The sequence below is a fragment of the Triturus cristatus genome, chromosome 8 (assembly GCF_964204655.1).
Source record: "Triturus cristatus chromosome 8, aTriCri1.1, whole genome shotgun sequence".
NCBI classification, from domain to species: domain Eukaryota; kingdom Metazoa; phylum Chordata; class Amphibia; order Caudata; family Salamandridae; genus Triturus; species Triturus cristatus.
In genome coordinates, this window is record NC_140591.1 from 603,145,637 (window position 1) to 603,217,725 (window position 72,089).

General features: G+C 44.2%; 2 pseudogenes; both read left to right on the forward strand.

Moving 5' to 3' along the window:
- Window positions 1-16,125: 16,125 nt before the first annotated feature.
- Window positions 16,126-17,336, forward strand: LOC146802471 (protein CFDP2-like; annotated as a pseudogene).
- A 146-nt stretch (window positions 17,337-17,482) lies between these two features.
- Window positions 17,483-20,797, forward strand: LOC146802472 (uncharacterized; annotated as a pseudogene).
- The last annotated feature ends 51,292 nt before the right edge of the window (window positions 20,798-72,089 follow it).

Consider the following 72,089-nt stretch of genomic DNA (forward strand, 5'->3'; position numbering starts at 1 on the left):
AATGCCTGTGACACGCATTCAGAGGGGCCAGGTCAGCGCACGCATTGCACGCTGAACATGAGGTGCTCAGAAGTCCTTTCAGTGGCCAACATTTGTTTACAGTAGAGGTTAGAGCTGCTATAGGAAAATGTAAAACAAAAGGCAGAGCATTAGCAACACCTTTATTCTTTGGTGATGCTGATAAGGAAAATGCAGCGAGGCTCCCCTAACCAAGCAGGGAAGGAACCCTGCTAGGATAAGCCTTCAAATGTTTATAGCTGTGATAACTGCTTTGTTTTCCTTTTCTTTCTGTGTGGCTTGCAGGCCCCCTGTGCACAGCAGTAATAAAGAGGCTGAGATGGCACCCAAGTGCACACTTTAAAGGGAACACAGCTCCCCATCCTATTCCCCTATAAACCCAGCTGCTACTAAAATTAATATGCAAAAATACAAACATTTTAAAAACAAATACCATCTATTAAAACGAAATAATGCACAAAATACAATTAAAAGCGATATACGTTTCAATGATGTAGCACATATCAATATTTTTAACAAAATATTTAAAGCACCATAATCTTTCCTGTGAAATTCTGATCTACAATATTTTTGACATCAGGATATTTAAGACACAATATTTGAGTCTCAAAATATTCTTTTCGCAATATTTTGTCAGAACACCTGAGACACAGTAAAGAAACACAAAAAGGGATTAAAATCCCTTTTAATATGGGAACAAAATAGATGAATAATTATTAGGGTTGTGAATGAGCCCATATGCAAATGTTATTGACCCTTCACTAAGCAATATATTTTTGATGCAATAAATGTAAACATGTGTCAACAAATCAATGAGCAAGTAACCTACAGGCATTCCTGAAGCACATAATATTACCAAGACAAGTCTAGCCCTGGACCGTACAAGCATTCTGGGGAACACCGGTGTCAAGCACCATTACAATCAACTTATTCAGGGTGGTCTGTCATTAGGCTATGGGCAAGCTCCAGTACCAGGGAGTTCCAGTTCACAATGGACAATCTACCACCTGCACTTGTTCTCCGCCTTTTATCTCTGCAACATAAACATGGTGTTCTCTCCTGTTGTCCATTTTTGTAGCTCTCATCACCACATGCTGCTCTGTTGCATTGCCAATTTGTAGCTATTAACTGCGTGGCCAATAAGAATGATGGGTGAATATTTTGATGAACGATTTGTTGGTCCTTGGACGAGCACCATCTCCCGAATACATGTTTTTGGAGCACAAGATTTACGCCTACCACTTAGAGCTCATAGTTGATCGGTTGCGGAATTCTGAATATACCATCTTTTGAGCTTGACCACACCACGATGAAGAATGTTGCCTTAGCAGCCCCATATCTTGGGAAGTTATGGTGGGCTCCGGGGTGCATTTTATGTAGATGATTAGGTGTCATCTAAGTTTAATATAAATCATTAAATTGGAGGGGCTTAAACCTGGCATTCCTGGAAACTTTAGGTGTGTGACTTTATGCCAACTACCATTCTTCCTCTGAAAAATCTTTCCCTAGATCCATATACCATTTCGCAATTCCATGTTCATTATTCATTAGAAAACACATTTTTAACACCTTTATTTTTCTTTTCAACAATCCTGCAGCAGTTATTCATATAAAAAAAATTAAGCAGTTTTCCAAATTCACATAGTTCTGCCATGTACAACAGTCCAGCCCTGGCCAAAATGCAGCATTCAACTTCCAAACCTCCCTAAAGGTGGTGAGACACCATAGGGGTAACTCAGGAGTATTTGCGGCTTTCAAGCCATATTTCTTGAGGCTTCTGGTCCAGGAATACTTCGCTTCTTCCAATAAACCAGGACTTGAAGCTCTGAGTTTAGGCTCTCCAAATAAGGCTTCAGCCATGGGCCTCCCACCCAGAGCTCTTACCGAGCTGTGAAGTTTCTGCTGTCCCTCCAGAATGTAACCAATCCACCCCCCATTTACTGCTCTGATTAATAACAAGATTCATGGCCTAAAGCACTAAGCTCACCTTTGATGATCAGGAATTATAATGCACTTATGCCATCCTCTATTTGCCATTGCCCGTCAACAAATCTCTAAGACCCACAATGATTTCTCTAAATACATGCATTGCTGCCTAAAAGTACAGAAATATTGGGAAAACAGAATTATAGCCTGGGACAGAGCAACCGGGGGAGACCGATGATTGTCTTCAGCTATAGTCCTCGTAACGTTGTCTGATGTAATATTGTCTATTTAGTGCTAAAAATGCATTTCAATATAGCTGAAAGTGCTCGGCTTCCTCTCAGTGCCAGATCAATAATAGATGTTAATCTATGAACATGATGATAGTTGAGCAGATCCTCTCAGTTCCTGTGCTTTACTTTATAGGTTTGTCGGACAAGGAGAAATAACCTTCTCCTAACAATGTAGCTTATGAATCAGAGTAGCTATATCAATAATTCAAAAATCATAACTCAGCTAGCTGGCTATATTTTGGAAGATTATAGCTTGTGTTCATTGTTTCAGTTCAGCTGACTGTCCTATGCTTGGTATGAGTGACAGTCCATTCCTGAGATTTCACTATACATCTCCGGAATCCTCCAATAACTACTTTCATCACGGACGGCCACCAACAACTGGTTTCATCTGGAGTTTCCCCCCATCCCTGCGTAGGACCTAAATGCATTGCGATGGCCACAATCTGCTACTTGTGCAAGCTATTCTCAGGTTCGCTTTCGAATTATGAAGCATCAAGCATTGATTGAAGTCCTCTGCTCCTGTCCTACTTATCTGGTTAGGACTGTTTTGCTAGTGTGTGTCTCTGTTTTGGTCTTTGATTGTCTCTGTGGAAAGGTTGCAATAAAGCATACCTTTATTATTCACTCCTTGGCAAGTTGCTATTTGAGAGTTGTGAGCTCCTTGGAACACTGAACAGAATGTGCTCTCTATGCTAACAGTATGTTCTATGTAATTGTATTTATAAAGTGCTTATTACCCCTGACGAGATGTCGAAGCGTTTTTTCACGAATAGCACGCTACTCCGGAACACAAACAGGATTAATGGTGAATTCGTATAGGGAAATATGAAATTGATTCAAGTGGTCGCTGGTAGACATGTGAGTCTGTTATTTGGGTTGAAAAGGATAGCAGAGGGATAGAAGAGTTTGCTTTTATATAGCGCTTGGTAACCCTGATGAGGCATAACAGCACTTTTCGACGAGTAGCACGCTTCTCCGGCACCCAAACAGGATTAAGTGGTGAATTAGTATAGGGAAATATGAAATTAATTTGAACGGTGGTCATATGGGTCTGTTAGTTGGATTTAAAATTCTAGTGGAGAGATAAGAGATGGGAAGGGTCTAGAAAGTGTTTATTTGGAGATCATAGCAGCAGGAGGAAGTTTGGGATGAGGAGGAGAAAAGTCTGAGGGAAGAGTTTAGAAAGACTTGTTTGGGAGAGCTGAATAGTAAAAGAGGTTTGAGATGATGCAAGGGAGGGGTAGAGGAGGGAAGAGTCTGGAAAGGGTTACTTTGGGGATCATAGTCGGGAAGAGTAGGGAAGAGTCTAGTTGTTGCAGAGGTATTCAGGCAGCCATGCAGGAAGGTACTGACATCTTGTTACAGCTGTACCCTAACCCCACCTTGTGAGTCCTCAATCTATGCAATCTCAGATTCTGTGTTCTGGTGAGGAGAATGCCTGCCTCCATGTCCGTCCTCATTTCCCCTACTCACAGCATGAATATTCGCTTTAGCTCCATCCTTATCATCTCCCCCAATTGCCTGCTTATAGTCCAAGAGTCGCATGGACCAGGGTGAGTGGCAGCCCCCTCTCTACGGTAGCCCCTCGCCTTTGTAGCTAACTCATTCTACATTTGTGTTAGACATCTGATCATCTTGTCCTACTGAAGGCCCTCAAGACTCAACTTTTTCATTAATTCTGACATTTTAGCCTATTGGCTGTCTCACTCCATTGTTCTCTCTAGATCTTACTGCCATTAACCCTTTGGGTGACCATGCGCTTCATAAATCATTTTAAATGTAATCTCTTACTCATGTTGATCAAGCTGCAAGAAGTCATTTGTTTATCTGCCAGAAACTCATGTAATCTAACACCTGTGGTATAAATACCTTATCGCAAAATTAAAACCTGATTTAAGTATGCCAATCTGTCAACACAAAACTAGCATGTGCTGAATTAAACTACATTATCAGTAATAAACATATCAGTGACCTCCTGTGGATTGAACGAATTAAAAAACACAACACTGAATACAATTTTAAAAAGTGATCTTATAAGGGCAGCAGGAATTCTCACGACCACACTAACCCAAACCCTTCTACTTTGTGAGTGTAATACACATTCAAAGAAAAGATACGAATATTGTATTCCCTCTCAATTGGGAAAGAAACATTTTTTTTGATATTTTAATATTTTACATTTTAATATGAATATTTTAATATCCGTATGCAATTTTCTGTAAACAATATTTAGTAGTATTCAAGTGTAGCCTAAACTCCCATTTAGCTTCTCCATTCTCGAGAATTCTTAGCAGCAACCATCACTAAGGTACCACTGTGGCCGTTCCGTTGTACATAATGTTTAACAGCATACCCCACATTCCGGGGCAAGCTTTAAATGCAATTGTGTTTAGGTCCAGACGTTTGTGTCCCCTGATCCAACCAGATGAGTGTGTACAGCTGTAGGGAATCTGTAAACAGGCCAGTTGGTGCAGCCATTTGGACACGATGGTCCTCTGCAAACTTTTTATTTCTTTTAGATTTTGTTCTTCCTTAAACATTTTCTTTGTATTACGATGGATGATAGGGCCGTTGCAATTATGCGACCCGTCCAACCAAATAATTTTCTGCACAATTATGAATTCACTGCACTTGCCACTTAAACCACTACGACTACCACAAGGGAAAAGTAAATAAATAATTAAATTTCCCTGCTGGTTGTCTCTCGAAATCTCCTCCAGCCGCTCACCGCTCTTACCTGCAGCGGCCCCGCCTGGAAATAAGAAAATCATTGTAACCCACAAATGCATATTGTGGAGTCTGAAAGTATATGCATCTGTTCTTATATTATTATGTATGTGGGAGCCCTGGTGGCTCGAGGTCCGAGGGTTAGCCAGTTTTATCAGACCATACGAAATGGACTTCCAGCTGCTCCTCTCAACATAGTGTTTCTGAGGGTGGGTGAAATGTTAGAGCGAATGTTCAAACACAGGAAATTCACCTGTCCCCCTCCCCCTCCCCCCTATCAGAATCACAATCACTCCTGAGGGCCCCGAAACGTATTTAACTTAAAGATAATTGCTTTAAGGTAAATGATTGTAGCAAGGGATATTAAAACCCAAATATACAACGGGTCACTATATGGTGACCATAATACCTTGGGGCACAATACCGAACAACTAAGTGCACAGAGGGAGGTAAGGATTTGTTATTCTTAACGCTCACATCTGCGTACCTTGAAGATATATATATCACCAAGGTATGTGTTGAGTTAGGTATAGAAAATGTACACAAACTTACCTATCGATATTTTGTCCCTCGATATTTAGGTCGCGATATTGTTACCCATTGATATTCAGACTTCGATATTTCCAGCTTAAACCAAGGTGAGTGCAATTCCCATTGTCTCTCCCCTGAGAGTGCTGCAAGAATGCCTTGTTCTGTGCGCTCCTCACTAAATCGGGGCAGGTGGAAGTGAAACAAACAGACTTTTGTCCGACCGCCATCCTGTCGGAAATGGGACCACCGACTAGCTGTCAGCGGTCCCTCCATTGGTATTCGGACTCGACTGCCTTCAAGGCGGTTGCAATGTGTATCTTTTGTATTGCGGCGCACACGCCGCAATACAACATAAACACAGTTTGCATATCCCTGCACTATGTGGCAAGCACCATGCGGTATCTGTCACTTGGAGCAGGGATAGGGCCAATGGCAGATGTCCAGGGGGAAAGCCGGCCCGCTATGGGCCCCAAGTCACCTTCCGCCTGCCTTTTCATGACGGGTTAACCGCCATGAAACGGCCGGCTGAAACTGACATTGCAATCTCTATGGTGGTGCCTGAGCTAGCACCACCACCACCACTGTAGGGATTACAGTCTGTCCGATGGTCCGATAGGCTCCTTGAGCCTGTTGGATTAGTATCGGATGGTCTCTCTGCCCGCCGACCATCTGCCCGCCATCCTAATGCGGCGGGCGGTGTTGCATGGTCCAATGGTGGTGTGACCACCACCGATGGCCTGACGGTGGCGCTCCAACTGCCATCGTAATGAGGCCCATTGTTGCAAACAACAGGTACTGATCAAATAACATATGCATTGCAGCTGCAGAAGGTATTTGTACCTTAGTGACACTCATGTAAAAACAATGTGGAATACCATGTGCAACTGTACCTCCGTCTAATTTGCACTCCCTGTTACCAGTGGCACCCAGCTTTGTAATGGACAGTTATCCCCAGCTGAATGCAAACTAGGAAAACATTTACTTTGTGCTCTTATCCTAAATGGTGATCAGATATTTTGGCCACTGCTTAGGTTTTGCCGGGCTGTGTGGATTTACCAAGAACTTACAGGGATTTTAAAGCCCACCCATTACTTACAATTTTTTGGCGTCATTTTAGCTCCTATTTCCTTGCTTGTTATTCAATGGCTTTCCAAAACCACAACTAAACGTGTATATTGTTGCGGCAAAAGCATCTTTGCTTTTCCTTCCGGCCAGCCTCAGAAGTTGCTCTTCCAATAATTGCAGTTCATTCAACAGTGGCTGCAAAGGCACATTTTGTACTGATAGCCATATTCAAAGTCTGTCTTTAATTATTGAAACACATGTTCACTTATTTTTCTTTCCAGCCAGCCTCTGACGTTGCTTTTCCAGCAATTACTAACAATACAATTAGCGGCTGCGACTGAGTATTTAATCCATAACCATTAATAAATGTGTGTTTTTCATTGAAAAAGCGCTGGCCCTGTCAGCTTCCGAGGTTGCTCTTGAGACTGTCCCTCATGGCTTTGTTTGTGAAATAGCACTGTTCATTTCCAAAATTAAGCACATTACAAGCGTTTTGAACTTAATTACACATAGACTTCCAAATAATTCAAGCTGCTGCTGCGGTCCGTGCAGGTAACAGCGGTGAGGCGGTGGGGCTGGGTAAAGGGGGATTTCGAGGGACGATGCTGAGGGAAAATGAAATAAATAAGTAATTTCCCCTCGACATCGTCCTTCTAAATCCCTCCTTACAGGGCCCCACCGCCCTACCACTGTTACCTGCACGGACCGCAGCTGTCAAGAAGTGTAGGAAGACGGGAACACTGCATATGTATTACTTAAAAGAAAGGTCTACATTTGAAGGTGCAACAACGCAGTGGTGGCTGGCATGGCTGGTGGGTGGGGGTGCGGGGGTCGCAGGGGTCGCGGGGGGTTGCGGATTGGGGAGGGGAAGCGCAATCGCGGGAGGGAGTGCGCATAATTAAAAAAAAAACATACTTACCTTGCTGCCTGGTCCTGCATCTCTGCTCCTGCTCTCCTCACGGAACAGGAAGCCAAGCCAGGCCCCACTGACCAATTAAAACGCTGCAATGTAGCATTGTGATTGGTAGGCACCCAGGCTTCCCTGACCAATCACAACGCTGCAATGCAGCGGTGTGATTGGTTTGAGTGTCCTGGTTCGATGCTCAACCAGGGAATGGGGGCCTGGGCATGTTCTCCATGCAGGCTGCTTCTTGCATTGCTTGAAAGCAGTGGAGCGACGCTCCACCGCCATAGCAGAAGAGCTACCAGTGCAACGATGTCAAAGATTGCGACTGACCACGACATACAGCAATGCTTCTGTCATTGGTGTATGTTTCATGTCTAAAGTTTCACAATTGTGAACTTTAAAATGTAAATGTAGGGGCGTGGCCAAGATGGGGGCGGAGTAGCACCGTTTTCTGGAGCTCTGCTCACCAAGACCGACAAAGGCATCTAAACGCCTGTCCAGAGACACACAGTGCTGTGGAGCAGAGACCCATGGCCCGGAACACTAGCGGCAGGGGCTGAGCAGAGGATCGTACTCCTGTGTAGCTAGAAGCTGAGGCAGAGACGCTGTGGCGGTTGGTCTGGACATCAGTCTGGGGGACAACGCGGCTGCCATATTCGACGGATTCTGCTGGAGAGGGCTGCCACGCCTGCAGTAGTCACAGGTGGCAATCCCAGGAGATTCCCGACGGCACTACTGAGGGCCGGTGACTGGATGTGTCGGAGAAGGAGATCCGGCCTGGGGGAAGCGGCCTAAACAACTCTGAAGCCAGTGCGGTGGTGACACAGGGTGCGGACTTACACCCAGGCTGAGAAGCAGTGGAGGGGACGAGAGTGGCAATCCCCGCTCAAGAGAGCTGACGTCTGCCGCGGTAGGCGGAGATGCTCCAGTTCGTAAATTGGTGGTGCCACTGTGGCGCAGACGCTGAGCGGCCTGGGTAGAGGCGTACAGTGTTGGAGAGGCCGGTGACCCGGCAGCCATTTTAGAGGAGAACCCTGAGGTGTGCCTGGAGGTCTCAGGCAGCGCCCCGCCATAAGGAGTGGTCTGGGCCTGTGGCATCCAATAGCCCCCTCCTGTAGAGAGAAACCCCGGTGGATGCGGAGGGGATCAACCACCAGGTTGGCGGATTCCCTTCTTAGAGGCCTGGAGACGCGTGAAGGGGTGACGCGGCCACAGTGGGAGCCAGGGACTGAGGAGCTGACCACACCCCGTGGTCTCTGGTTATTTGCGGCTCGGGCCGGTCCTGCTGTGATCCTCTTGAAGAGCTACAGGCTGAGGCATCTGAGGGCTGTTTGGAGAGGAGGGCTCCGTAGTGAGGCTTGGGGGCTCCAAGCAGGCCATGGTACTCCACGGCCATTTTGACTGTTGATTTGAGCAAGGCCTTATGTCTGGGTCCTTAACCCCCACCCAGATACACAAGCAAGTTACCTAGAGGGTCGGTATGTATATATTGACCCTGACCTCCAGAAACCTAGGGAACCGTGATTACTCTGTGACTGTAAAGGAGAGGACAGATACTGGCTCACTTGTCGGCTTGAAGGGATTGGATCGCGGCCCACTGGCTAGGAGAGATTTCTAGACCCTCACGGAGGTGCCTCACAGAGATGACCATGCAGCGAGTGAAAAAAGGACCCCACAATTAAAGATCTCCTTCAGAAACCAGGTACCAAGAGGGCTGGTGGTCACGGCCTGAGCAACAGGGGACCCAACCCCGAGGGAACAACATGGAACCCATTGGGGAACATCCAGATGAAAGGATCACTGGTGGCTTCCTGGAAAAGCTGATCGGCATGCTCAGGGAGGACTTTGCAGTTCTTTGGCAGGATGTCACATCTGATATTCAGCAGAATAGAACAGAGATCCAAGAAATTGGGACTCGAATGGGCTCCCTAGAAAGAAACGGCGACCGCAGAGAAGAAGAGATCACTGAACAGGCCTGGGACCCAATGGACCTTGAAGACCACAAAGAGGAGCTCTACCTCCGTTTGGAGGATCTTGAAAATCGCTCCAGGCGATCTAACATCCGCATCAAAGGGGTTACACTACAGGCAGGCGGATAGCAGAAAGTTGGAGCATTGGGTGATTTGCTTCTTTCGAAACGCTGCACCAGCACTTGGGGACAAAGAGATCATTCTGGATCACACCCACCACGCTGGACGGCCTGCCTCTGGCCCGAGTCAGGAGCAAGACATCCTCACCTGCCTCCATGCATACAAGCAGAAGGAGGTCATAATGAGTGCAAACCTTACTCTTCAGCGACGTAAAACCCTGAAGCCGGCCACAACCTACCTCCGATATAAAGGAATTCACTACCATTGGGGACACCCGTTCAGACTGTCCTTCGTGTGGAATAAGGACCTGCGAGTGGTGTGGTCCCTCAAAGAAGCACAGGAAGTCCTCGGAATTGATCTGAAGAAGAAGGAGGCTCAGGGCTGCCGGAGGATGTCTAAGGGGCCACAGAAAAAAAGAACCGAAGACGAGGACCCAGGCGGGAGAAAAGCACAAAACCCTCTGAATTAGAAAGCCAGAAGGAGAGAGAAGCTCAGCTTCGGCAGTTAAAAAATTGTGATGGTGCTGGTGGTCCCCTGAATGACTGAGCTCCCATTCTATATCTAACTGGTGCCCACAGGCCGCCGCAGGCGGCTGAAATATCAGGGGGTAGAGCAACTTTGGCCTTGGGGAGGGGGGCTCACTCCCTTGGATGTGATGGCCGACTACTGGACACATGGACCCATGCAAGACTGTGTGACACATGGCCGACGGACGGCGAATCATGTGTTTAAATTGTTGTCCTTCTTCTGTCTTCTCCATACCCTTTTCACCCTCTTTCTCACACCCTTGAGGTCTGAGGTCACTGCTTTCACAGGAAGGGATAGGTCCCAACTAGGCCGATTTGGGACACAGGGAGGTCCAGGGGGCTCCGAAACACAAACACGAAGGGCCCGAACATGGTGGGTGGGAGAATGTCCCCATTTTGGGTTCATTGATGGGTCATCTCAATGCACACAAATCTAAACAAATGCATATACTTGAGTCTACTTTTGAATCACTAGCGTGGGGTTCACTGCGCCCCCCCCCTCTGGCTGCCAATGAGGTGGGTGGGGTGGTGGGCCCTCGTCGCTGTGTCATGACCACTTGCCATTCCCCAAGGAGAATCTGGGGTGGGGATGAGGGATGGCTCACGTCCGCTAGAGCCCACTTGAGATACTTCATGGCATCACCATAAAAATGTCCTTATGACAGCTCTCAAGGTATTGATTGTGAGTTTTAATGTTCGGGGCCTTAACTCACCCATTAAACGAGGGTCGCTCCTTACGATGCTGAGAGACGCTAAATGCGATATCTGCCGATTACAAGAGACTCACCTGATGCGTGCCGACTGGAAGTGTCTTTGGTCTAAATGGTTTGATAAACAATACTTTTCTTCTGGGTCTGGGATGAGGGCTGGGGTGGCCATTCTTTTAGTGACATAGTTCCAGGGAACCATGCTGGGCGTGCAGGCAGAAACAACAGGTAGGATGCTGTCACTGAGGCTATCACTGGGAACTCACACATACACAATAGCCCCTGTTTACAGCCCAAACGAACATCAAGAGACCTTTTTTTCGGGAATCGCTGACTACTATCCTGTAATCCCTGGATGAGGATTTGGTGGTGGGGGTTGATTTCAATATAGTACCGGATCCCCAATTCGATAGGTCTGTTCAACATATGGGCCATTCCGGGTCTCTCTCAGACTCCATGCTACAGAGGTTGGGGGAGGTTGGCTTGACGGATGCTTGGAGGCACTGCTATCCCACGGCTCAGGAGTACACTTTCTTTTGTGCGGCACATCAAACTTATGCATACATTGATTTGTTTTGGACCGCCCCACGAGTTATGAGGGCCACCGGGTACGTCATGATAGGGACGGCGGCACTCTCGGATCACTCCCCAATTTCCCTTACACTGCATCTACTTGGGGATCCCCACGCCAGAGAGTATGGAGATTGAACAACAAACTACTCACTTACAAATCCAATATTACCAAGATACAAGCAGCTATACAAGCATATTTGGCAACCAACGACGATGGCTCTGTTGCTGCTCCCATGGTGTGGGATGCTCTGAAGGCTGTCATAAAGGGGCGGTTTCCGGCCATTGGGCAGGCCTGAACAAAGGGCACTTGGAAGCACAGATGAGGGAACTAGAGGGAGTGCATCGCCAGATGGGTACGGTCCAGACAAGACGCCAACTCAACACTGCGAGGAAGCAACTGAGGGCCCTAGACCACGATGGAGCAGAATACGCCGTGCTGCGCACTAAGCAGCGTTACTATGAGAGGGGAAACAAAGCCTGGAAACTCTTAGCACATTTGCTCCAATCCCAAACAAATGCACAATGCATTGCAGGGATCAGGAACTCTCAAGGAGAGATCCTTCGGTCCGATACTGAGATTGCAGCTGAATTTGAGACCTTTTACACTGTCCTTTACACGGTGGACCAAATGGACTCGTTAGTGGCTAAGGAATACACCCGCCTGGCACTGGTATCCTCTCGCTCCTACCTGGACACAAACAAGCTGGACGCGGATATCAACCCAGAGGAGATCTTGGGGGCCATACAGGGACTCACTCCTGTGAGAGCTCCAGGAGAGGACGGCTTCTCGGCCGATTTTTATAAAGTCTTTGCTTCTGACCTCATTCCGCTTCTTGCCCGCCTGTTCAATACCTTTAGTGATATCGGTAGTCTGGCTCCTTTGATGTCCATGGCGGAGGTGGTCGTGATACCCAAAACGGGAAAGGACCCACTGGACTGCGCTTTGTATCGTACTATATCCCTTTTAAATGTGGACTTAAAGATTTTTACTAGTATCCTGGCAGCCCGTCTTGCTTCCTACATGCAGGGACTGGTGGACCCGGACCAGTCGGGGTTTATCCTAGAGGGTAACGTTAGCGATGGGTCCTGGCGACTGTACCACCTCCTGGAGAAAACCCAGTGCACTTAGCAACCTGCAGTTCTCCCGTCGGTCGATGCCGAGAAGGCATTTGACCGGGTACATTGGCCCTTTTTGAGACAAGTCCTGTGTAGATTTGGTATTAGAGAGCGATACTTGCGCTGGGTGAATTGTATATACAAAGGCCTGAGGCACGTATTAGAATGAAAGGGATTGCTTCCCGGCCCGTTCAGATTGGGAGGGGTACTAGACAGGGGTGCCCACTTTCACCCTTCCTCTTCGCGCTCTATATAGAGCCGTTTGCCGAAAGAATCGGGCATCTTTCTACCATCTCTGGGATAGGGATGGGAGACAGAGAGCACAAGATCTCGCTATATGCGGACAACGTGGCACTCTTCCTCACCCAGCCTTCCCTCTCCTTGCCCCCCTTTTAGATGAATAGAGGCCTTTAGCCGGGTCCTGGGCTTCAAAATGGACATCCAGAAGACTCAAGCCCTCAGTTTAACCCTTCCCAAGGCTGACCAGCAACAACTGGCGAAGCAGTTCCCATTTGCGTGGGCTCCTGGGGGCATCCCCTACCTGGAACTACGGATATTTCCCACGATTGAGAAGATAGCCTAGGTGAATTATTCAGAACTCTCAGCCAAGGTCCAGGGGGTGTCCCTGCAATGGAAGAAGCATACAATGTCATGGCTGGGTAGGCTGGCGGTCATTAAAATGACTCTTTTGCCCTGCATCTTATATGTAATGCAGATGCTCCCATTGCATCCCCCTCCGAGACTGGTGGCCCAATTGCACCAGCTTATCAGGGGTTTTATATGAAGAGGGACGAGGGTACGCATGGCACGTCACCAGATGTACCTGAGGCACGAAGACGGGGTTCTTGGGGTCCCACACCTATGGCGATACTTCCAGGCAGCGCAATTGAGTTACATGACAGGACGGTACAAACTGGAATCGGAGAAGCACTGGTGCTTTATTGATTGCGCAATCGCAGGCATGCACATTTAGAAGGTAAACAACATCGCCTGATGGGGGTGTATATCTCCCCGGTTTTGAGGGCCACTCTTGGGGCCTGGTACACAGTACAGGAGTCGTATGGGCTTTCGACATCCATGTCACCCCTGACCCCTTTCATAGGCAATCCGGACTTCCCCCCAGCTAAGGAAGGGAATGGTTATCTTAAATGCCGATTGCAAAAGAATAGGTGACCTGCTGTCCGATATCTACACCTTCTTGAATAAGGCTAAAATCACCACTAAATCCCCAGCGCAGCGTAGGTGGGAATCAGAATTGGAGTGGTAGGACATTATTCACAGGGCCAGAGTTTCCTCCCATAGCATGGCTGGAAACAAAAGTGTTCTTAAAAAATAGCACAACATTACTATTACACCCCTGTTAGACTCGCACAATGTAAATCTGGGGGGGAGGACCTTTGTTGGCACAGATATGGACATCCTGGCACCCTCACACATATCCTATGGCAGTGCCCGAAGATACAGGCATTCTGGAAGTCCGTCATGCTAGACATTAACACTACCTACCATACAGAAATCAGATTTCCCAACTACATTTTACTAGGACTCCCCAATCTCCTTACATATCCCCTCAAGACATGCCGAGGTAGAGTAATCACTCTAGCGTTGGGAGCCGCTACACAAGTACTACTGTCTAGATGGGGAATGGAGGAGATTCCAACTAAGCTGGACTGGCTACACAGGGTTTGGGAGGTGGTGGGCATGGAGAAGATCACGGCGGGCCTCTCTCACAGACTACCCCGATTTGATAAAACATGGGGCACCACCATTGCATATCTATCTTCTGAATTCATGGAACTCACGTGCCCAAGATATCTATGGGTCCTCAGACTCCCCAACGCGACTCTCCTCAGAGAGGATCATACCCACACAGGACAGACTGCTCCCCCTGTGGCTTGATGCCCACACAATTGGGATATAGATCACATTTAGACCTCTGACTCCCACCTTTTCTATTTCTTTACTTTCCCCTTCACCTCACCTCATCCAGGATGTTACATATTTTTCATTACTCCCCACCGGCCAATGGATGTAGGTGGTGTCTTTGGTTACCCTGTGCATTTAAAATTAATAAAAGATTTAAACCATAAAATGTAAATGCAGCAAGCCACACCCATCACCAAAAATATTGTGAGGCAGAATATTATGTTTGCATTCTTTATATGCACATTATAAAAATATCGAGACAAAAACACAGTTAATCAAAATATCATTATAAAACTTGTAGCATTATATTGAATTCAATTTGTAAATTACAGTTAGAAATAAAAGAATTAGAATAAAATAATAATATTTTTTAAAAATAATTTAATATACCATTAAAAAAAAAGATATATTATAACAAAATGTAAAAACTATCTAAACATTTTTTTTTTATTTTTTTTTAAAAAAACCTTTATTTCTTCAAGAGTCTGGACACAGCTATTCAGCCGACAACCCGGAGGTTCGGCAGCTTCGGTAGAGAAGGACAGAGAAGCGTCCACATTGCATTAAAGGAGCAGTGAAAAGATTCCATTTTTAAATAAACACAAACACACAACAAACCCCAGCAAGGCAAGAACACTGAATGCCCATGGTGATAGCCCCCCAGGGGAGGCCGGACCCCAATCATCTAACAGTCACAGTACTGTGATAAGAGGAAGAAGGGGGACGGCAGAGGCCCAAGAAGTCAATTAACCATCACATCTTATATACTGAGCTGGAAAGAATGTCAAGAAGAAAGCTGTTCCTCGGGGGGATCCAAATCAGGGGCAAGACATATTCCCCCCCTGTATTGATTCCACCGCCCCCAGATGGCATGCCACTTCCGAGGGCGGCCTCTAGCGCAATATACTGTCTTTTCCCTGAGCATACTCCAGTCCATATTTTCTTTCCACGCGGTCAATGTGGGGGGCCCCACGGAGCCCCACAATCGCGCGATGTCTCTCTTAGCGACCATGTTACCCAGAGTCACCCATTGGGTCTGTGCCTCATCGTGATCAGTGGGCCCCCAGACATTCAGGAGACAACACCGCGCTTCCGGCTGCATAGCAATGCCCGTCACCTCCCCCATCACTGCATGGACTCTCCTCCAGAATTCCGTGATGACACCACATTCCCAAATGATATGCAGGAAAGTACCCACCATACCACATCCCCTCCTACATAGGCCTTCCTCAGAGAATCTATCTAAACATTTATTAAACAGAAATGACATTGACATTAACATTATTAATAAAAACATAAGAAGCATTCCTATAAAAAGTAAAAATAACAAATTATTTAGTCATCTAAATAATATAAACAACATTAAAAACAATCAAATAAATTAAAATAAATATTAAGAATCTTAACTAAGCAATAGCAGAGAAAATTTTGGACTATAAAGGAGTCAAATATTCTACTCCAACTCCATTCTAAGTAAAATTAGAGAAAGTGCTGGACTTTGGAGGAGTCATATTTACTATTCCCATTCCAAAATAAGTAACTAAAGAGAAAGTGTTGGACTTTGGAAGGGTCATAATTACTATTGCCACTCCCATGTGAGCAACAGCAGGGAAAATGTTGGACTTTAGAAGGGTAATTTTTTATATTTCCACTCCAGTATAAGGTGGAACTCTGCCATGGCCATTCCCAAGCACAACTGTGAAAGAAGTAGGGTTAGGCATGGAGCTAGCTACCCTAACATGTGGAAAAATCCTAGCTACAGAAATGTCGACCAAAAGACATCCCTGCCTTGGAGAGAGAGGAATCTCCTTCACAGAGAGCTGTGACACAATTTGTGGTGAAAGCCAGAGATACCTGGAAGCCACAAAGTGGATCCACCTGCTTTTGACCCAAACCATCCCCATCGGGACATGGAATGTGAGGATCATGTATGAGACAGGCAAGACAGCCCAAGTGGCAGCTAAGATAAAAAACAACAACCTGGCCCTGTTTGCCATTGGCGAGACCAGATCAACACTGTCCAGACAGAAAAGACCGGCCCAGGAGCAATGCTGCTGTATTCTCGACACAAGGAAGAGAGCGTCCCACGCACTCAGGAAGTAGCACTGACGCTAACTCCAGTAGCCAACAGAGCTCGGATTTGATGGGAAGCCCATGGTCCCAGAATCATCATAGCAACCTTCTGAACAAAGAAAAAGAGGATCAACATGAATGTTACCCAGTGCTATGCATCTACAAATGGCAACAAATAAGAGGAAAAAGAACAGTTTTACAACAGACTACAGTCCATCCAGGAAAAATGCCTTGAGCGAGACATCACCACACTGATGGGGAAGTTTGAATCCAAGATTGGAAGTGACAACACTGGGTACGAAGAAGTCATGGGCAACCATGGCCTTGGTGACATGAACGAGAATGGTCAAAGGCTTGCAGATATCCATGCCCTGAACAGTCTGAGGATAGGCCTTAGCGTATTCCCACAGAAAAGAATACAGAAGGCAACATGGGTGTTACCAGACCATTCAACAGAGAATCAGATCGACCATGTCAGCATTGCCAAGAAGTTCCGGAGGTCCCTGCAAGATGTGAGAGTGAGGAGAGGAGAGGAAGTGGCATCAGACCATCATCTTGTCATGGGCAGGCTAAATCTAAAGATGAAAAAATCATGAATGAGACTGACGAACCAACACCGGCGATATAACACTTCCCTTCTCAAAGACGCACAGAAACAGAGTGAATACTCAGTCACCCTCAGTAACAAGATTCAAGTCCTGCAATAATTAGAGGATGACAGAGACCCAGTATAAAGCCAGTGGGAGTAGATCAAAGAAACAGTGCCATCAACCTGCTAGGAGTTACTGGGTCCTAAGAAACACCAGCATAAGGAATGGATCTCCACCTCCATGTCTTGGGCCGCGGGGGACACCTGATCAGGTGGTTTGCTGCGGCACTGCGCGCGCATGCTGTGCCGAGTCTGGGTGCACTACGCGAGAAATGGGAGGGAGACCTCGCCCGCCCCATGACAGACAAAGAATGGGACAGGGTGTTGCAGGGGCCGAGGAGGGTACCTCGAAATATGAGATTTCGTCAAATACAGTTCTTCGTCTTGCATAGGGCCTACCTAACGCCTGCCGCCATTAATAGGTATTTCCACCGTGTGGATGCCAGCTGCCCCCGTTGTGCGGAAGCTGATGCTGATCTGCTTCACATGCTGTGGGGCTGCCCGGAACTGAGTACATACTGGCAGGCGATACACGGGATGCTCCGTCGGTGTACGGGACGGGAGATCCATCCTGAGTGGCCTACTTACCTGTTGCACCTCTTTCATAGGTCGCCCCCGGTCAAGGTAGCATCTCGTTTTATAGACCTGGGGATCATAGTGGCAAAGCGACTCATCACTAAACGCTGGAAAGCAGACGCTGCGCCACACGTGCGGGCGTGGCGCGGCTCTTTTCTAGTCTGGGCCAAGGCGGAGGAGGTGGCGCTTCGGAGAGAGGAGACGCTGGGTCTCCGGATGACACCGATCGCATCCCAATGGGGAGAGATGCTGCAGGTCCTGCTACAATCTGATGGGGTGACTCTGGCTGGGGTCGAGGGTGAGCTGCAGGACCCGGGTTAGCTGCGGGGAGGTGGTCCGATCTGACGGGGTGCCGCAGCGCTGGGGCTGATTTGCTTGGATTCTGGCATTCCTGCGCGTCGCAGCCCGGATGTTCCTACACATGACGTTCCTGGGGTGGGAGCCGGGGGGGGGGGGACTCGACGGGAGGGGGGGTTTGGGGGAGAAGGACGCCTAGAATTGAGACAGGAGAGCTGCTGTTAGATGTTGTTTTCGTTGTTCTGTGGCAAGCAGGCCAGTTCCCCAGTTGCAGTATGGGTGCGCAAGGCTGTTTGATTATTGATCTGGGGGTACACTGGGCAGCACGCGTCTATAGTGAATAAGGCGGTGACTTGCTGCCCTCAACTGACACGGTGACTGCAACAACACGCGTGATGGTAGTGGTCATTACAGACTCACGGGTCACAACTTTAGTCCATACTGAATGCTCCTCAATTGGCGTAAAGTGTTATGCTTATATGTGGCATGCTCCGAGTCCTTACTGTGTATCAGCTGTAATTATGCTCTTTGCCATTCTGCACTGCATTGTATAATCTTCTTGCTGCAAACTTTAAAATTCAATAAACAGATTTCTAAATAAATAAGGAATGGATCTCCACTCAGACTCCATGTGGAGTGAGAAAGGAAAAGAAAGCTGCAGTCAACACCAGCTGAACAAAAGCAGAAAAAGCGATAGCTCAAGGCAAATACACCAAAATCAACAGAGAGGCAAAGATAACTTTAAGAGCAGACAGGCGAAGATTCAACGATGGTCTTGCCACAGAAGCCCAGGAAGCAGAAAGCCATGGAAACTTCAAAGAACTGTATGACAGAACAAGGAAAGTCTCCAGCAGATAGAGCAAGCCTGAAAAACCTGTTAAAGACAAAGCTGTGAAGACAATCATGGGTAACAATGAAGCTGGGTGGAGCACTTTGAAGAACTGCTCAACCTGCCTATGCCACAGTCTCCACCAGACATACATCCAGCTGACAAGGACTTGCTAATCGACTGCAGCAGATCAACCAAGGAAGAAATACAGCAAGCCATCAAACATCTGAGAAATGTGAAGGCAGCAGGACCTGATCACATTCCTGCAGAGGCACTGATGGCAGGCATTGAAACATCAGTAGACAAGCTCCACCCCATGTTTGGATGGATCTGGAAAGGGGAAAAGGTGCCATCAGACTGGAAGGAGGAATATCTGATCAAGATTCCCATGAAAGGTGACCTGAGTAACAGTGCAAACTACAGCGGGATAACTCTTCTATCAACCCCAGGCACAGTGTTCAACAGAGTCATCCTGAACAGAATGAAGGAACATGTCAACACTCAGTTGCGAAATCAGCAAGCTGGCTTCCGGAAAGACAGACCCTGCACAGACCAGATTGTAACACTATGCATCATCATTGAGAAGTCGATGGAATGGAACTCCCCCCCTATGTCAACTTCATTGACTATGAAAGGCTTTCAACAGTATGGACAAAGAGACCATTTGGAAACTCCTCTGCCACTACGGTGTGCCAGATAAACCCGTAAGAATCATTAGGAATTCTTATGTGGGAATGAACTGCTAGATAGTCCATGGAAGTCACCTCATGGAAGCCTTCGAAGTGAAGACCGAAGTACGCCACATATTGCTCCTGCCATGTTGCCAAACACACAACTACTAACCGTCACACCCCTACAAGTGTAACAATTTGGACTATTCCAGCACCCCAAAGCTATAAGAATGGCTTAGGCGGCAGGTAATTGTCATTTTTAATGTATATTGAATTATTAATGAACTGTTGTTGTGGTCATCTCCAATTTAGCCAGACAGCGCCACCTTGTGGCAGACTGTCACAAGCGCTGGTGTTGACAATTAAGTGTTGGTGCTGAGCACCAGAAACCACCTGTTCAAATTGAGCACGGCCACCAGGGTTGTTTGCTCTTGCCTTTTCTCTTCCTGCTGGCCGTAGATTGGATCATGAAGACATCAACAGCAAATAGAAGAAATGAAATCCAGTGGTCATTTTGGATGCAGCTTGAAGACTTGGACTGTGCAGAAGACCTGGCCCTACTCTCCCATGCCCATCTGTCGATGCAAGAGAAGACTGACAAAGTGGCAGCCACATCAGAACAAATTGGCCCTAACATCCACAGTGGAAAACTCAAAATCCTGAAGGCTACCACAGCCAGCACAACTGCAATCACTCTTGTAGGTGATGCACTGGAAGAGGTTGAGGCCTTCACCTACCTGGACACTGTCATAGACAAGCAGGCACAGAATGGCACGAACGCTGAAGTTAAGGCAAGAATTGACAGCAAGGGCTGCCTTCATTCAGCTAAAGAAGATCTGGAGGACCTATCTCTTCAAACCATGATCAGGTTTTTTAACACCAACATAAACTTGATCCTTCTGTATGGAGCAGAAATGTGGAGGGCAACATTGACCACCACCAACAAAGTCCAGACTTCATCAACACCTGTCTGAGGAAAATCCTCCTAACCTGCTGGCCAAACACTATCAGCAACAACAACCTATGGCAGCAGACTTTCCAACCTCCTGCTCATGAACAAATCATGAAAAGATGCTGGGGCTGGATAGGTCAAACCCTGCACAAGCTGACATCAAACATCACCAGACAAGCCCCCATTCCTGGAGCCCTCAAGGGAAAAGGAAAAGAGGAAGGCCAAGAAACACCTACCATTGAGGACTCGAGGCTGATTACAAGGAGATGGGTTACACCTGGTGTCAGATTGAAAGAAAAGCCCGGGAGAGGGATAGGTGGAGAGTCCTGATTGATGGCCTATAACCTGGTAGGGGTAGTAGGCATACATAAATAAGTAACTATTACAGTATAAGCAACTGTAGGGAAAATGTTGGACTTTAGGTAATAATAATAATAATAATAGTAAATATATGTATATATTTACTATTATTATTATTATATACATTTCAGGTTTGACATCGGACGGGGCAGAAGCGGCTGGAAGAGGGTCCAGGAGATTAGCCAACAGTGACATTGAGGGTACGTGAGGGGAAGCAGCAGGCACCACCAACTGTGGATTGAAAAGGTACTTACTATAGAGGGCCTGCAAGAACGGACTTGGAGTGCCAAGATCGGGATATCCCTCCATGCATACTAGAGTGTCTCCACCAATTAGAGAAAGGAAATCTGTATTGGACATTAGTAACACCTCTGTCATAGGCATTTGATAAAGGTATTTATGCCGAAACGCGTCATGCGGTTGGATTAAAGTGTGAGCTCCTTTGAACCCATGTGTGCTCAATCTTTCCAGATGGGGAAGGATTATGGACTGTGATATATATATATATTTATATCTATATACGACCTACTGGCGGTCGCCAGTAGGTAGTTATAGTTAGGACCTATTTTCCATAGGAAATCCGCAACATTCTATTCCCAATAACTTTGACGCTGATTGACGAATCTTCGCGAAATTTTCAAAACTTTTGGCCAGCTCCGGTCCGCTCCTATCCTGAAAGTCTTGGGATGATTCATGTAGTGGGGGCTGAGAAAAAAGGGGGGTCTCAAAACGTGGTTTCCCCATGCAATTTCCCATAGGACCTTTAGTCGCAGCTACAGCCCGAACTGCTGATCGGAATTACACCAAATTTGGCAAAGAGGTAGTCCTCAGGTCAGACTCATGCCTTTTGCTTAAATGATGTCAATCTGTTCAGTAGATCCTGAGAAAATTACAGTACATATATATCTATGGCTGCACTGGATCCGCGCACCCTGAGCGCACCCTCCCGATCATGCGCTGAATGCTAATTGGCTGTCAAGTGGTTGTCAACATTCGAAACCAGGAACTGTTGGCAGCCATTTTGTGCCTCGGTAGAAGCGAGGCTGAAGAAGTCTGTGGAATAAGTGTGCAAAACACATAAAGGGGGCAGGGTAGAACTACCCTGACCCTCTAGACCTGCTTAGGGGGTCCCAGAAGGACTCCCAGGGACCCCCAATTTATTTATTTTTTAAATCGCAAAGTGCGCACAGGGTGCGCGGATCCTGCCGTAAAAAAATAAAAATAAAACTGAGCTTTTTTTATAATTGCGGGGGCGGTCCCCGGGGCAGCCCCGGGGACCGCCACCCCCCGGGGCTACAAAATAAATTGGGGGGCTTTATGTATTGAGGGCCCTGGGGACCGCCAGTAGGTAGTTATAGTTAGGACCTATTATCCATAGGAAATCCGCAACATTCTATTTGGAATAACTTTGGTGCCGGTTGACGAATCTTTGCGAAATTTTCGAAACTGGTGGGGCGCTCTGGTTCTCTCCTATCCTGAAAGTCTCGGCGTGATTCATCAAGCGGGGGCTGAGAAAAAAGGGGGGTCCCAAAACGTGTTTTCCCCATGCAATTTTCCATAGGAACCTTTAATCGCAGCTAAAGCCCAAACTGCTAAACTGAATTACACCAAATTTGGCAAAGAGGTAGCCCTTGGTTTACACTCATGCCTTTTGGTTAAATGGTGTAAATCCGTTCAGTAGTTGCTGAGAAAATCAAAAGTAAAATCACATATACATCTGGGTGGAGCCTAACCACACATCTCATCGAGAGATCTGATTGGCTGTCAGCACTTCATCCAAGAAGTGTTGGCAGCCATCTTGGGACCAATATACATGATAGCGCCTCATTAAAAAGCATTGCAGTTAATAAAAGGTTTTAAGACTTTAGTTACATTATAAATCATTTGTTGATGGTACCATACTCATTTTAGGGATTGTGGTGTGTTCTAAAGTGATTTTACCTTGTGAAAAAGCCTTCTGCTGGGATATCATGAATCATGTTTGAGATAAAACTATTTTCTCATGCTTTTCCCACAGAGGTTTGGAAGGTGATCTATAAGCTAAACTGAGAGCATATTTTCTGTAAATTCACATTATCTTTCTCAGTCATGTGAGAATGAAGTCTGACATACTCAGTAAAACATGTACATCCAACAAGGGCAGAGACTGTCAGTTGATTCCTTTGTGTTCTACTGCAGCTTCCCAGAGTGTTCTAAAGAACAACTAGGAAACTTCATAACAAATAAGTCTCCCAAGATGGCCACCAGAGACAAAAGAGTCCAAATGTAGCACAAATATCACCCAGATGTAGCCCAAGTATAGCCCAATGACAGAATGTCCCAGAGTGTTCTTAAGAACAACTAGAGCGCTTACTGTCTTACTTATGACAAAAGTATGGCACACCTGAAGCCATCTTGATTGGAATAAACTGGTAACACTTAAAACATTTAATTTAAAAAGGAACTCAATGAGGGGGTTCATTTTGCCATAGAAATTATGATTAGTGCTGAAGAAAGAAAAATTAGGGCACATTTTGAGTGACTTCTCAAATCCTCTTCTATTGCATTAAAAAATTCTGATATGCAGACTGAAACATGCACTTTTAATTCCCCCAGCAGACTTCCGTGGTGAGCAGTAGCTTTACTACAGTGATCTAATGAGCAACTAGGGTGCTAACATTCAGAATTTATGGCAAATGTGTGACATATCTGAATACCTTCTTGATGGAATCAAAGTAAAAAACTGAAAGCATTTCCTACTGAGGAGACTGCAGTAAATGAGGAAATTAGGAAACTTCATAACAAACAAATCTCCCAAGATGGCCACCAGAGACAAAAGAGCCCAAATGCAGCACATATATCACCCAGATGTAGCCCACATGTAGCCCAATGACAGAAGTGTGCAAAACACATTTTATTTTTTGTGTTTTTGCAGTTTTATATAGTGCAGACTTGTCAGGTATTGGAGTGCTTTATATGAGCATTGGTTACATCACACAAGAACAAATTCATTTTGGTTGTAGACATGGGGAGATTAAGTGATTTGACCAGAATCACAGAATGTCGAGCTGAAGCAGAAACTCCAACCTGGTTCCCCAGTTGCAAAGTCTGCAGTTCTGGAAGTAACACCACATCCTCTCCCCTAAGTGCAACATTTAATCAAGTGGTCAACTGGGTAAAAAAACATAAAGATAACAAATAATTTGCTTTGTCGTTATTTGAAAACTCAGAAAATATGTCCTCATTTTAGTTTTTTAGAGCACTAACCATAGTTTTGGTGCAAATAAGACCCTCTCATATATGTAAATTCTAAAGGAAATGCTCTAGGTATTACAGTTTTGATTACATCAAGATGACGTCAGGCGTTCCACACTTTTGTAATAAATATAGAATGTTAGCAATCTAGTTGTTCATTAGGATGCTGTTGAGAGGCAGAGGCCAGGGGCACGGACTCTGAAAATTAAAGGCAGGTAGGAGGGTGCAGAGGCAACAATTTGACCACACTGGGCAGGCAGGAAGGGCAGTGGCAGCACAACAGACTATGAAGGGCAGTGGAAAGGGGGGCAGGGGCAACAAACCAACAATACAGGACTGGCAAGAGAGGCTGTGGCGATATAATAGACCATTGTGGTGAGGAAATATGAATTTTGTGATCAGTTATGTCCCCTATCGTAGACCCCAACGGCTCCATGTACATGCTATAAGTACATGTATGTTCCCTTCTGCTCCAGTTTTGAAGACGCAAATATATGTGCGTCCACCGTCAACATGTCCTCTTTCAGATCCGCCATGAATGGGTCAGATATTCCATTCCTAAGTATGAAAGGCCACTGACTTTATGTGGTTCACTTTCCACATTTTACAGATTCAGGCGAGTAGGCCAGAATTCTGTCATCAAGCCTTTTCCTGCCTTCTGCTTCTGAAAGCTCCAGTCTGAGCCTCCAGTCTGAGCCTGCATCTGTATCCATGAACTTTGTACTACTCCCTGCGCGGCTAACGGTGCCTGATCCAGCCTATCGCCTGCCAAAAACTGTATTTCACCTTCAAGATTATCTCCTCCGTTCCTCATCCGATGCATTCCTGTCTAGTAGTTTAGGTAAACATTCCTCCAGCTACCGTGCAAAGGGGCCAGGCCTCGCTGTCCTCATGCAAGTAATTCATAGCCCCGTTACCATGGAATATTCCTACCCCCTCGCATCTAGTGTAGACACTTAGACGCTTGTACACGCACTAACAGTCAGTATAGAATAGATTCTATCCTAGAGACCTTTCCTTTTGGATAACACAGTTCTTTAAACATAGGATATTAGATATGATTTGGGATTAGGTTGACATAACCCCCAGACTTCTGTCTCCACATGTAGAGCTAAATGTCAAGTCCCCTTCACCCTCTAGTTGCACGTCAATCACACGTCATGCGGCTGCGCGCGCATCTCTGCCAAATATTTCTGCTGACATTGCAGGATTCTTTTATGGATCCACCCACTTGTGACATCATGTTTAATGACGTATTTTAGTTACACCCATGTATACGCCTCTATTAGTTACGTATGCACAGTTTATCTGTATTATCAGCTGTTACGCCTCTTGCATCTGTTTCACTGTAATGTATTTTCTATAAAACTGCTTATCTGTCAATAATATATGCCCTTCCTTCCTGAACTTTCGTGGTGATGGAATAGAATGCCTACAATTCGAATTGTATTCCTTTGTATAGGAATAAAGCCTTTTAAAAAACCTCTAATACCACGGATTCTGCCTCTTATTTTTACTGAGTTATTCTCACTAAGACTTTACCGCATAAAAATAGTACCGGTAACGAAATATTTACCACATAAATTGGCGCCCGAACAGGGACACTTTCTCATCTCACGCGCCGGCGGTGCGTTGCAGGCCCGGTCTCCTGCCACAGCTGAACGGACAAAAAACGCGTACCTGCAGGATTTCCTGTATCTCCCTCCGGCCAAGCGGGAGCGACTGAGGCTGCGATCAACACCCAGACGAGGCGGTGAGAAGTGCGAAGTATCCCGACCAGAGCCTAGCTGAGAGAGCAAGATCCGAGGTATACAGAGGCCCACCAGGTTCCGAAGTTCCGAGTCCAGTCGAGTCGAGTCCAGTCCGGTCCAGTTTCAGTTCCGTTCCGAGGCCTTCCGTTCCGAGCTACCCGGTGAGTACCATTACCGGGGAGGCACTTAACGTGCACATAGTCTGTGCCGGTCAAGACGGGTTTGGGTACACAAGTCCGGTCTGCACTGTTTCAGCAGTGTATCTGTACTGTTTAGCAGTATATATAGTATGTCTTGCATATAAATAAATATTATCTAGTGTCAGTATTATGTCAGTAACTAGTTTTCTATTAGTTATCATTGTTCGTTAAAACTGTTAAATGTTAAATGTTTTAATACGTTCTATACATTGTGGTGTGAATGACTGTTCATTATTGTGTTCATCGTATAAAGTGTGTTCTAGAAACAAGATCTAAAAATGCCGCTCTTTTCGAAACTAAGACAGATCAAAACTAGAAAAGGTGTACTCGAAGAAGCTGTTCCCATTCCACCTAGGGATACTCCAGGATACTTTATGTATCATAAGCATGGTCTAGATGCCGTATTATTTCTTGATTTATGGGTGGACTACACCAAAGAATTACCAGAGAGTCAGAGATGGCCCGCAGCAGGGACCTGGGATGCAGATTGCATCATGAGAGTAGAAGAAGAATTATGGAAAAAGAAAGCCAGACAGTCACAGAAAGATGCCATTGAATTATGGCGTAAAGAATCATACAGACGTACAGAAAAAGCGCTCAGACAGGAAGAGAAAGGTAGAGAGAGTTCAAATAAAACCCGAGAAAATCTATTACTTGAGGAAGGTACCCGAGTAAACTCAGAACAAGTAGATAGACAAAGAAACACTCTTATGAATGGTATGTATCCTCTTCTGGCCGAAGGGTTACCTAAGGCTACCCCGGAAATACCAAAAGATTTAACTCCTCCATTGCTCCCGATAAAAGCACATCCCAAAACAGCAAAGGACGTTTTCCTTTCCTCCTATTTAGATGACGTAGCTCCCGAGTATGCTAATGCCATACCACACTCACCGCTTGCCGATGGTGTTCAACACCAAGAGCATCCGTCTGTACCCCCGCAATTACAAACTCCTACACAAGTTCCCACAGGTCCGTCCGTTTCTACAGTTTTTCCCGCATCTACAATCTCTATCCTACGTCCAACGAATCCTTTCGTGCCTAGCACCTCAGACGGTGCTACCGGAGGTACGACAGACATATTTGCCACCCCGCCGCGAAATAAACAGACTCTTAGAGATTTAGCACTCCAACGTACACCCCAATTAGCGACATCCGACATGTTTAAAGAACAGCTTGTGGATTCTAGATACGACCCAGTACCAGGTAGACAGGATAAATTGCTCATATCATCACTACGTATAAGACGAGCTACATTATATTTAATGACGATACCAGGAATGGGTGAACACCTAGACGAAATATATCGCTTTGTCCAAACAGGGCGAGGTCCAGAAAGTATTAACGAAGCTATGGAATATCAGAAAGTGGATGTCCAAAGACAACTACTACGTTTTTTCATAAATTGTGTAATTAGGAATCAAGACAGGCCCGGGGCAGATCACGATACCATGCAAAGACTTGTCAAATGGGGTCAGAACATATCAGAAGAGAAACACGATAGACAGGCATGTATAATCGCCATGAGTCGAAAGATCCGCAAGGAAGTAGAACGAATACATAAAGAAAGACGAGAAACAGACAGAGTAGAATCAGAAGAGGAGGAGGAACAAGAATCAGAACAAGTCGAAACAATAGCTTATGTAGGTAGAGGAAGACCCCATAATAATACTAGAGGCTTTGACGATCAGATACGTCCAATACGTCCAGAATATAATAGACATTTTCCAAACCCTATGTTAAATACAAAATCCCCCGAACACCTATTCCAAGCCGTTGATAAATTACTCCGAGATCGAAGAGGGTACCATGTGCTCGATTCCATGGACGAACAAGAATTAGCTAGGTCAGCAGTACAATGGGCTGACAGTCCCAGCGAATACAATGATGATGTACTTGCACACACGTTTCTGAATCTTGACCCATACGAACAGCGTTTAGCTAGTATATACATGATTCAATACCTCCTTATATTATATAAAAGCCAACACTCCGATCCAGGACCCTTACCTGACATATTGACAGAACTACTAACGAACATATGGAGAGGGTCAAGTACTGATTTGATTAAAGAAATTCTAGAATCCCGAAACCAATATTTAAATTTCGTATGCCCAGAACACGTTCCAGTTCCCATTATGGGAAGAAAAATGTATCATATAGATAGACAGAACCCGTTACGCGAAGTACACCCAATCAGAGGTGACGGTAATAACTTTACACGCGTGTTTGTGTACACGCCTATAACTAAACTGGAATTATTAAAAATGAAGAAAGTAGTACCCAGCCATGACAAGGACCCAGCAGGTTTCCACCGCGAGATAAAAGACATGTTACTCATGGGAGAGTATACCTACCCCGATATTATGAAAATATTAAAAGTCCTATTACCCGCCGGTGTTTATGAGAAACTCAAAGAAAAGGAATGGGAGGTGGGAGACCAAAAGATAGATTGGACAGCATTAGAAAACGAAGAAAAGGCCCGAGCTGCAGGATCAGGGCTTGGGGAAAAGACTACAGCACTAGCAGGGCTACTAGTACAGGTACTGCCACGTTTATTAACTACGAAAAAGGAAGACTGGGGTGCAATCTCAGCCTGTAAACAAAAGCCAGATGAAGACACTAGTGATTTCTATTCCCGATTTGAAAAATGTTTTGGTATAAATAGTGGCATAAAAGCCAGTAGTGAGTCATATCCACATCTGTTCATGACAAAATTAGTTGAAAATTCTCTGCTACAAGTTAAGAATAGAGTATTGAAATTCGAAAGTACCTGGCAAGGTAATACCCCATCACAGATGTTACAGATGTTACAATATCACCACAATAGAATTAGAGAAGAACAAGAACACGAACAAAGACGTATGAAAGATACAAAAATGAAAATGCTTGTTGCACAGTCAGTTCCAGCCGATGGTCATCAAAAGGGTGATTCCGCAGGTCCTACGAAAGGGACATGCAACTATTGTAAACAACCAGGTCATTATATACACGATTGTCCCGTCCTGAAACATAATATTGCTACAGGTAGAACTCAGGAGAGACAACGTCCACCTAGACAGGATCAGAATCAACAACAAATCCCTCAGCATGCACAACCTAGGTTAACTCCGCAACAACTAGCTCCGCAACAGGGAGCTCCACAACAGACCATAGCACCACCACAAGCGCAGCCTATGGCTGCAACACAAGCAACAACACAACAGATGTATCAGTATGCACAAGCAGATTATCCCGATTATCAGCGATATACATGACATAGTCTAGAGAGGGAAGTTGGCTTACCCCTTATTGAGGTTCCTGTAGACCAAGAGGGACCTTATGTACATAGTGAACTATTAGGGGAAGACAGAAAGTTTTTACTTGATACAGGGGCAAGCAGAACAACTATAAGACGCAGTGAAGTTCCAGGGGCACCCCTCTCAGGCTCACAAAATATTTCCCTTGGATTCTCAGGAAAACCTATAATAAACGACGTAACACAACCTCTTCCACTTACGATTGGTCCATTGACGCGTACTACAGATTTATTGCTTACTAAATCATGTCCAGAAAACTTGTTAGGTATAAAAACATTGAAAGCTCTAGGAGCTATAATATGTTGTTCTCCGGAAGGAGTACGACTATTTTTACGTGACTTTAAAGGTCACTACGTGTCCAGAGACATGTATCACCGACTGCAGAATTTACCTACACATTTATGGGCACAAGGCCCCACTGATGTTGGTTGCATGAATATTACACCATATCGTGTCACACTAAAAACAGGAGTAATACTACCACGAATACGACAATACAAGTTACCACCCGATGCTGTTGTGGCTTTGCTGCAAATCATTGACGAGCTCATTGCACAAGGAGTGGTTGTCGAAACCGACTCCAATGTATGTAATTCCCCGATAATTCCGATTCTTAAAAGAACGGATCCAAAAGCACCACCAGTATATCGATTAGTTATTGATCTGCGCGAATTAAATAAATGTATTGTACCACAATACCCCGTGGTCCCAGATATCTCTTCATTACTAACAGCTATTGACTCAGAAGCAACGTTCTTCACTGTAATAGATCTCAAGAATGCTTTCTTTAGTGTCCCAATCGATCCGGAAAGTCAATATTTGTTCGGATTCAGTTTAAATGGACGAAGTTTTAAATTCACACGCGCACCTCAAGGATTTACAGAAAGCCCCAGCATCTATAGCCAAGCACTGAAACGAGAACTTGACAGTATCCACATGCCAGTTAACACTGCCTTGCTTCAATATGTCGATGATCTGCTGATCACCGCCCGAAGCGAACCTGAATGTGAAACAGCGTCACTGACGGTTCTGAAATTTCTGGCCGACAAGGGGCACAAGGTGTCCCCTTCTAAGCTGCAATTCTGTGTCCAGCGAGTTGTTTACCTTGGGCACTCGCTGTCCAAGGAGGGAAGGCAGCTTACACCCGACCGCATCCAGTTAATCGCTAACATGCCACCACCCAAGACACAAAAGGAGGTACGGGCTTTCATAGGCCTCACTTCATACTGTAGGCAGTGGATCCCTCAATATGCATTTCTAGCAAAACCACTCATCCAGTTGACAACACAGGAGGCAGCCACATCAACTGTCCTCCCTTGGACTCAAGAACATACACACGCCTTTGAAAGCTTAAAGAAAGCTTTATGCCAAGCACCTGTTTTAGCAACACCATGTTACAGCAAACAGTTTACACTCTTTGTTACAGAACGCGAAGGTACTGCTTTGTCAGTACTCACTCAGGAACAAGCAGGATCACACAAACCATGTGCTTATTTCTCTAGTACATTAGATCCAGTAGCTCAGGCTCTTCCTGCGTGCCTGAAATCGGTGGCAGCAACAGCTTTAGCTATCAGACAAAGCAATGCCATAGTGTTAGGACATCAATTGACAGTACAAGTACCACATGCAGTAGAGGTTCTTTTGAACCGCACACAAACACAACACTTGACTATAGCGAGACTCACCGGTTACGAACTGACATTGTTTCAGCCACACATAGAAATCAGACGTTGCAATACGTTAAATCCTGCCACACTGTTACCAGTGGGCGGAACAGATCCATTGGCACATGATTGTGTCGAAGTCATTACTATCACGACGAAACCCAGACAAGACTTGACAGATATCCCTTTGTCAGATCCAGACTTGACATTGTATGTAGATGGGTCATGTATGAGAACAAGTACAGGAGAGTTAGTGGCTGCTTACGCAGTCACAACAGACACTGAAGTCATTGAAACAAATCGTATTAACACTTTGTCAGCTCAAGCAGCAGAGCTCATCGCTCTGACACAAGCCTGTATTCAAGCCAAAAATAAGAAAGTCAACATATACACAGATTCACGTTATGCATTCGGAGTCGTCCATGACTTCGGCGTACTGTGGCGAGAGAGAGGTTATTTAACTTCTCACGGTGCCCACATCCAGCACGGACCCCTCATTCAAACCCTATTAGACGCGATTCATCTACCTACTGCAATATCGATTATGAAATGCAAAGCCCATACAAAAGTTACCGATATCATTTCTCAGGGTAATGACCTAGCTGACAGAACAGCTAAACAGACTGCTCAGAATCAGACTCTCACAACTGACATGACAAAGACAATAGTTCCGACACTAACATATTGCATGACAGTTAAGGATCCCGCCCTTGATGTAATTGACATACAGACACATGCTACACCAGAAGAAATAAAGAAATGGACTGAATTAGGAGGGATCCAAACGGATCAAGGATGGATGACGAAGGAAAAATCTATATGGTTTCTTCCCGACTCTATGGTTCAAGTCATCATTAACACAATACATAGTCCAGCGCACCTAGGAGAAAAAGCTATGCTAGACAGCATTCAACACATTTGGTTCAACAAGTACTTGCGAGCAGCGGCTAAACAAAAAGTTCGTACCTGTATGATGTGTTGTCAGTTTAATCCAGGTAAAAGCATCCCCGTAGAGCAGGGTGGATTTCAACCTCCCGATCATGCTTTTGAAGTCCTCCAGATGGATTATATCCAGATGGAACGATGTCGAGGATTCAAATATGTTCTCGTAGTTGTCTGTGCTCTTTCCCGTTGGACAGAAGCATACCCGGTTTCAGATTACACTGCTCCGACTACTGCCAAACAGTTAGTTCGAGAATTCTTCCCACGGTACGGTTTACCACGTGTTGTCTACTCAGATAACGGCCAGCCGTTCTCATCCGAACTAATGAAACACGTTTCCCTTTTGTTAGGCTACCAATGGAAATTCCACTGTGTCCGGCATCCCGAGGCCGCAGGTCTCGTGGAACGCCATAATCAAACTCTGAAAATTAGATTGTCCAAAATATGTAGGGAAAAAGGTGTCGACTGGATAGTAGCCTTACCAGTTGCGCTCTTTTACATGAGAATGGTAGCACATTCTCGAACTGGGCTATCCCCGTACGAGGTGATCTTCGGTAGACCACCAAATATGTGGGGGACGCCTATACCTCGCAAAATAACTGATGTTGACTGTAATATGCTGACAGATTACCTGGCTTCCTTGATGTCTGCACTACAATCTTGTCGTTCACAGGTAACCGCAGCTTTTCCCGATAATACTGAGGTGAAGCCCCATGACGTAGTTCCTGGTGACCTGGTTTTGGTCAGGAATTTCGACCGGAAGACCCAACTGGATCCTAGGTGGAAGTCGCCTAAGTTGGTTCTACTGACTACAAGGACTGCCGTGAAGATTGAGGGTCGCAAAGGGTGGTTGCACTCGAGTCATATCAAGAAATTTTACGGACTACCATCAAGTGTGATTACTCAACCCTGTATTCCCTCACAGACAGACTCAAAGCTCCCCTTGGTTGAGAAATCAAAACCAGAACTTTACAAACTAAAATTGAGGTCTAGTAAGTCAGACAATTTGATTGTTTAAGTCCTCTCCAAGGTGAATCGGTTGAATTTGTCTCTGACATGTATCCTCTAGACCGGAATAGAGAAAGAAATCAGCGAATGCAGCTTAAAAAGCATGCGTATTGTAAATCACTTTGTAGTCACTGCACAGTAACATTATTAATTTTGTTTTTTCTAAGTCTTCTGATCATTATTTTTAGCATACTATTGCATATGTATTACCCTATTCTTAAGCGTGCTTACAATGTAACTGCAGAACATTCTTTTAGCGAATTACCTCCGCATGAGTTGTCATATAGATTTGCGCTGCGCAACAACACATTCATTAGTATGTTACATCATTCCCATCAGACCAGCAATGCCATAAATTGTTGGATATGTGGCCGACTCCCTCCCTATCAAAACTATAAGGGAGTTTTGCCCCTCTTTCCATATCCGTTCACACACAATGGCTCCTGTGGAGCATGGTTTAGTTTGATTAATTCCCTAGATTCAAATTCCGCAGTTTATCAAGACAACTGGGTTTGGGGAAACCTGAACCTAGTTTTACTTAAAGTCTGCTACCCTAACAAGGAGGGACTCCCCAAAAGAACAGGAACTGATCTAGAAAATGAAGTATATGGATTAGGTAATTTTACACTTAACCTCATGATCCTGAACGTTGAATCTGAAGCTACACCAATCTTGCCCGCCATGTCAGTATTCCCAGTAAAAGGGGAATTATGTATAAAAAAGAATGGTTCCATACACATGGGCCATAGTAAATGCACCACTGTAATAAAATTCAGTGATCAAGGCAAGTCTACATTTAGAGCTTCCAATCATTCCTACTTCATATGTGGCCAGACCGCATATATATGTCTACCTCTAGATTGGGATGGTACCTGTTACATAGCATTCCTTCTGCCACCTGTTTTCCTAGCTCCTCCTGATTATCATAGAAATACCCATTTAGTACACAATAGACAACAGAGAGATCTCCCAATTGTCGATTACACTGAAACAGCATGGGAAAAATACACAGATTTCAATAAAGGATTCTTTCCCTATATAGGTACAGTCACTAATAGTAAGCTGATACGTAGATTAACCAGAACCCTTGAAGCAGTAGTGAATGAGACTATTTCCGCCTTAGGCAATTTAACAGAAGAGCAGTCTGCTATGCGGATTGTTGTGCTTCAAAATCGTCTTGTCCTTGACGTCATCCTGGCCGATAGGGGCGGAGCTTGTAGGGTCATCGGATCAAGTTGCTGCATTTTCATACCAGAAAATTCGCCGTCAGTATATAAAGCCATAACCCGCCTTCATAAGATTATAAGCCAGATACACCAGAGTCCAGGCACCTGGACTTGGTCCGGTTGGTTCTGGGGCGTGTTGTCAGCCTGGGGATGGAGAATACTATCCTTCCTAGGTATTGGCTTTCTCATAGTATTCAGTTGCTGCTTATGTCTACAATGCGGGCCAGCGATTTGTGGTCTGTGTGCCACATCGTGTATCCCACATCCACGTTTTCATTCAAGATCCCGGAAGAAGAAAGAAGAACAAATGATGCTATATGAACAGATCGATGGATTAATGAAGATCGATATCTCCTGAGGGTCCGTAGGGGACAAGGAGGGAATGAGGAAATATGAATTTTGTGATCAGTTATGTCCCCTATCGTAGACCCCAACGGCTCCATGTACATGCTATAAGTACATGTATGTTCCCTCCTGCTCCAGTTTTGAAGACGCAAATATATGTGCGTCCACCGTCAACATGTCCTCTTTCAGATCCGCCATGAATGGGTCAGATATTCCATTCCTAAGTATGAAAGGCCACCGACTTTATGTGGTTCACTTTCCACATTTTACAGATTCAGGCGAGTAGGCCCGAATTCTGTCATCAAGCCTTTTCCTGCCTTCTGCTTCTGAAAGCAGAAGGCAGGAAGTCAGTCTGAGCCTCCAGTCTGAGCCTGCATCTGTATCCATGAACTTTGTCCTACTCCCTGCGCGGCTAACGGTGCCTGATCCAGCCTATCGCCTGCCAAAAACTGTATTTCACCTTCAAGATTATCTCCTCCGTTCCTCATCCGATGCATTCCTGTCTAGTAGTTTAGGTAAACATTCCTCCAGCTACCGTGCAAAGGGGCCAGGCCTCGCTGTCCTCATGCAAGTAATTCATAGCCCCGTTACCATGGAATATTCCTACCCCCTCGCATCTAGTGTAGACACTTAGACGCTTGTACACGCACTAACAGTCAGTATAGAATAGATTCTATCCTAGAGACCTTTCCTTTTGGATAACACAGTTCTTTAAACATAGGATATTAGATATGATTTGGGATTAGGTTGACATAACCCCCAGACTTCTGTCTCCACATGTAGAGCTAAATGTCAAGTCCCCTTCACCCTCTAGTTGCACGTCAATCACACGTCATGCGGCTGCGCGCGCATCTCTGCCAAATATTTCTGCTGACATTGCAGGATTCTTTTATGGATCCACCCACTTGTGACATCATGTTTAATGACGTATTTTAGTTACACCCATGTATACGCCTCTATTAGTTACGTATGCACAGTTTATCTGTATTATCAGCTGTTACGCCTCTTGCATCTGTTTCACTGTAATGTATTTTCTATAAAACTGCTTATCTGTCAATAATATATGCCCTTCCTTCCTGAACTTTCGTGGTGATGGAATAGAATGCCTACAATTCGAATTGTATTCCTTTGTATAGGAATAAAGCCTTTTAAAAAACCTCTAATACCACGGATTCTGCCTCTTATTTTTACTGAGTTATTCTCACTAAGACTTTACCGCATAAAAATAGTACCGGTAACGAAATATTTACCACAGTGGGCAGAAGGAAGAGGCAGTGGTAGTACAACCATACATACCAACAGACCCGATTCAGCCAGGAAACATCCAATGTTTTTAAGCTCAAATGGGCTTTATTTGATCTGTCTCATGTCTACAATCTCCTCTTTGTCAATGTAACTCAAAGGGGAAAATCAATACCCCAGTACGCGGATCCTTCACGACGTTTCTAAAATGGCGGCTAGAATCCGCAGACCCAGCGTGATCTGTACGCTTTGGGTGCGCGTCTTTAAAAAAATTTGGGAAAAAAAAATTACAAAAGAAAATAATATAAATATATTAAAATTACAAAAATAAAACAAAAAAATTAAACAATATTTCAGTTTTAATTTTGTTGTTGTAATTTTCACAAAAATATATAATGTTATATAATGAATAAAATATTTATAAATAAACAGTTAAAAAACTGTAGAAAATCAGTACAAAAAAATAGGTGTCACTACTATTACAATTTGCATGTAAAAAACCTTTGAAATTCACTGAAAAAACCATAGGATTCATTTGAAAATTTGCATTTAAAAAACCTTTGAAATTCACTGAAAAAAACAAATTTTTCAGAGATGTTATAGTTAGAAATTAGCATTTAAAATTGCTTTGAAATTCACTGAAAAAACCATGGGTTTCAGAGACGTTATAGTTAGAAATTAGCATTTAAAAAACCTTAGAAATTAACTGAAAAAAACATAGGTTTCAGGGGTGTTCTAGTTAGCTGGACATTTCACTCGTACAAAACTATAGAAATTCCTCCGTTATAGTTAGTTCTGCTAACTATAACTCTCGTGCCCGCAATGCACTGCTGATGATGTCACATATTACATCATTCATGACATGGTCAGTGACATCACCGATGACATCACTGATGACATCTCAAATGACATCACTGATGACATCATCCACGTGACAATCTGATACACCTCATCATACACTAGTATAACCTTTCATCACTCACTGTAAAATACAGAGTACCATATTTGAAACCATTGACACACCAATACCAGTTACTACGTACCCACTCACTGATTCCTAAGTGTACACACACAACTACCCATTCAACAACAGAATCCCTTATACATGCAGTCACTAATTAATAGAACACTATCAAATGTACTTATACACATATATAGACATTGACACATCAGCAATCATCTTAGTCGGTTATGCAGTCATCCTACTCACTCATGAAAAAAATAAATCACACTTTCGTTTACTCACTTTCACAGTTATACACACAACACCTAATTTATTCTAACACATAGTAACTCATAGTTAATATGTTAAAAAATCACCATTACAATTATACACTCATTCATATAGTTACTCTCACAATCACTGACTCTTAAATGCACTTATTTATATCCACCAACTCTCACATACAATGCCTTTTATTTTTTTACTGTGTTGAAGATGTACAACTAAAACATATATTCACTCATCAGCCCACAAATAAATACACTCAGTCACCCAAACAACTGTTTCCACATGCACTCTTAAACCTATACACCTAGTCAATCAACCGTTCACACATCTATGCATAGAGTTACACACACCCCATCCAACCACACCCAAACTCAGTGTTACATACAAATACTCACCCAACTAATCAATAACTAATATACACACTCATGTAGTTAGTGACCAACTAATGCAGCATGTTATACAACAACAGAGACAGTGACGCACAGATTCACATAGTTTAGTTACTAATCCATGTATTAAGTGAGACACTTTTAATTGCTCACTTAAACAGACAGTCAGACAGCTACTAAATCCTCCATCCAGACAGTTATATATCCACTCAATCTTCAATACAGATTGGTATATATATAATACATATTTAAATTTCAAACTAAACCACATTCACTGGATGATGTTATCAGTGATGTCATCAGTGATGTCATTTGAGATGTCAGCAGTGATGTCATCAGTGATGTCACTGACCATGTCATGAATGATGTAATATGTGACATCATCAGCAGTGCATTGTGGTCACGCGAGTTATAGTTAGCAGAACTAACTATAACGGAGGAATTTCTATGGTTTTGTACGAGTGAAATGTCCAGCTAACTATAACACCCCTGAAACCTATGTTTTTCTCTGTGAATTTCTAAGGTTTTTTAAATGCTAATTTCTAACTATAACATCTCTGAAACCTTTGGTTTTTTCAGTGAATTTCAAAGCTTTTTTAAATGCTAATTTCTAACAATAACGTCTCTGAAACCTATGGTTTTTTCAGTGAAAAAAAAATAAAATAATAATATATATATATATATATATATATATATATATATATATATATATATATATATATATATATATATATATATGCACTCAAACACCTCTCAGCACTTCCTTTTCGGCGAACTGACAGAAACGGACCACCAGGACAAGTTAGTGGCAATATTTCTTCTTTTTATTGTTCTTAATTCCTCATTTCATGACGCGTTTCGGGCATCAAGTGCCCTTGATCACATACAGAGCTTATAGTACGCCGTCTTTATATATGTACTAAATGAGAAAGAACACACCCCTATAGTGCTAAACAGTGAAGAAACACTTTCTTTAGTTATGTGCTCCAACGCTTCCTCAAACATCCATGATATTTGAAAACAGATTCTGTTATATTGCAAATCACATGTATCAGTGATAAATACAATCGTCATAGTGTGTATTATACATAAATAATTTAAAATGTATAAAACATACAAAAAAACATTACATTTTCAATAATAAATAAATATGTATAAATAATTAAAATATACATATTAATTCACCACGACGAAAACATATTTTTAACAGTGTTCTGTGCAAATGTCTACCATCGGAAAAACATATAACTGCTTCAATACGTTTTGTTTTTCAAACTGCATGATACCAGCATAATGCTGTTTTTCAGAGTACCTGTTCGTATTCTCTAAAAGAAAGTGTCTCGTGCAAATTTCGTGCAAAAAGTGCTCTTTAGGTATTGATTTACCAAATTTATAAAGTGCTTAATGCTTAACATTCACAATTTATGAATAAATAAATAACACAAAAAAATGTGATAAAAATGTATATAAAATGTGGTTAAAAAAGCTACTTTTTGTGGGTGTTTCTTTTAAATGAACGAGAAGTGCTAGTGCTTAATATTTATGATATCAATTATTAAAAAATAGAAAAAATTTAAATGTCGATGAGTTTTCTAAAAAGACTTCCATCTTGTTACTAAATTCAGTGTTACCATGGGTCAACTAATTTCGTACATCATTGTTTCTATAAATACCCATTGCTGCGAAAGCTATTGGGAGATGTATATATTGAGTTAGATTACAGAAACGTATGTAAGTCCTCTGTATTATTCAATCCATTCGGGAATTTACTGTCAAGTTCTAAGATGGTTTTAGCCTCACGTTGTCTTAACATCTTCTCCCGATTTCCTCCCCTGCGAGGTACTGGAATTGAATCAATTACGAAATACGATAAACATTTAACATCGTTGTCATGTGCTTCCTTGAAGTGGCGAGCAACCGGATAAGCCGGATCATTATTAACAATTGCTCGTAAATGCTGCAATATTCTCACGTGCACTTGAAGCTTGGTGCTTCCCACGTACCTAAGCCCACAAGTGCACGTAAGAACATATACAGCAAATTCGGTACGGCAATTGTAACTACCCTTTATACTTATTTCATTTTCTCTAAAGGGAGTTTTGTACTGAGTTGTATTCACTCCAAACTTGCAGGCTCTACATGATGTGCATTTAAAAAAGCCCTGTCTTGGTTTTAACCAAGATATGTTGCTGTTTAATTCTGGGCTGTTTTTAGATAACTTGGACCCCATAGATTGTGTTTTCCTGAAAGTAATTACTGGTTTATTTGGAAGTCTCGAATTTAGGACATTATCAGTGAGAATAATGGGCCAATTTTTATTAATGATAGATCTTATTTTTCTCTCCTGTCGACTATATGCTGTTATAAGTCTGGGTGTATCATTAGCTGTGTCTGCAGGAGTTATATCATTCTCATTATTGTGTGGAAGCAATGATGCTCTAGTTCGACTCTCAGCTTTGTTTACGGCTTCCATTAACGTTTTGTTATTGTAGCCTCTTTTCCTTAATCGATTTAGAGTTTCTTCTCTACATTTGTCATAATTGGCTGGGGTACTGCAAATATGTTTAAGTCTCAACAGTTCCCCGTACGGAATACTGCTGATAAGGTGCTTGGGATGCGAACTGGTTGCGTGTAGTATTGTGTTCCCTGCAGTTGGTTTTCTATAGGCAGTGGTGACAATTTTGCCTTCCTTAATGAACACATTAACATCCAAAAATTCTACTTTAGAATGACTTATATGCGATGTGAAGTGTAGGTTCATACAGTTTGTGTTGATCTTTTCAATAAACTTATTGGCACTGTCAATACTCCCATTCCACACTACAAACACATTGTCAATGTAACGCAACCAGTGATCAATGTTGTTCTTATAGGTCTCCAGGTGCCGCTTCATGAGGACCTGCTCCTCCCAATAGCCCACATGTAAACATGCGTAGCTAGGAGAGAAGCAGGCCCCCATGGCAACACCCTGTATCTGTTTGTAAACCGCTTTGCCAAACAAGAAATAATTATTATTCAAGCACCAAGTAATGAAAGCTACTAGCATTTTGTTATGTTGATAGTATTCACAAGGTCTTGACTCCAGAAAATAATTCAAAGCAATCAAACCGGACTTATGCTCTATACTGGTATACAGTGATTCAATGTCTAGTGTGATTAACACCAAATTATCTGTCCAGACAATGTCATTGAGTTTCTTTAAAAAATCACCTGTATCCTTTACGTATGAGGGTAAAGCCTTTACCAACTCCTGTAAGAAGAAATCCACGTATTCGCCCATATGTTAAGTCATGCTGTTAATTGCCGAAATTATATATATATTCACTGAAAAAACCATAGGTTCAAGGGATGTTATAGTTAGTTGCACATTTCACTCTTACAAAACCATAGAAATTCGGCCGTTATAGTTAGTAGAGCTAACTATAACTCGCACCCCGCAATGCACTGCTGATGACATCACATATTACATCACTCATGACATGGTCAGGGACATCACTGATGACATCTCAAATGACATCACTGATGACATCGCTGACGACATCATCCAGTGAATGTGTGTTTTTGTAAACTTTAAACATATTTTTTATATGTTAATGCCAAGGTGTATTGAAGAATGAGTTGGTGTATAAGGGTTTGGGTGGAGGATTTAATAGGTCTGTGACTGCCTGTATAAGTTAGTGATAAAATGTCTCTTACTGAATGCATGGGTTAGTGACTAAACTATGTGAATGTTTGTATCAGTCTCTCAGTTGTTGTATAAGCTGCTGCATGGGTTGATGATTAGGTATATGACTGTCTATATGGCTTACCTATTGGTAGCATAAGTATTAGTATGGGTGGCTCAGTGTTTGTGTGTGTAGGTGGGTGGGCGGTGTGCAACTTTCTGCCAACATGTGTGAGTGGCTAATTTACTAGGTGTATGGGTTCAATAGTGCATGTGAAAATAGCTGTTTCGGTGAGTGTGTGTGTATCACTGTGTTGGAGAGCGAATGTATACCTCAATGGTATATGTGTGTGTAACTACATGTGTGAAAGGCAGTATATGTGAGTGTTGGAGTAAATAAATGACTATGTGATAGTGAGTTATTGTGAGAGTGGCTGTATAAATGAGTGTGTGCTTGTGTTAGTGATTGTATAAGAGAGTCAGTATATGTTACTATTTGTATGAATAGGTTAGATACTGAATGTATAACTGTATAGGTGAGTAAACGTCAGTGTTATAGATTCTTTACATGACTAGCTACGTGTGTCAATAACTCTATGGATGAGTGACGGTGTATGAGTGTTTGTATAGGTGTATGAGTACATAAAATAGTGCTATATTGATGAGTGACTGCATGTATGAGTTACTGTATGGGTGAATGAATGAATGTGTGTGTATAACTAGGAAGTAGTCAGTGGGTATATAGTAACTGCTATTGATTTGTCTATGGTTTAGAAAATGGTAGTAAGTATTTTAGAGTGGGTGTATCAAAGGTTATATTAGGGTGTGAAGAGGTGCATCACATTATCACGTGGATGATGTCATCAGTGATGTCATCAGTGATGTCATTTGAGATGTCATCAGTGATGTCACTGACAATGTCATGAGTGATGTAATATGTGACGTCATCAGCAGTGCATTGCGGGGCGCGAGTTATAGTTAGCTCTGCTAACTATAACAGACGAATATCTATGGTTTTGTATGAATGAAATGTGCAACTAACTATAACATCCCTTAAACCTATGGTTTTTTCAGTGAAGTTCAAAGGTTTTTTATATGTAGATTTGTAACTATAACATCCCTGAAACCTATTTTTTTTAGTGAATTTCAAAGGTTTTTTAAATGCTAATTTCTAATTATAATGTTAATTAAACCTATAGTTTTTTCAGTGATTTTAAATTATCATTCCATTTTCAACCTGGTAAAAACAGGCGATATCTCCAGCTTTCCAGCAATAGCTTCCGCAAAAAAAATTGCCACAAATGAGAGCAACAACTAACGCAAATAATATGCAGAGTAGGCGTTACTGTACAAAAATAACATGAAAACACCACTTCCCGATATTTTCAACGAGCAGCCAACTCTGAGGTGTGATCCAAAAACAGGCAATAAGCTGCGTTAGCAGTAGGAATGTACCATCTGCCTTTTACTGGTGTAAAGTAGGACGACTACCTACAGTGTGAAAGGGAGCTCCGCTCAGAATCACATCTGAAGACCAACACATGTCATAGAGCTACTGATCATGCACCTCTGACACCCAAGAAGGCCACAGAACCCACTGCCACCACCCACAGGACCTCCCCACCGGACCCCCCCTACTACCACCGCAGCAGCGCACAGCAGGACCGTGGACCTTCCAAAAACGGCATGGCCCCTCAGCCACACAATAGCTGAATGTTGCGAGATGTGGCAACCAAACATGTGTGAAGGACGCAAGTCACCCACCAATAATAATGCCCACAATACCAAGTGTAGCGATGATGTGCTGGACACACCTAACTATGCAGAGCACAAACCTCTCCTTGTGTACATATACTGCTGGTGCTTGTAGTGTTGTGGACAGTGGACGCAACCATGTTACCTCAGGCAGTGGGGAAGATCTTGGTCATGTACCTGTATCATCGTCCCCTGTAAGCGGAAGTGCAGTGGGCTGGTCCAAAATACGCCACTCCAGCGTAGAAGTGTGAATAAATAGGCCGGGACTCTGGGCGTGGTTCACTTGTGTGAAGGCCAACGCATCTGCCAGAGGAACGGCCCTCACCCTGCCACGTGGCTGCCGCCATGACCGCGGGCCTCCTCGACACAGGCCCCCTGTGAACACAGCGGCACAGCACCGCAGACTTATGTCTGTACAGACTACTGCCTTCGATCTACAATGCGGACAGCAGGGCTCACAATTCAGATGTAGTGGCGATTGCAGATGACACAGTCCAGTAGACAAGACACATTGCTCCCAGTGCGGCCCGCCCAGACCACTCATCATCGCAGGCTGCGTACACGCTGAGTGCCAGAGGTACCACTAACTCAGTGCACCACAAGTCAACGCCACATGGTCTTATTAAGGCAGAATTTATTAGACAAAAGACATTGCTACCAGTGCGGCCCACCAGGACCACGCATCATCGCAAAAGAGTCCAGTAGGCAACCAACTATAGCGTCCCTGAAACCTACACAATATCCTTTTAGTATCCTTGCTTCAAGAACTTCTTTTATATCAGTTATAGCTTTACTACAATGATCAAATTCATCTTGCAAGTCCAAATGAACACTGAATGGCAGTCTACACTGCGGACAGCAGAGCTCATATTTCAAATTTAGTTTTGATTTATTAATTGAAGAGTGAACTGTACTCTATGTCCTCCGATTTTGTCAGGAGGAAGTGACAAAAAGCATTCCTCGATGTCTGAGCTGACTACTGCCTTCGACCTACACTTCGGACAGCAGGGCTCACAATTCAGATCAAGTCGCAGTTGCAGATGACGCAGTCCAGTAGGCAAGAGACATTGCTCCCAGTGTGGCCGGCCCGCACCACGCAGCATCGCTAGCTGCGCACACGCTGAATTCTTCTGATGCCCCTACCTCAGTGCACCACAACTCATGGACCCTTTATGATAGAATCTTTTGTGTATGATTTCAGATCTGCTGCCCCTACCTCAGTGCACCACAAGTCATGGACCCTTTATGATTGAATCTCTGTGTGTGATCCAATGATTACTGTTGTACTTGTTGCCAGCACCAACCATTCCCGAAGGGCTGGCTTACACTCACCCCACACACATCCAGCACAGACGTCACTGGACATGTGACCCTGGTAATAAAAAGGAGTCTAGCACCCGTACCCAGTTCCACTATCTATCTGTGTCCGTGTGTTCATTATGTATGCAACATGCTGCTCCTAGGCCCTGCCACATTACATAGTGCTCTGGACAGCGTATGCAACCATCTTACCTATGACAGTGGGGAAAAACTTTAGTTATGTAACTTTGTCTCGATCATTATACAAGTACATACGTAGAGACTGCATCATTAGAGTACTGCAAGGAGAGTGTATACTGAATTTATAAGTGCGTGAGGATCGTCGGAGTGATTGTATAAGTACATATATTGGAGCAGCCTAACTCCGACAACAACCTTGTCTCTAATTGGCTGCCCTCCATGTGCCAAAAACTGAAACTTCAACTTTCCATGGCCCTGTATTGCTACAGCTGCAACACTCCACTGAATGTGCAATAAACATTCATATCTACACAGATATCTCATGTCCACCATCTTTCTTGTGTGAAACTATGGATGAATATAGGGTCAGTAATTCCCCGTACCTTCCATGTTGGCCATATTGTGGGACTTGGCTCACAGAGTGACACTTTGGCTTTTGCAACCCGGGTGACGGTAGCACTCCAACACGGACACCCGCAGTCACTCCATCATGGCTGGTATACAAACACACCACACCGATCCAGCACAGGCATCACAGGACACGTGACCCTGCTAATATAAAAGACCGGGCGCACATGCACTACGCCATTTTAGTTGAGCTTTCTATTGCCCAAAGCCAACTAAAAAGTAGCCCAAACTAGCCCAATATTGCTACTTTAGGGAAGGAGGGGCAGGGACAGCGTCAAGCAGACGGTGAATGCATTGGAATTGATGTTGCAGCAGTATGCCAAGTAAATATTTGTCTAAGAAAGCGCTTTAACATACTACTTTGCTGGAGCGGTGTGTATATATATTTATAATCTTGCAACTAGCACAAACCAAAATTTTACCACACAACCGGAAAAATATAGCCCAATTGTGCATGATCTATCGCAATCTTGCAACACTGATGCCACAGCCACTCCCTCACGGCTGGTATACACCCACAACACACCCATCCAGCACAGGGGTCACAGCACACGTGACCCTGCTAATATAATAGACCAGGCGCACGTGCACTATGCCATTTTAGAGGTTAGAGTACATGGCCTCACTTCTCACTGAGTTAGTAGCACCTCAAGCACTGAGCAGGTGTACAACCTGCGATGATGATAGGTGCACTAATATGTCCTCTGCCATGGCCATATCAAGACTCAGTACCCAATGTGAGACCTATTACCTTCCACAGCAGAGCTGCATGATGTGGAGTGTGCCGTGACCGCGAAAAGGTGAGCAGTGAGGCCTGGGTGCGCAGCGGCGGGCAGATACCTCTGGGCGGCGGGAATGGATGTGGTGCACCAGCCTGAATGCAGAAAGGCTGCACAGCGATTTAGGCATACGCAGTCGTATATACCCTGCCATTACCCTTTCTTATTGCATTTTGAACAAGTTTTCCAATATCAGGACAGTTTTTACAATCGGCCAAATGTCCGTCGCTCCCATATCTGTAGCAAAGTAGTTGAGTATTTCTTTTTTCATACTTTGTACCCTTAAATTTTCCATCAAATTTTGACAAACTTTCCTTTCTCTGTGTTTTCTTTTAAAGAGGTAAGGTGTGTTGGGAGCATCGAAGCATGCAGACACGAGCGTGACATTCCTCTCACAGATCGTGGCTGCCTCGCATCGCTTTGGGAATGTTATGTTTTGAATGTGAGTAGGTTGGGAGGTAGAAGTTAACTGGGGTTCAGTCATTCTTGCTTTATACTTGCTGCTTACAAAACATGTTCTGAGGACTAAACCACATCAAGAGAATTACAGTCTCTGTCTTTTCATTCCTGCATATTTGTCTCTCCTACAATTACTAATTCTGTACTATCTTTCAGATGTGGGCGCTTGAGGATGCACTATGTCCCGGCATGTGGTTGGAGACACACTGGTGACACAAAGGTGAGCTGTGAAGATTTCTCCAGTGTTACTCTCTCACTCTTTCTCTCGCTCTCTCTCTTCCTCTCTCCTTTGATGGACGCATGACGCACAATCTTATCTTGCTTTTTATCTAACAGACTCTGATTCACAAATTGACATCCCCCCCGAACACCACCAGAGCTGAACACGTTTAGAACCTGCGATGATGCGTGGCCATCCTGGCAATCAACACCCATTTTGAATTGTGAGCTCCATTGACGTGTACTGTGGCTGAGGAGGTTCCTTCGGCACGTGGTCAACTCTCTTTGACACACGCCAGTGGCGGAAGGTGAGCAGAGAGGCTTGTTTGCACAGCAGCGGGCACTCACTTCCGGCCACTGGGAGTGGATGGGGTGCAGCAGCCTGGATGCGCAGCAGCAGGCAGTCAGCTCTGGATAGTGGGAGTGCATGGGGTGCAGCAGCCTGGGTGCGCAGCAACTGTTATACACCTCTGGGCAGTGCAAGTGTATGGGCTACAGCAGACTGGGGACCATAATATCAAGAACGGTGATAACATTATCACCGCTTTAGCTGCAGGAAGCGGTGATAAGTGGCTTGATAATATGCCCTTGAGAATTCCCATAGAAGCCCATGTTCTGGTGTGAAGGACATCAAACCTGGGCTTCTATGGGAATTCACAAGGGCATATTATCAAGCCCCTTATCGCCGCTTTTGCGGCAGTTTCCTGCCGCTAAAGTGGCCGTTCTTGATAATATGGTTCTGGGTTTGCAGCGGCTGTTAGACACCTCTGGGCAGTGGAAGTGGATGGGATGCAGCAGCCTGGGTGCGCAGAGCCGAAACAGAGAATTACGCGTGTGCAGTTGTATATAGTCTGCAATTACTAATTCTATACAATCTTTCAGATAACTAAACTTGAGGGTGTAGTATGTCCCGGCACGTGGTTGGTGACACACCGGTGACACAGAGGTGAGCCGCAAAGATTTTCTTCAGTGTCAACACTCCCTCTCCATCTTTTCCTTTCTCTCTCTCTCTCTCTTTCTCTCTCTCTCTCTCTCTCTCTCTCTCTCTCTCTCACACTTTCTCTATTTCTCTGTCTCTTCCTCTCTCTCTCATTCTTTCTTTCTCTCACTTCCTCTCTCTCTCTCTCTCTTCCTCTCTCTCACACTGTTTGTCTCTTTTCTTCTCTCTCACACTTTTTCTTTCTCTCTTCCTTGTATCTCACTCTTTCTTTCTTTCTTTCTTAATATTTCTCTCTTCCTCTCTCTCACTCTTTGTCTCTCTCTCTCTTCCTCTCTCTCACTCTTTCTCCCTCTCTCTTCCTCTCTCTCTCTCTCTCTCTCTCTCTCACACTGTTTCACTTTCTCTCTTCCTCTCTCTCACTCTTTCTCTCTCTCTCTCTCTCTCTCTCTCTCCTCTCTTTCTGTCTTCTCTCTCTTATCTCTCACACTGTTTCTCTCTTTCTCTATTCCTTGTATCTCTCTCTTTCTCTCTCTCACTCTTTCACTCATTCTCTGTCTTCCTCTCTGTCTTACTCTTTCTTTCTGTCTTCCTCTCGCTCTTTCTCTTTCGCTCTCTCTTCCTCTCTCTCACACTGTTTCTCTCTTTCTATCTTCCTTGTATCTCACTCTTCCTCTATTTCTCTCTCCTTTGCTAGACGCATAACGCACCATCTTATTTTTCTTTTTGTCTTGTAGGCTGTGATTCACAAATTGTCGAGGGATGACACGCCATGGCTGTACGTAGTTTTATTTGTTGTTGTTTTCTTTTAATAAAATATTTTACACACATAGTTTTATTTGTTGTTGTTTTGTATAATAAAATGTTTTATATGTAAATCCATACATGACTAAGATTCTTATTTGTCCAACCTCACAAGCATCTTTTTTATTAAAACTGCAACACAAGCTGATTTGTTAGGCTCCACATTTAAAAACGTTCCTGTCACATTTTTTTGTGGTGGGGGTGAGCGGGGATGGCGGAGAAGCAGCTGCTGCTGGGGGATCTTGGAGTACTGTTGGGTGTCCGACCTGCATCATCGTTGCCTCCATTGCATCTCTTCTCAGAGACCTGCAAACCGGCGGCCTGACTCATAAAAGTGTGGGCCCGAGAAGTCGCACCGGAAGAGCTGCGAGCCCACCAGTGGTTCGCAGAGTGAGACTTGCGGGCCCAAGAAGGCTGTTGATGGTATGCTAGTGATGTGGGAAGAGGGTGTGTTACCTGCTGATGTGGGGAGAGGCAGCGTGAAAGGGATAGCTCTCACAAACAGAGCTCCGGTATGTTTTCAGAAATGCCTCGGACAGATGCCAGCTGACGGACTGAATCACAAAATGGCTTTTCAATGCTCATATAGTAAGACTTATAAACAGTTCATACCTAGGCTCGCAGAGGGACAACTGCGGCCCATCTGCTCGACTCACAGTGGCAGAACTACGAGTCGTCCACTCCCAAAGGAACAGCAGCGTAGTAGCTCGCAGAGGTACAGGCACAGCAGCGTACTAGCTCGCAAAGGTAGACAGCTGCGAGCCAACAGACTGGCTTCTAAAGGCATGCCTCTGAAGTGGTGATGTTGGGCACAGGGAGCGTGAAAGGGATATCTTCCTACTAGTGTCCTGGAGTGGAAGTCGTGCTGCCTGGCGCTCACCTGTTTCTCCTTTATTGTTAATAAATCTTAAACCTTCACTGCGTCCAAATCATCTTTACACAGAGCTCCGCTATATTAAATTGCCCCCGGAACCTTTCTTTTATATTTTCACTCGATGCGAGGCACAAAATGTCTGCTAACACTTCCTGGTTTCAAGTGTTAGCAGCCAATCAGAGGACACTTCCTGCTTTGAAGAGTTAGCAGCCAATCAGAGGCAAGCTGGTGCTCGGGAGTAAGGCACCAACCAGATCTATATATATATTTTTCCTTTTAATATCTCAAAAACTACTGAACGGATTTACACCACTTCAACAACACCGCGCTTTCTGGACCAAGACCTTTCTCCCTGCCCAATTTGGCGTAATTCCGTTCAGCAGTTTGACCTGTAGCCTTGTCTAAAGTTTCCTATGGAAAATCCATTGAGAAAACACATTTTCACCCCCCCTTTTTATCCAGCCCGCCCCTTGACCAATCACCCCTAAACTTTCAAGATAGGAGCTGATCAAAAAAGAGAAACTTTTTGGAAAATTTCGTAAAGAATCGTCAAACGACGTCAAAGTTATAAGCAGATAGAGAGGTCCGGGGGGGGGGCGCGCAACCCCCCTCCCAACATGAGTGAAGCCCCGAGACTACGGGGACCCCAGCGGGCACCCGCAGCCCCAGCGAACGCCCACTATTATGTTTTTAAGAAATGCCCCCGGGACCTAGCCCACCCCGGGGGTCTCATTAAAATAAAGCACGGGAACCCGTGACACCAGCGCGAATTACGCCGATTTTTTAAAAAAAAATGGCCTAGGGGGTCAGGGTGTTTCTACTCTGCCCCCTTCTCTTGTTTTCTACCTTTGTTTCTCTGTTTTTTAGCGACTCGCTTCTACCGAGCCACAAGATGGCTGCCAACACTTCCTGGTTTGGAGTGTTGGCAGCCAATCACAGTGAAGCTCGTGCACAGGACTTAGGCTCCGCCCAGATATCAAAACTTTTATTTTTCTAATTTCTCAGCAACTACTGAACGGATTTACACCATTTAAAAAAAAGGTCGCTTTCTGACCCACGCACTACTTTTGTGCCAAATTTGGGGTAATTCCGTTCAATAGTTTCAGCTGTAGCCTTGCACAAAGTTTCCTATGGAAAATTGATTTTTTCACTCTTATTTTTTGAATTTCTCAAAAACTACTAAACGGATTTACATCATTTTTTTAAAAAGGCGCTTTCTGAACCAAGCTCTACCTTTCTGCCAAATTTCGGGTATTTCCGTTCAGCAGTTCAGGCTGTAGCTCGTCACAAAATTTCGTATGGAAATTAACATGGGGAAAGCACTTTTTGGGACCCCCCTTTTTTCTCACACCCCGCTTGACAAATCACCCCCAAACTTTCAAGATAGGAGCTGACCTGAAAAGTGCAACTTTTTGGAAAATTTCATAAAGATTCGTTAAACGACGCCAAAGTTATTAGCAAATCAAACAATGCTTTTCCTATATCTATATATATATATATATATATATATTACCTACTGGCGGTCGCCAGTAGGTAGTTATAGTTAGGACCTTGTTTCTATTCAAATATTCTAAAGCGTTTTTTCTTTTCCCAATATCTTTGGTGCCGTTTGACGAATCTTATAGAAATTTTCAAACTAATGCGGCACTCCGGTCAGCTTCTGTCTTAAAAGTTTTGGGGTGATTTGTTAAGCGAGAGCCGAGAAAAAAGGAGGGTCCCAAAACGCGTTTTCTCCATGTTAATTTCCATAGGATTCTTTTGTTGCATCTACAGCCCGAATTGCTGAACAGAATTACACCAAATTTGGCAGAAAGGTAGCTCTTGGTCCAGAGTGCACTCTTTGCTTTAAATGGTGTAAATATATTCAGTGTTCCTTGTGACTCGGTTCAACCGAGTCAGAAGAATAAAAGGTAAGAAAAAAGTATTAAAGTCAAGAAAAGAGGGCAGTGTAGAAACACTCTGACCCCCTAGGCCTGATCAGGGGGTCCCAAAAGCATTTTTTTTAAAAACAATTTGACGGGATTCGCGAAGGGTGCGTGAATCCCGCTGAAAAAATAAAACAAAGCGTGGTCTCCTGCGCTTCATTTAATTAAGCCCCCTGGGTGGGACAGGTCCTGGGGGTATTACAAAATTGTGATCGGGGGGCCCTGCATGGGCCCCGCAGCCCCAGGGACTGCCACCTCCCTGGGGCTTTCCTTAATTATGGAGGCCCTCCCAAGCCCCAGTGACCGCCACCTCCCTGGGGCTTCAATTTTTTTAGTTAAGTGTGGGGGGGCTCCTGCCCCCCCCACACTGCCCCGGGGACCACCATCTCCCCGGGGCCTTGATTAATTAAGATACGGGGGTATGTAGCGGACCCCCTGCCCTGGAGACCACCCCTCCCCAGGACTTTAAACATGTTGGGAGGGGGGCTGCGCGGCCCCCTCCAGGAGCCCTTCTTGGCCCTGGGGACTGCCAAGCAAACGTCTGCTTCACTCCATGGAAGGATGAGCAGGAAAACTGTTCTTGCTTCCATGTAGTAAAGCAGAATTGTTTTTTGGCAACGGGAGCTGCAGTTCCGTTTGCCAAAAAGCAATGCCGGCTCTCTCAGGAGGCGGGGATCCAGCAGGGACTGCGGGGGCATTGGAGCTTCCCCAACGGTCCCCAACCAGAAGCCAAGCACCGAGGGATGGGGTCCCCGGGGCCAAAAATGGCCTGGAAGGGGGGCCACTCAACTCCTGCCCTTTACATTTTTTTTTAACATAAGGCCGGCCCCAGGTGATGGGCTCCCCAGAAACAAAATTGGCCTCAGGAGGGCGGCCACGCGGTCCCCCTCCAAAATTTGTAAAAAAAAAAGGCTGGGCAGGCCCGGGGGATGAGGTTCCTGGGGCCAAAAGTGGCCCACGGATGAGGGCCGCGTGCCCTACTCCCTTTTCAATAATTTGTTATTCTTTCTATACCTCTCTTGCTTCTTTCTGTAGTTTTCTTACCTCATTCTGTACCATCTTCCCTCTTTATGCCCCTCTCTTGCCTCTTTCTGCACCTCTCTTTCCTCTTTCTGCACTTCTCTTGCCTCTTTCTCCACCTCTGTTGCTTCTTTCTCCACTTCTCTTGCTTCTTTCTGCACCTCTCTTGCTTCTTTCTGTATACCTCTTCCCTCTTTCTGCACCCCTCTTCCCACTTTCTGCTCCTCTGTTGCCTGTTTATGCACCTCTCTTGCCTCTTCCTGCACTTCTCTTGCCTCTTTCTGCATTTCTGTTGCTTCTTTCTGCACTTTACTTGCCTCTTTCTGCACCCCTCTTGCCTCTTTCTGCACATCTGTTGCTTCTTTTTGCACCTCTCTTTCTTCTTTTTGCACCTTTATTGCTTTCATCGTGCTACTCTATTACTTCTTTCTGTACTCCTCATGCTTCTTTCTGCACCTCTCTTAACTCTTTCTGCAGTTATCTGGTCTGTTTCAGCACCTCTGTTGCTTCTTTCTGCACTTCTCTTGCCTCTTTCGGCACCCCTCTTGCCTCCTTCTGCACCTCCGTTGGTTCTTACTGCACTTCTCTTGCTTTTTCTGCATCTCTCTTGCTTCGTTCTGCACCCCTCTTTCCTCTTTCTGCCCCTCTCTTGCCTGTTACAGCAACTCTTTTGCCTCTTTCTGCAGTTCTCTTGCCTCTTTCTGCACCTGTGTTGCTTCTTTCAGCACTTCTCTTGGCTGTTTCTGCACCCTTCTTGCCTGTTTCTGCACCTCACGTGTCTCCTTCTGCAACTCTCTTGCCTCTTTCTGCACTTCTCCTGCCTCTTTCTACACCTCACTTGCCTCTTTCTGCACTTCTCTTTCTTTTTTCTGCCCCACTCTTCTTTCTTTCTGCAACTCTTTTGTCTCTTTCATCACTTCTTTTGCTTTTTTCTACACCTCTGTTGCTTCTTTCAGTACTTCTCTTGCCTCTTTCTGCACTTCTTTTGCCTGTTTCTGCACATCTCTTGCCTCTTTCTGCACCTCACTTTCCTCTTTCTTCACCCTTCTTGCCTCTTTCTGCACCCCTCTTCCCTATTGCTGTAGCTCTCTTGCCTCCTTCTGCATCCATGTTCCCTCTTTCTGCATCTCTCCTGCATGTTTCTGTACCTCACTTGCCTCTTTCTGCACTTCTCTTGCCTCTTTCTGCACCTCTGTTGCTTCTTTCTGCACTTCTCTTGCTGTTTTCTGCAGCCCTCTCCCCTCTTTCTACACCTCTGTTGCTTCTTTGTGTAATTCTCTTGTTTCTTTCTGTACCTCTCTTGTAAATCTCTGACCCCTCTTGCCTCTTTCTGCACCCCTCTTCCCTCTTTCTGTACCTCTCTTGCATCTGTCCACACCACTGTTCCCTCTTTCTGCACCTCTTTTGCCAGTTTCTGCAACTCTCTTGCCTCTTTCTCCAGTTCTCTTGCCTCTTTCTGAATCTCTGTTGCTTGTTTCTTCACTTCTCTTGCCTCTTTCTGTACCTCTCTTGCTTCTTTCTGCATACCTCTTCCCTCTTCCTTTACCCCTTTTCGCTCTTTCTAGTCCTCTGCTGCCTGTTTCTGTACCTCTCTTGCCTCTTCCTGCACTTCTCTTGCCTCTTTCTGCATTTCTGTTGCTTCTTTCTGCACTTTACTTGCCTCTTTCTGCACCCCTCTTGCCTCTTTCTGCACGTCTGTTGCTTCTTTTTGCACTTCTCCTTCTTCCTTTTGCACCTTTATTGCTTTCATCGTGCTACTCTATTACTTCTTTCTGTACTCCTCTTGCCTCTTTCTGTACCCCTCTTCCCTCTTTCTGTACCTCTCATGCTTCTTTCTGCACATCTCTTGCCCCTTTCTGCAGTTATTTGGTCTCTTTCTGCACCTCTGTTGGTTCTTACTGCATTTCTCTTGCTTTTTTCTGCATCTCTCTTGCTTCCTCCTGCACCCCTCTTGCCTCTTTCTGCCCCTCTCTCACCTGTTACTGCAACTCTTTTGCCTCTTTCTGCAGTTCTCTTGCCTCATTCTGCACCTCTGTTGCTTCTTTCAGCACTTCTCTTGGCTGTTTCGGCACCCTTCTTGCCTGTTTCGCCACCTCACATGCCTCTTTCTGAAACTCTCGTGCCTCTTTCTGCACTTCTCCTGCCTCTTTCTGCACCTCACTTGCCTCTTTCTGCGCTTCTCTTTTTTTTCTGCACCACTCTTGTTTCTTTCTGCAACTTTCTTGTCTATTTCATCATTTCTCTTGCTTCTTTCTATACCTCTGTTGCTTCTTTCAGTACTCCTCTTGCTTCTTTCTGCACTTCTTTTGCCTGTTTCTGCAACTCTCTTGCCTCTTTCTGTACCTCACTTCCTCTTTCTTCACCCCTCTTGCCTCTTTCTGCACACCTCTTCCCTCTTTCTGTATCTCTCTTGCCTCTTTCTGCACCCCTATTCCCTCTTTCTGCTCCCCTGTTGCCTGTTTCTGCACCTCACTTGCCTCTTTCTGTACTTCTCTTGCCTCTTTCTGCACCTCTGTTGCTTCTTTGTGCACTTCTCTTGCTTCTTTTGGCACCTCTATTGCTTCTTTGTGCACCTCTATTGCTTCTTTCTCTTCCTCTTGCCTCTTTCTGTACCCCTGTTCCCTCTTTCTGCACCTCTCTTGCCTCTTTCTGTACCTCTCTTGCCTCTTTCTGCAGTTCTCTGGTCTCTCTCAGCACCTTTGTTGCTTCTTTCTGCACTTCTCTTGCCTCTTTCAGCACCCCTCCTGCTTCTTTCTACACCTCCATTGGTTCTTACTGCACTTCTCTTGCTTTTTTCTGCATCTCTCTTGCTTCTTTCTGCACCTCTCTCGCCTGTTACAGCAACTCTTTTGCCTCGTTCTGCAGTTCTCTTGGTTCCTTCTTCACCTCTGTTGCTTCTTTCAGCACTTCCCTTGGATGTTTCTGCAACCCTCTTGCCTGTTTCTGTACCACACGTGCCTCTTTCTGTACCTCTTTTGCCTCTTTCTGCACTTGTCCTGCCTCTTTCTGCACCTCACTTGCCTCTTTCTGCACTACTCTTTCTTTTTCCTGCATCTGTCTTGTTTCTTTCTGGAACTCTCGTGTCTCTTTCATCACTTCTCTTGCTTCTTTCTACACCTCTGTTGCTTCTTTCAGCACTTCTCTTTCCTTTCTGTACTTCTTTTGCCTGTTTCTGCACCTCTCTTGCCTCTTTATGAACCTCACTTGCTTCTTTCTTCACTCCTCTTGACTCTTTCTGCACCCCTCATCCTTCTTTCTATACCTCTCTTGCCTCTTTCTGCACCTCTGATCCCTCTTTCTGCACCTCTCCCACCTGTGTCTGCACCTCAATTGCCTCTTTCTGCACTTCTTTTGCTTCTTTTTGCACCTCTGTTGCTTCTTTGTGCACTTCTCTTGCTTCTTTCTGCAATTCTCTTGTAAATCTCTACACCCCACTTGCCTCTTTCTACACCCCTCTTGCCTCTATCTGCACCCCTCTTCCCTCTTTCTGTGCCTCTCTTGCCTCTGTCCACACCACTGTTCCCCTTTTCTGCACCTCTTTTGCCAGTTTCTGCACTTCTCTTGCCTCTTTCTGTACCGCCGTTGGTTCTTTCTGCACTGCTCTTGCTTTTTTCCGCACCTCTATTGCGTCTTTCTGCACCCCTCTTGCCTCTTTCTGCACCCCTCTTTCTTCCTTCACCACCTCTCTTGCCTCTTTCTGCAGTTGTCGTGCCTCCTTCTGTACCCCTCTAACTTGTTTGTGCACTTCATTTGCCTCGTGCTGCACTTCTCTTGCTTTTTGCTGCACCTCTCTTGTTTCTTTCTGCAACTCTATAGTCTCATCACTACTCTTGCTTCTTCCTACGCCGCTGTTGCTTCTTTCAGCACTTCTGTTGCCTGTTTCTGTACTTCTCTTGCCTGTTTCTATACCTCTCCTGCCTCTTTCTGCACCTCTGTTGCCTTGTTCTGCACTTCACTTGCGCTTCTTTCTGCCTTTGCCTCTTTCTGCACCCCTCTCCCCTCTTTCTGTACCTCTCTTGCCTTTTTCTGAACCCTTGTTACCTCTTTCTGCAACTCTCCTGCCTCTTTCTGCACTTATCTTACCTCTTTCTGCACCCCTGTTGCTTATTTCTACACTTCTTTTGCTTCTTTCAGTACCTCTCTTGCTTCTGTCTGCTCCCCTCTTGTTTCTTTCTGCACCCTTCTTCCCTCTTTGTGCACCTCTCTTGCCTCATTCTGCACCTCTCTTGTCTCTTTCTGCAGTTCTCTTGCCTCTTTCTGTATGTATTTTCCTTCTTTCTGCACTTCTCTTGACTCTTTCTGCATCCCTTTTTCCTCTTTCTGCACCTCTCCTGCCTCTGTGTGCACCCCTGTTCCCTCTTTCTGCACCTCCTTTGCCTATTTCTGCAACTCTCTTGCCTCTTTCTGCACTTCTTTTGCATCTTTCTGCACATGTGTTACTCTTTCTTCACCTCTCGTGTTTCTTTCTGCACGTTTCCTGCTTCTTTCTGTACTTCTCTCGCCTCTTTCTGTACTCAAATGGGAAGTGCAAGCTGTAAAGTGTAAAGGTCTAGCGTGTTCTTGTGACTGAGGTATATGTCTACTTGTATATGTATTCTCACTTGTTATGCATCTGAAGATGGCAGCTTAAAAAGCATGTAGCTTCTCCAATAGGTGGTTAAATGTTCTCAGTTCTGCTCTGTCGTTCGGTTGCACAGGCAGACATGTGTTATGTATATGGGTGTTATAGAGCCCCTCAAATATACTATTGAATACCCATGTGCCCTGTATTATGAGCAGAAAGAAATATATACACCATTTTGTACACAAATTTATAGAGTATGCTGTTTGAAACACAGGTATTCAAGTATTTGTATTTTTTATGTAACATGTCACTAGGTAAAAGCAGAGACACACCAAGTATTTGTATGTCACTAGGTAAAAGCAGAGACACACGCATATATACCTTCACCATCTTGGTCAGACTTACAGCAGTGATATGGTTAGGACTGCTGTTTTACATTTGGTAGGCCTAATATTCTGAGCAGTCGATGAATAGTGAACCTTCAAGAGAAAAGTGAGGTTTAAGATATCCTGGGAAAAGGATTACTGATTAGGCTACTTTGTTTGAGTCTGTGGTAATACAGTCAAAGTAGGCCTCTTTCTGCACCTCTGTTGCTTCTTTCTGTGATTCTCTTGCTTCTTTTCGCACCTTTCTTCCTCTTTCTGAACTTCTGTTGCCTCTCTGCATTTTTCTTGCTTTTTTTGCACCTTTCTTCCTCTTTCTGCACCACTCTTGCATCTTTCTGTACTTTTCTTGCTTCTATCTGTGCCTTTCTTCCTCTTTCTCTACATGTCCTACCTATGTAGGCATAGTTAGTCATTAGAATTTAAAAAACCTTAGAAATTCACTGAAAAAACCACAGGTTTCAGGGACGTTATAGTTAGTATTAGCATTTAAAAAACCTTAGAAATTCACTGAGAAAACCAGAGGTTTCAGGGACGTTATAGTTAGGAATTAGTATTAAAAAACCTTAGATAATCACTGGAAAAAACACAGATTTCAGGGACCTTATAGTTAGACTGACATTTCACTCATACAAAACCAGAGAAATTCAGCTGTATATAGTTAGCTGAACTAACTATAACTCGCGCCCCTGCAATGCACTGCTGATGACTTCACATATTACATCATTCTTGACATGGTCAGTAACATCACTGATGATATCACTGATGACATCTGAAATGATATCACTGATGACATCACTGATGACATCATCCACTTAATATCTTATGAGCCTCCTCACACCCTAATATAACCTTTTATACACCCACTCAAAAATACAGACTACTATTCTTGAAACCATAGACACACCAATATCAGTTAGTATATACCCACTCACTGATTCATAGGTCTACACGCACATCCACTCACTAACCCATACAGTCACTCATCAATACAACCTTTGATATATGCACTCGAACACCCATACAGACACTCACACATCACCACTCACCCATAAAGTTACTCACACACCTAGTCAGTTACACAAAGAATCAATCACACTACCATTTACTCACCTATACAGTTATACACACACCATCTCACTTATTCATACAGATACTAACACATACAATCACTGCCACAAGCACACACTCATCCATACAGCCACTCTCACAATCACTCACTCTCACATATAGTCAATTATATACTCAAACACTCACATATATTGCCTTTCACATATGTAGTTACTCACACATATACCACTGAGACATCCATTCACTCACCAACACGGCCGTACACGCACTCACTCACCCATACAGCCCTTGCAGATGGACGTATGAACACATACACCCAGGGATTCACCCACTCATACATCCATGCAGGGAGTCACACCCCCCTCACCCACCCACACATACACTCAGGCACTCATGCAGGTAGTCAGACAACTAATCAATAACCCATATAGGCACTCATGTACATACTCACCAACCCATGCATCCACTTCCACACCAACTGACAGAGTGATACAGACATTCACACATATAATTCATTCATTCATGCATTCACTAAGACACATTTAATCACTCACTTATACAGTCAGTCACTCACCCACTAAATCATCCATTCAGACACTCATACACCCACTCATTCTTCAATACACCTCGGCGTATATATATAACATTCTTTTTTTTAAATATCTTTTTATTAACAACAAATTCGACTTTGCAGTTAGACATTTTAAATGACTGAGACGGCAGTTGCAACATCACATTGTGGAGCACATTCCACTGGGACATCATTGTTAGTGAATTTATGGTATTAGTTGTTCATCAACGGGGGAGGTTCGGGGGGCACATATATTCCCCCTATAAGTATTCCATTTGTCCCATATGGCAGTCCACTTTTTGGGGCAGATACGTGCAAAATACACCGTTTTCTCTCTGATCATGCACCAGTCCATATCTGCTTTCCAGGTCGCAATTTTCGGCAACACCTCTGCCCCCCACAGTGGTGCAATATTTCTTTTTACCACCATTAACCCCAGGTTGACCCATAATTTATCTTTACTGGTCAAATCTGTAGGCTCCCACACGTTCAGAAGACAGCGTTTCACTTCTGGCCTAATCACAGTGTCTAACACCTCTCCCATACAGTCATGAATCTTCTCCCAATAGTGCTGCACCCTCCTACATTCCCATATTATGTGAATAAAGGTGCCCATCATGCCAAATTGTCTCCTGCACTGTTCATCTGCCACCCAACCCATTTGTACTAGCCGTGGCCCTGAAACATAGACTATGTGTAGGATTTTGAGTTGGACTAGGCGCAGTCTTGAGGAGATGGCTACTTCCTTTGGGGAGGCATCCGCCTCCTGCTACTCCTCATCATCTAGTTCTAGTCTGTCCCTCTCCCAGCGCTCTCGTATCAGTCCTAGGGGATCTGCCATTTAATTTATTAACTTTTTGTAGGTCAGGGAAATTGTTTTTTCTGGGAGATAGCTGTCGAGCAACCTGTCCTCTAGTGGAGAATATTCGGGGGTGGGGGGGGGGGTGGTGCCCTCTGTCAGGTTTGACTTTAGTGCGTGCCGTATGTGGAGATACCTGAAGTATTCAGTACCAGCTAGTTCGTGTTCACGCTGGAGTGAGGCAAACGTCACCATCTCACCCTTAACCCATAAATCCCCGATTTTTGATATCCCGATAATGTCCCGTTTGTCGAACCCTCTTGAACTCCCCTTGTTGCCCAGCCACTCCGAGTCCCATAAGGAAGTGGATAATGTTAGTTTCTGGTCCCACCCCATGCTTCGATTCGCTGCGTGCCAGACCTGGACTGAATGGTTCGTTGGTCCATTTAAGGGATACCGTCGGGGTGTGGAGTAAATTGCCCTGTTGTAGTTCCCGCCCGGGAGCAGCCACTTATCCATTCTATACCCGGAGTCATCTCCATCGCGATATGTGCAGTGGTTACTGGCTGCTAAGTGAGCGGCCCAATAATACTTTTTGAAGTCCGGAAGCCCTATCCCCCCGTCATACCAACTGAGTACCAGCTTGTGCAGCGCTATTAGGGGTCGGCCGTCCCACAGTAGTTCCCTCTGCAGGCCCTCTATTTCCTTAAAGTATCTCGCCGGGACCGGATCTGGGGAATTCTGCAGGGCGTAGAGGAAGTGCAGGAGCGACATCATCTTAAAAAGTGCCGCCCGTCCCAGCAGCGATAGGGGCAGCATCTTCCTACTTGCCACGTCCCTCTTTAATCTCTGCAATGGGGGAAGGAGATTGCGCTCATAACGGATCTTAGGATCCGAGGTAACAAAGACCCTTAGGTATCGGAATCCCACCCTCGCTACTTGTATAGAGCAACCAAAGGGTGGAGAAGGGGGAGCTCTGTGAACCCGGGTCCAACGGCCATCTTAGCCAAAACTGCAAAGAGGTATGGCAATTCAATGGTGTCAAACGCCATCGTGGCATTCAGTGCCACCACCACCGCATCCTCCTGGATTGTGTCTAATCTACCCAAGACTCTATGCAGCCTTCGCAAGTTCAATGCAGTGTTACGACGGGGCATGAAGCCTGACTGGTCTAGGTGTACCAGCTTGGTTACGACCTGTACCAGGCAGTTCGCCAACAATTTCGCCAGTATTTTGGGTTCCTCATTTAGTAAAGAGATAGGCCTGTAGGAGGAGTATCTATCCCTCGGCTTCCCTTCTTTGTGTATGGTGACCAACATTGCTACCCTCTGGTCCAGTGGGAGTTGACCTAGTTCCCTACTTTCCTCAAACATGGCTCGTAGCCGCAGAGCTATCGTGTCTGGTTTAAATTTATATAGCTCTATGGGCAGGCCGTTAGGTCCCAGGGCTATACCCGGTCGGAGGTGCCTTATCGCCTGTGTTATTTCATCATTAGTAAAGGCGCTGTCCAACGTGTGCCGTTCCTTGTTAGACAGCGTGGGCAAGCTGATAACTGACAAAAGGGCCCGTGAATCTTCTTCTGGCAATTCTGAACTTCTTTGGTAAACCCTTTTATAATAGTCTGCGGATTCGTTGGCTTTAGCTTGCGGTTTTGTTATTCTCCTGCCCGAGTCACTCATCAGTTCAGGCACTAATCTACTCGCCCTCTCTTTCGTGTCCAACCAAGCTATCAAATATCTCCCTGGTCATATATTCTGCCCCCTTTTTCCCTTCCTAGAGTTTTGGCAATATCGGTAGTGATCGATTTATACTCTTCTCTTTTAAGTTTAAGGGTATGAAGATTCTCTTGGGTATCATTACCCTCCGTTTCTTCCTCCAGTCGGAGGATTTTGTCTTCTAGTCTGATGAGATCCTTGTAATTTTCTTTACGTGTTCCGGCAATTGATTTCAGGGCCTGTCCCCTAATTACTGCTTTAAATGCTTCCCAAAGAGTTTGGGGTGACTCCACCGACCCTTCGTTCTCCTGGAAGTAGTGGTCTAGGGCCTGCAGGATTCCTTTTTTAACAATAGGGTTCCGAAGATACCAGGGGTTAATGGGCGTGACGCTTCCTACTTTTTTTTCCCCAGGACAAGCTGGGTCCACACCGGGGAATGGTCAGAGATCCCCCTAGCCATGTGTCTAATTTCGGTAATATTTGCTATTTGGGATGCGGGAACCAGTAAGTAATCTATTCGGAAAAGGCTGTTAGGCGCACCCGAGTGAAATGTGTATTGTTTGCTTTCTAGATGGTATGTCCTCCACACATCCATCAGGCCTAGGGTGTCTAAAAAGTTCGGTAGCCATCTTTGTGCCGTGCCAATGTCAAGTGGTGGAAATCAGTCCAAGGGACCCGATACCACCGAGTTGAAGTCGCCTCCCACCATTATTTGTCCTTCTGAAAATGAGAGCATGACTGTACCGAGGTCCTTAAAGGTGCGCCCCTGTAGTCCCGGTGGAACATAGACTGTCATTAATGTAAGCGTTTGACCCTCCTACTGTCCGAGATCGCTGCGTACCGACCCAGCTCGTCCGTCCAGGTGTGTTGCACGGAGAGCGGGAAAGAGCGCTTAAGCAGGATACCAGCCCCTCTTGAGCCCGTGGTGAAGCCCGAGTGCGCCGCTAGTTGGTAACCCCATCTATTTAGTGCTTTGCAGGTGTTTTCCACCAAGTGGGACTCCTGGAGCAGCACGACATCCGTGGAGTGTCGCCTAATGTATTGTAGGACTATAGTGCGTTTGACTTTATCTCTCATACCGTTGACGTTCCAACTCAGGAGCTTAAGACTCTTGTCCCAATGTTTACTCATTGTAATTATCTTGGCTAGCATGTATGCATCGTCCTCTCTGGATAGGCAATGTCGATTGAACTTGTGAGTGTAATAACCACCCATCCCCCACCCAACTACCCCCCTCCCTGCTCCCCTGCACTCTGGGCTTAAAACTGCCCATTGAACAACTATGAAGGGTGCCTGTCGCCCAACTTGGAACTAAAGTAGATTTGTGTGGGGTGAGCTGATCCATAACTCCACTTACCCCCTGTGGATACATTATAATTAGTCCCCCCGAGGGTGTGGACCATATTTTATCTTGGCAGAAAAGTAGGACACATTACTCTTTGACAAAGCAAAACTCTTATGTTACGACACAATCAAAGAACAACATGCCCCCCGCTGCAGGATATGTTCTGCCATAGTGTCAATACCAATCAGGAACACCTTACTTTCTCAGCTCAGCCACTACTTTGATTGGAATAGGGTTGTCCTTCAGCGTGTGCTATGTTCTTTCGCCCCCCTCCAACCCTCCAGCCAGTCCGCCACCTTTTCAGGTTGGTTGAAAAACCAGGCTTTACCATTAGCCTCCACCCGGTTATGAGCCGGAAACAGCATTGCGTATTTGAGTCCTTTGTCTCTCAGTAGTTTCTTTACTGCAAGAAATGAACGACTTTGCCTCTGTACATGACGGGTGAAGTCAGGGAAACAGGTGATTTCTGCGTTGTGGTACCTAAGTGGTGGGGCCACTTTGGCATGTTGCAAAATGACATCTCGGTCTTGGAAATTCAATAACTTCGCTAGGATGGGGTGTGGAGGTGCACCCGGTTTGGGACGCCCCCCGGGTACTCTGTGGGCCCTCTCGAACACGAAGAATTTGTATAAGCTCTTCGGCTTTAGGTGCTTAAGTATGAGGTCCTCAATGAACAGGTCAGTTGCCTGACCCTCCGCCCTTTCAAGCACACCAATGATACGCACATTGTTTCGTCTAGTGCGGCCCTCATAGTCGTCAAGCTTCTCCTCTGCAAATTACCAAAAGTCCTGCAACTCTTTAATGTCCCGTTGCATTTGTGATGTATCATCGCGCAGGCTTTTGTTAGTGATTTCCATCTGTTTGACCTTCTTGCCGATTTTGGTTAGGTCTGCCCTGATGAGCGTCACCTCGGACGTTATTGTGTCCATTCTTGTTTCCAGGAATGAGCAGACCCCTGAAATTGCTTCCATGACATCTTTTTTTTTTTTTTGTTTTTGAAACCGTTTATTACAGAATCCAAAAAATATACAAAGATGGGCCTACAACCTTCAGGCCGGCCGCTAGCAAACAGAAGGAGCATGTAATACAGACAATAGAACGCACGCTGCGGCAAAAGGGAATTCACAGGAGTTGAAAGAGGCGTTGGCAGCCACACCTTCCGGACCCCACATGACGGTTTCATTTTTATATAAATAACAAAAAAAAACAAAAAAAAAAACAAGTCCACAAGGCAACCCACAGTCGGAAACAACAGCATGTGCTCCCCTAGGGGGGGGGACCCCACTGATTCATAGGAATATCGAGGGGGGGAATAGGTCAGGACGGGGACTAAGTAAACTCATTGCCCAGAACCGGGAAGACAAACAGGCTAAGTCCATGACATCTTTTAAGGTGAGTTTGGGTGCGTATTCCTCCGTTGCGACCGCCTTTTTGTCCTTGGGTGGCTGTTCTGGCGTAGCCAACTTAGGTAGGGTATACCTATCCAATTTGTTCTGCTGGGTCCCTTTGAGGCCTTTTGGTCCTGACATTGCTTCAGGTTGTTGTGGGGCCGCTTTTACCTCCAGGTGGGGCTTTGAGCTCGTCGTTATGAGGACTACAGTTCCTTTACTCGTCTCCGCAGGGTGGCAGTGTTGTGCCCATCATGCGTCTTTGGGAGCACTGCGAGATGGGGGGAAACCAGCACGCCACCCCCACCCTGTCCCAGTGTTGTGTCTATTCTGTGCTCTTGCAGTAGTGGGCCGACTTGACTTCAAGTCCCTCATCCCCCAGGCCCGCTGCCCACTCTGCAGTATCTGTGTAGCGCAGCCCCTGCCGCTTATCAAGAGCCATCCCTGTGCAGTGAGGCCTGTTGCTGACACAGGGTCCTCCATTGTTACTTGGTGTTTCTATTTGCCTCAAATCACCCCCCGGAGACAGCCAGGCATATAATCACTCTCGCTGCTTTTCCTGACACAGCTTTCAACACACGCCCAGTGCACTGCAATCTGCCACTCAAATGGTGTAGGCCACTTGATATTGTCCCCTGCTCCCTTTCATACTGGGTCGATGCCGCTCTGTGATGAAATGGCTGTCCGGTGATAGGCTTGCGGGTGTTTCTACAGGTGCCCTGAAATAGGAGGCCCGCGGTTCAGCCGCCACCTTATTGATCTCCCTGTGTGGGCCGGAGCAGGAGGAAAGCGGATAAAAGTGAGCGGTTGTTCGGTGCGGTCCGACTCACCCACTGGTTCTGCCATTGTACACTCCGTCCACCTGTGGAGCGGGCACTCTGCCTTTCTCTCCCTGGCCACTGCCAAGGGTGTGTGTCGCGGTCAACAGGCGCAGGCCAGTCCTCTTTTCAGCCTCGGTTCCTGGACGCAACTTTCCGCTGACGTAACTTCGTTGTTCTTCGTCCAGGAGCAGCGTTTTTTGAATCTTTGGTGCCCTGAGTTGTTTCGACGGTCCACCCACACTCGTGGGAGTCGGATTACTATGTCGGATTTTGGGAAGCGAGCCAGTGTAGCAGGAGCCGCTCTACATCGCAGCCATTATGCTCCGTAGCGTAGCCACGCCCCCATATATAACATTCTTAAACGTATTAGAAACACTCAGTCACTGGATGATGTTATCAGTGATGTCACTGACCATGTCATGAGTGATGTAATATGTGACGTCATCAGCAGTGCATTGTGGGATGTGACTTATATATATATATATATATATAAGTCCGTAGCTTGCTGCGAGAGCAGCCCCCAGGCCTGCAACGTTGGTGCTGTCAGTGGCGGCAGCAGCCACTGTGATATAATCCAAGTCTTATGCTCCAAGAGAATCCAGGAATAAGAAGACAGCACACCAGGAAACCGCACAAATATTTTATTGTGCGCTAGCTTTAGAAGGACGACGCGTTTCGGCGTTTGCCTTTGTCAAGTTACTTCCTGTGTGCCCATCGGCCATAGAAATACGAATGCATCATTCATAGACATAGAGAACATACTTCGAGAATACATTATTTCGCAACCACTATTACCGTAATGAATTCATTAGGTCATGTTAATAATTCAGGCACACCAATAAATACAAATATATGGATTAGAAGGCAATTGTCTTAAAGAAACATGCTGTTTTACGTGCGTCAAAATAATGAAAATAAGGTTTGTCCGAAATGTTCGGAAACAATAAAGTTATAGTGAATAAATAAAATACGCGTGAGAATTCACTGCTTGTTATGAACATAGTAATTCAAATTCATTCTAATGCATATACCTCTCCGTGTGCTAGCATGCTGGAAGCGCCTACAAATAAATCTATGTGGGCTGCATCAGTAATGCAAATAGAAGTAATCGCTCCACCCAATCTGAATAGACATGCTAATCACACTGCGAGCTAACGAATTCACGATTACAGCATATGATTCAAAATAATAATGATGAAGAACGGCATACTGCCTAATCAATGTCAATACACCTTAATGAAAAGATTATTATTGTTTGAGATGATGTGTCAATCTCATTCTCAATATGCGCAACCTTTTCTTTTCATTAAGGTGTATTGACATTGATTAGGCAGTATGCCGTTCTTCATCATTATTATTTTGAATCATATGCTGTAATCGTGAATTCGTTAGCTCGCAGTGTGATTAGCATGTCTATTCAGATTGGGTGGAGCGATTACTTCTATTTGTATTACTGATGCAGCCCACATAGATTTATTTGTAGGCGCTTCCAGCATGCTAGCACACGGAGAGGTATATGCATTAGAATGAATTTGAATTACTATGTTCATAACAAGCAGTGAATTCTCACGCGTATTTTATTTATTCACTATAACTTTATTGTTTCCGAACATTTCGGACAAACCTTATTTTCATTATTTTGACGCACGTAAAACAGCATGTTTCTTTAAGACAATTGCCTTCTAATCCATATATTTGTATTTATTGGTGTGCCTGAATTATTAACATGACCTAATGAATTCATTACGGTAATAGTGGTTGCGAAATAATGTATTCTCGAAGTATGTTCTCTATGTCTATGAATGATGCATTCGTATTTCTATGGCCGATGGGCACACAGGAAGTAACTTGACAAAGGCAAACGCCGAAACGCGTCGTCCTTCTAAAGCTAGCGCACAATAAAGTATTTGTGCGGTTTCCTGGTGTGCTGTCTTCTTATTCCTGGATTCTCTTGGAGCATAAGACTTGGATTATATATATATATATATATATATATACACTGAAAAAAGCACAGGTTTCAGGGACGTTATAGTTAGGCTGACATTTCACTCGTACAAAACCAGAGAAATTCAGCCGTTATAATTAGCTGAGCTAACTATAACATCCCTGAAACCTGTGGTTTTTTCAGTGATTATATATATATATATATATATATTCACTGAAAAAAACACAGGTTTCAGGGACGTTATAGTCCCTGAATATATATATAATGCAATATATATATATATATATATATATATATATATATATATATATATATATATATATTACCTACTGGCGGTCGCCAGTAGGTAGTTATAGTTAGGACCACGTTTCCATAGGAAATCCGCAACATTCTATTTTGAATAACTTTGGCGCCGGTCGACGAATCCTCGCGAATTTTTCAAAATAGGTGGGGCGCTACGCTCCGCTCCTACCCTGAAAGTCTCGGGGGGATTCGGCAAGCGGGGGCTGAGAAAAAAGGGGGGTCCTAAAACGCATTTTCCCCATGCATTTTTCCATAGGACCTTTAGACACAGCTACAGCCCGAACGGCTGAACAGAATTATGTGAAATTTGGCAGAGAGGTAGCCATAAAGTCCATGAAGTGCCTTTTGCAGGTTTGGTGTAAATCTGTTCAGTATTTCCTGAGAAAATAGTATTTAAGTCAATATATATATCTGTAAGCGCGCAGCGTGCGCGCTGGGTGCGCGCACCTTGCCGTGCGCGAGCGCAATTCTGATTGGTTGTTAGATCTTAGTAAACATTCGAATTGGTGGAAATCAGGAAGCGGCGGCCGCCATTTTGTCTATCGCATAAAGAGGGGGTGATAAACAAAGGGGGAGAACTTGAAAAGGGGGCAGAGTGGGGAGAAATTGACCCAGTAGGCATTGTAAGGGGGTCACAGTAGGACCTTGTAGGGCAAAAAAAAAGATTTATATTTTGTTAAAAAATATCGCCGAGTGCGCGCACCCAGCGCGCACCCGAAAAAAAACTTTATTAAAAAAAATTTAAAAAAATCGCATTTAAGTGTTTAGATATAAGGTGGCTCTAAAAAGAGCCCTTGTGTTTATTGTTTGTTTTTTGGTACCTACAAGTAAGTACCGATGCAGAGTCTAAAGTTCAAGAGGAAGACTCTGTTGCCTTCATCAGTGAAGTGTACACCATCTCCTCTATAAATGTCTTGCATGTTGTAACGCAAGTTGTTGTGGTATATAGAACCCATACCATAGTCTCTGAGGAAAGCAGAAATAGATTTGTTGACGTGCTTCCTTGCTTTGTCAATCTGCGGACAAAATTGGTTGGACCAGTTCCACTTTTGCCTTTGGCATATGTTAGAATATACTCAGGCAGTTTGTGGAAAAAGCGACATCAATTGCACAAAGGTGTCCTTAATAAGCATTTCCAGACCTACCCCAGTTAAAGTGCCTAGGTCATTTCCACCACAGTGCACAATAATAAGGTTAGGCTGTGGGAGATGTAGAAAGGTTTTCACCAAAGGCATTAATTGGTGCCACTTTAACCCTCTCTGACCAATCCATTTAATGTCTACATTTGGCAAAGCAAGGTCTCTCACCATACCTCTTTTTTCTGCAAATTTTTCACTCCAGAAGACATAGCTGTGTCCTACAATCCACACTGTGAACATCTTCAAAGGAGATCTGGATGCACTCAGGAGGTGTCTTTCAATAGAAAGGCAAAAAGAAATGAAAGACAGTTGAAAAATGGGGGCACACATACTTTTTTTATAAAAAGAACTCACTGGCTGTTTCAAACCATTCTACACTAAAAACTAGGCTGTATGTTTAAATTTTAAAAAGCATGTATTACATTGGTTCAGAAAAAAGTGTGAAAAAAGAACATTAGTTTGGATTTGCTGTTAGGTTTGAAAAGTCAAGCACTCTTGCTCTTTGGAAATGAAACATTGTCTGTTGAACTTCTGACCTCTCTGCTCACACCTGTGTTCTATGACCTGTTGCTATGGTAGCAGGCAGAAGTTAAGTTGGGGGAAGGGTACATTTGGAAAGGGGTTGAAGTTTGGAAACTGTGCCATTAACTGGTTCTGCTGAGAGGAGAGAGGTCTGATAAACTGCTGTGTGACTGCCACATTTCTTTCACAACTAACTAATTTTAAAGGTGAGTTATGAGTTTGAGAAGGGGGTGTTTGTGGTTAATTTTGATATATAAAAAAAAATTATGATTATTTGTTTAAAGTTGTGATTTACATTTTCTGTTTTGCGAAAAATTTAACTGTTTTGAATATGTAAAATAATATGGAGCATGTTTTCTACATAAGATAATGTGTACTGGTAACAATGAGGAATACTGTTTCGTGCCTACCATCAAACCATGAGTCTGTGTGCAGAGAAGAATTGTGGGCAGAGATATAATTTGTGTTGCTGTTGAAAAGTAAGACTTGCAGTTGAAAGAAAAGAACAGCTTCTTTTTAATTGTGATGGTTAGCATTTAGCAGAAATCACTTTGAAAAAAAAGAGAGGAAAATGGCAGCACATTTGAAAAAAGCATTAGTTCTGTTAGAATTGATAACCCAGGAAAGGGGCAGCCTGTGTTTTGTGCCTACCAACACAGCATGAGTCTGTCTGTATATAGGAATTGTTGTCTGAGATTTAATTTGTGAAGTTGTTGTTCAGTAAGAAATGTAGTGCTTAAAATGATGACATGAGTCTGTGTGCACACAGGAATTGTGGGCAGAGATTTAATTTGTGAAGATGTTGTTCAGTAAGAAATGCAGTCCCATGGAAGGGGCAGCCTGTTGTGTTTACACAAATTATCCCTTAGCACACATGCACTGTTACATACATCCCTGCAGTCTTCATGCAGTTCTGGAAGTCTCTTTGCTCATCTGTCAAGCACCAGACAATCCACAGTGTTCAGAAACACACTCTTGGCACACACGCAGCAGCTTCTCCAACACTCTCATGTGTAGTACTCAGCTCTGTGTGCTGTTTCAGATAGCACTGTGTAATGCAAACACATTCAATGTCACCATGGCCTCATTTAAATTGATCTTGTTTATTTACTCACTCTGTAACATATGGACATGGTCTTAAGGAGCTGTTAGGAAATGTGCTGTTTTCTGCTTCTGTAAATAATAAGGGAAATGTATCAGGCTGTAACAGTAATTTGGTACTATTCAGGGACACTGTTTTGTTCAAAAAAACATAGCATGAGTCTGTGTGCGCACAGGAATTGTGGGCAGAGATTTAATTTGTGAAGTTGTTGTTCTGAAAGAAATGCAGCCCATGAAAGGGGCAGCCTGTGTTATGTGCTTAAAATGATGGCATGACTCTGTGTGCTTCCATTTCTTCACCTCTTTTTGTATATAAATTTTTTTTAAAAAATTTTTTTTAAAAAACCTTGGGTGCGCGCAGGGAGCGCGCACCTCCAAAAAAATTCAAAAAAAATATCTCAAAAAAAAATTTGGGGGGTTTAGTTTATAAGTGGCTCTTAAAAGAGCCCTTGAGTTAATGGAGGGAAACAGGAAGAGAAAAACGCAAAAAAAGAAAAAACATCTATGGCCTAGTGCACGGATGCGCATCAAATTTTCTCTGAAGGAGATCAAGACTGGTCTCCCCCACAGAAATAAGAGAACCGCAATCAGTGCACCGTGTAGACAACCTCGCCAAACAAGGTGGACCAACAAGAGGTGTAGAAACAGGTGAAGGCACCATCGCAGCTGAAGTGCTCCCCTGAGCTGCCGAAGATGTGCTCGGCTGAGCTGCTGCAGATGTCGTCGGCTGAGCAGGTGGAGGGTTTTCTCCAGAAGCTCGACGAAAAGTTACTGGATGCATTTTGTTAACATGTCTCAACATAGTGTGAATGCTAAAAGAATATTTCTTGTTAGGATTCCCACGAGATAAGACTTTTTTACAAAGTACACATGTAACTTTCGGTGCATTTACCTTTTTCAGACCTTCAGGAAAAGTAAAAAACTGCCATATAAAGCTGTCTTTCTGCTTCCTGTTCCTCTGCCTCTCAAGAGTGTCCTGGTCACTGTCTGAAGATGGTTGCTGTTCAGCCATTGTCTCTCAACAACAGAATAGCTCCTTCTCCAAAGGAATCAGAACTAATAATGAGGGGAGTAGGTGTGGTTTGGGAAGAATCTGGAACTGAAAGTACTTCAAACCAATCAAAAGTGATGATTCATGATCACATGACTTGCCATGAGGGGATTGGGTGTGGTATTGAAACAATTAGAAACTGAAAGTAATGATAACCAATAAGAAATATTGTTTTATTATGTATAAACCCGAGGTGCGCGCACTGCGCAAGCTCCGAGCGCGCACCCCGTGATGACGTATGCACGAACGCGTAAGCGCGCAGGTGCATACGTCATATGCGCGTACCTAGCGCGCATACGTTGAACACGCGTATACGCGACCGTTATTGCGCGTAATTTTAGCGTATGCGGAAGTAAACCGCGTCGAGCGCGTAGGACGCACGCACGCATGCGTACATACGTACGCATACGTACTGGGTGCGCGCTCCCAGTGCGCACTATAACGTATATTTGCGTACGTAAATAACGTACGCCGGAATTCATAAAAAACTTACGAAATAGTACTAGGAGCGCGCTCAGAGCAAAAAAAAAATTTATCCTAATTGAATTTAAAAAAAAAATAAATTAAAAAAAAGATACAGATAATATATAAAGGAATATATAGTAATTTTATTTTTATTAAAAAAAAATATCTTTAATTAAAAATACAAAAATTAGCATATAAAAAACCGTACAAATTCACTGAAAAAACCAAAGGTTTCAAAAACGTTATAGTTAGGAATTAGCATTTAAAAAACCTTGCAAATTCACTGAAAAAACCAAAGGTTTCAAAAACGTTATAGTTAGGAATTAACATTTAAAAAACCTTGCAAATTCAATGAAAAAACCATAGGTTTCACACATGTTATAGTTAGTTGGACATTTCACTCGTAAAAAACCAATGAAATTCCTCCGTTATAGTTAGTTCAGCTAACTATAACTCGCGCACCCGCAATCCACTGCTGATGACGTCACATATTACATCACTCATGACATGGTCAGTGACATCACTCATGACATCACTGATGACATCTCAAATGACATCACTGATGACATCACTGATGACATCATCCTTGTGATTGAGTAGCAGACCTCCTCTCACCCTAATATAACCTTTGATACACACATTCAAAAATAGAAACTACAATGTTCAAAATAATGGACATACCAATACCAGTTACAACAACCAATTCAATAATTCAAAGATCCACATACAAATCCACTCATTCACCAACAGTCCTATACAGTCACTCATACATGTACTCACTCATCATATGTACTCATACACCTATACATCCTGTTTAATAATGTCACTCATCCATAGAGTTACTCACACACATAGTCACTCATGCTAATAAAGATTAAAACATACAATTATATGCATATACAGTTATACACACACCACCACACTTACTTATACGGAAACTTACACATACTTTGTCTTTTAAACAGTCACTTATAGAAAAACATACTTATTTATACAGGAACTCTTTCAATCTCTTACTCTCACATATACTCAATTAAAAACACCAATAGTCACATATACTACTATAAAATATATGAAGTTACTCATAGAGACACTATTGACACAGTCATTCACTCAATAACACACCCATACACACACTCATCCACCCATACAGTCCTGCACACATGCTGTCTTCAACACATACAAACAGTGAGTCACTCATTCATGCACCTATGCACTACG